Here is a 72,089-nt window from a genome sequence, read left to right as displayed (position 1 = left end):
AAGCGTTTTTACATAATTTTGGCTTCCACTGCAGACCTACTTTTTGTGGCACGGCCTTGAATTCATGCTTCAATGTACTTGAAGGAAATTACAGTTATGTCCTATTTTTAAATTATCATGGTGGGCCCTGGTTTAAGAAATGGTTCTACACCAACGTCCTACACCAAAGTGCTTAGTTCTCCAGTAGGGGAATATTATCACATACTCAGCGCTCTTATCTTTTCTCTGGGTTTACAGTAGCTCCTTTCCACTCTCCAAGGTCTCAGACAAGTTTGCAAATTGTGCCTTTTTGTTTAGTCTTTGAACCATTTTACCCCAATAATGCTCCAATTGTGTTTCATTAGCCGCCTCCTTATGACATTTGTCTGCTCACTGTTCTTGAGGGGAAAATATTAGTGGAGTAGTTCAGGAATGAAACAAATACTTTAATCAGGGTTCATGTTGCCACATGGAGTTCATATGACTTTATTTCCAACTCTTTCAGTAGGTGAAGTGAGTTTAAAACGTTCACTAAGTAGATAATAAAGAAGCTGGTTCTCTTTACATCTGTAGCTGTTCTAATTGTGTAAGAGGTGATTTCGTAATAAACTCTTTCCTGGTCTGTCACACCAGCTAGATCGCCGCCAAAAATGTCCTGGAAAGTGATCTCTGGATGAGAGTGGGAACTGCGTTGAAACAAGCCGTTCTCTGGGAATCGCACCGGGCCGGTTAATACGGGCTTCGAGTGCCATTGTCCCCACGGGATGGAAAACTGGGCCCACACATTCATTCGTAGGTAGACAGATCAATAAGACAGCTTCCAAAACAAACCGTTGGAGAGGTTCCTTTCTTCCCCTTGAGTGGGCTCCATTCACCGATGTCCCTTCTCCATAGAGTGGCGTGGAGCTCCGCTTCAGCGAGAGGACCACCCCCCCCCCCCCCCCCCCCTCCCGATCCCCCCTTCTCTCTCTCTCTCTCTTCCATCCCGAACGCAGACAGAAGAGCTGAGGAGCTTCTGGAGGGGTGACGCTGTAATAGTGGGCTTTCTGTGTGTCAGAGAGGGGATCCCACCCTCATGTCGAGTTTGAAAGGCAGCAGCCGTACTTCACGACTGACCTGACCTTGTATGTTGAAAGGCCGACAAGAGAACACTTTGCATTGCTTGAGCTCGTCTGACCTGTTTTTTCATTACATTTTTTTTTCTCTTTTCAACTATACCTCCAAAATGATTGTGAAGATTATAAAAAAAAAGAACCCTGCTGAATTGAAGGCCAGTTACAGATAGGTTGACTGAGATTAGCATTTTGCACCTTAAATGTAATGCATGCAACTATAATCTTTTTGTTACCATGGTAACAGTTGAGAAGGTAGCGCAAAACATTGTGTCTTTGTCTTTGGATACAGTTGGAATTCGGATAAAACTGCCATATCAGGGGGAGGTCCTAGTTATTAAATGTATTTGGCTAAATTGTTTATAGATTCCATAAGGCAACATAAAACATTTTAAAAAAGGGTGACGACACAATAACAAAAAATGTGTATACAGTTAATTCACAAATTATTCATGCGTTTTTTCTAAATTCTATTGACATGGAAGTAAGAATGTTGTTTAGGAAACAAAACTATTTACAGTAGAAAATGCAAGACATTGTTTTATTTGAATCAAACAAGGTCAAGTGTATCTGTATCTGTATTATACATTAATATACCTTCTACATTTATGTGGAGGGCAAATTTATTTTTACTTGAGTGTGTTTTATCCCACACACACGCTCACTAATGCAGGAAATATGGTTCATCTATAAAGCTGTCTGTGTATTATTATCTAATTGAGTTAAACATGCACCAGTTACCACTGCAAAGCAGGGGATCAGAGTCTCATTCTCATCAAGAAAAGTACATGTAAATCTCGCCGTGGTTCAAATTTGAGCTCCACTGCCACTTGCTGGAAATATGAAATGGCCGACTGCCCCTGTGATAATCATCTCAGATCTTACATTAATTCATCTCCAGATGAACGTTGTTCCTTTGGGGTTTCCATAGTTCACCAGCAGCCTTCTGATCTACCAAAGACAAACTGCTACAGTTTAGCTCAAAGTGCATTTGTTATCTATGTGTGTATTTAGCACTTTGATTTAATTGCTTCCCTTTGACACTTAATGTAAACTAACACTTAACAATCACTTTTTCTCCCCTTTTGTAAGCTCAATATTTAGTTCACGTAATCTTAATACATATTGGCCTTTTAAAAATACGATTGTGGAATGAATGGAGATGTATTGTGTACTGCTGTGTGCAGTTTATCATTCTTTCAAGCATCACACAGTAACAATGAATTCAAACAGCGGCATCAATTACTTCAGATCAGTATATAGTTTCCACAAGCAGCAGACAGATTTGTATCAATTATCTTGTATTAACATGTTTAACTTTAACACCTCTTGATAATCTGTGTGTTTTTAATATGATCCTTGATTTACTGGAAACCTGTATTCAACGGCAAATTCAAGGTAGATTCCAATAGTTAGCCACGCTGTACCAAACGCGCTGTGTGTCAATGTCTTCATATTGAAAAATCAGGACATCGATCGATCGATTTTTCAAGGCATCAATATTAATTGATCTACTGATTTGTTATTATTATTTTAAACCTTTTTGTATCCTCTTTCTTTTGATAAAACCCCCACTGTGTATGGCTTCTTCATAATGACAACCAACAGAGTGGGCTGCCCCCTAGTGTCACCAACTGAGTGTGACAGCATGGGAGAGGGAAGGAGGGGGAGGGGGAGGGGGTGTCGTGCTTGCTTTGAGCATTAGCAAAATGCCAGCTTTTCAGTGCCATCCAATGAGAGGACACCTTGGTAACGCATTCACCCATCCAGTGGAACTACGTGACAAATGCAAATGCCCCAAGATCAAGGTTTCTCCTTGGCGCTGGCGCAGCACTTGTTTCTCTCCTTTCATGTCCGAATGATGATGGTAATAATAAGACGGGAGGACAGGCCTAAGATTGGGCCACAGGAGGAACGAGCATCGATGAGATCTTTGATATCGAATGCTGCATCCTACGATATTAGTGTCATTTGTGGAGCGGTTTGACTGACAGTTTATTAGAAAATAGTGATAATTGCACCACTGTCCTCGTCCATGTTTTATGTTTCAATCTCTGACACTTTGATGCACACTGGTGAATGTGGTGCTCAAATTAGGACAAAGGCGGTGCTGCCTTTTGTCAGTTCCATACTGAAGAAACACGGAAACAAACAAATATCTGTTTTTTATTTGGTTTTACACTCAAACAAATACACCAATACTGTATAAAAGTATATATTTGCACACGGGTACTCACAATAGAAACTGCTTCATTTTGCTCCAGGAATCCTGTCATTTTGCGTGCCTCAAGTCCAGTAGACTTCATTTTCAGCGTTGTATTTCATTAGGCTGATGATGCACATTTTATTCACGAAGCACTTCAACCCCAGATTGCTCTATGTGTCCTAATTAAGATGTGCTGTTTTCAGGAAATATGAAATTGATTGTAAGAAGAAGGTGTTACATTTGCCACATTACTCTGGATAAAGGGAGACATTTCTGTCAGTCATCTTGTACCAGAGACGCTTATAAATACCTACAGAGGTTTCTAGGATTATGAACGATTGTGAATTGTGTTCCCCACACATGCAGAATGTCGTGGCGTCCTGTGGAGGATAAAAGGAAAAAATAGACACGTTAACAAATATTTCAAAACATCAAACGACAAAACACTAAAAATAAAAAGGTATTCATGTCACTGTTTTGTTCTGTATTGTATTTTCTGGAAACGTATATGCTGTAGTAAGTAAATTTAGCAAGAATGTGTTGTTTTTATGGAATGAGTTGATAAGAGAAAATCCCCAAATAAGCATCTTTGTTCATATGGTAATAGGAACTCAAATTCAGAAAATCAATAAACAAGAATAATTGTAGGGGATTTCCATAAAATAAGCAATATTGTCAACTCTTCAAACAATATTCAAAATGTGACCTTTACTCAGAGTGTTAATTTATTTATTTCATCCTGTTTGTCTGTGAGAAGGTCTGTTGACATCGTGTTGTCTCAAGCGACCCTTGACCTCTTTTTGTGACCTGCTGCCAACCACAGAGGAGGGCAACAAGTCCTTTAGAGGAGCCTCTTGGGGAAACTGGCCCCTGGACACAAGGGCCCCCGGCTTCTTTTGGTGCAAAAACACAGTGATACTGTAGCTCCCGTCTCTTTTGGCTCTCACTGTCTGCTGGGGGGACATGGAAGAGAAGGACTGAGACATGGAATACATACTTATGCAGCAAGAGTAGATGTTTTTGCAAAAGGCATGTGCAAAATGATTTGTGTGTGCGTATGTTAGTCCGTGTTTGTGTAACTTTTCCCACTTTTTTTTAAAGCCAGCTACATAAAACACTCAGGAGACTATAGAGGGGGAAACTAAAAAGCTAACTTTTAACTCGAGAATATGAAAAACGAGGAGCTATAGAAAAACACGGGCCACTTTCATCATTATCAATTTATTTCTAATGAAAGACAGAATGATATTTCACTTTTAGCACATTAGATGTAGCGTTTACCATTAAAAAGCTCAAGTTCTTTTGAAGGTATTTCTTTTTTTCGTCCTACAGAGCGACTATTCACTGGTAGTGGTGAATGCATATTAAGGAAGAAAATCATTCACCTTATTCAATGCATGGCGGTAAATTACGGCATTATCTCTGCTCGGAAAGAAAGAAGGTGGAGAGGGGGTTGAAGTGGAGATGAGGGAGGGTGGGGGAAATTAAGAAAAGGGTGTGGAAAAAAAGCACGAACCTACACACATACTCCCTTCAGCCTGGACTCAATGGGAAAGATTATGCTGGGCCTTATCCAGTAGGGCCTGTCAGATTTATTTCCGACATCAAGGGAGTCTCTGCTGTCTCAAACCCCATCCATCAGCACCGTGTCTGGGCTTCTGTGTGGTCAGTGTCCTGGATGGAGGCTGAACGTGGAAAGCTGGAGGAGACTGGAGGTGTTTACGTGCGTGTGTGTGTGTGTGTGTGTGTGTGTTGGGGAGGGGAGGGGGGCATCTGAAGCAGGACTGGTTGCCAGGGCACACGGGCCAGTGGCATTCTGCACCGCCTGGCATCCCATGGTGCAATGGGAGCACTAGTCCTTGGTAAGTCACCAGTGGAGGGGAAAAACACTGTCATAGAGATGAAAGGGGGAGGGGGGGCGGCTCCCCCCCCCACTCTGATCTAAGAGAGAAAATAAAATAGGCAGACTAGAGAGAGTTTTAGAGTGTGTATCTCACTGTACTCCATGACAATATGTCTCACATTCGAAATCCTTATTATAGTTTGGATCTGGAAAAAAGGGAATGTGCTTTCATTGTTCAGGGACACGTCCCCTTTCACACACTCACACACACACACACACACACACACACACTATTCCCTTCACCCAGGTGCCTGTGCCACACCACCCACCCCTGTCGTTCTGCACGATGTAACCTAGCAACTATTTAATTAAAATAGCATCAGCAAGGAAAGAGGCTTTTTTTTTATCCCTTGCAACAATTTCCACCAATCAGAGTGCTTTTCAGCACACCATGAATCATAACTGACGCTATGCATGCAACCTTATTGTAACCCTCACATCCCCTTCTTTGTTTCTACATTTGGTTATTTCAGAAAGACCTGGCCTTTCAGGTCTGGTAGAACATACCGGATGTCATATACATCTGCTGCAGTGGCACCTTATATACATCAACTGGCCAGAGATTTAATGCAGAACGTTATTATGCCACAGAGTTGTACAAGCAAGGCCATCACCTCTCTGTCCTTCAGAGTAGTCTATTAAGGATAATATGACGCCTCCTCTTCAAGACCCCCCCCCCCCCCCAACCCCTCCTTTTCCCTTTGTATGCCAAATCACAGCACCCTCTATTTCAGCGTAAAAAGAGGCGCCTCTTACCATGCTCTACATGTGTGCCAAGCCTGGGCAGCGCGGAGCAATTAGAGGAAATGTGAAGCGGCTCCACGTGTCAGCGTACATCGGACTTACTGTCACTCAAACCACATCCATGACTCCTCTGCTGTGAGAAACAAACAATGGAGCAATATACTGGTTCAGGGATGTCAAAACCGGATGCCCCCATCTCTGTTTTGTTATCTCTTTGCCGGTCTTTTTGTCTTGTGCTTTTTCTGCTGCTGCTAATGGACACCCTGATGTATCATAGCACTGAAGTTATCTGTCCTTTCTTGATTTCCTGTAATGTAACATGTTGTATAGTACAGGTGCATCTGAGGGATACTGGTGACTTTCTCTCAATAGGGGGGAGAACCTCTGCCAGGACTCAAGAAGCAATGCACTGAGAGTCGTAGTAAGTGGCCATGACGAGCATCCATCCAAATGTTACATTATCGGGTTGACCTCTGCTTCAGGTAAACTCAGGCTTTTGAGCAATAATGATACATTTCTTCCTTTTATGTCCCTCTTTTCTTATGCACATTATATCCATTTCTAAAAAACAGCTTGACCACTCAAGACGCTGCAATTCAAACATAGAAATTTAAGATCAGAGAAAGAGGAAAGTTAAGACATGTAAAAATGATAAAATCACATATGCACTTCTACCCTAATAGTCATATTTAAAATCAAAATCACATTAAACCAGATTTAAGGGGCTGCCGGCATCGGACCATTTAGTATGATCTCTTCAATAAAAAGCATCAGTGGAGGAAAATCCTCTTAGCTTGAAGAATATATCCAGATTTGTGTGTCTGACTGACTCAATTTTTTGATAAATTTCTTAATTTACTTATATTAAAGAATAAATACAAGAAAAAAAGAAAATAAATTGAAACAATTGTTTTTTTTCTGTGTCGATTTTCTTTTCAAAATGCCGTAAACAGATATGTTGAATTAAAAAGCCCCCGGAGAGAAAAATATTAATTATGATTTTGAAATGAATGGTAAATGGACTGCACCAACAGTGTATAGCGCCTACCTGACAAAGCACTTCACAGTGTGCCTCTTATTCACCAATTTAAATACAGTGGGGGCGAGTGACCTGCAACGCTCGATGGTCGGCCCATCTGGAACAACTCAGGGTTCCACGTGGACTCGCTGTCAACTCTTTGATTAGTGGGCAACCCGCTCTGAAGCCGCCGCTTACATGCTAATGCGCTGATGATGTTTTAATCTCTAATGGTTCAATGAAAAATGGCGAATATTTAGTAATTTTCATAAACGTAAACATGCCGCACATGTAGGCATATATCTTGGATTAATTTTTGTAATCGTGCAAATTCACCACTGCGTATAGCCCATACAGCTGTGTAAATCTTTGAGAGTGTGTGTTTACACATTGATTTGCATAATGGGACATGATTTTGACAGACAGAAAGAGAGAGAGGGCCCCTTGACATTTTTATAATAGCACTTTACAGGGTGGACGAGGTTGGGGGGGGGGGGTGGAATATGAGCAGCTGTAACACAACACATGGACCTCCACTGTATGTATTGCTCTTGAATAGAGACAGCAACCCTCAGTACTTTCTGTCATTCCAACAGCTGTGTTTCACATCGACGTTGCTGCATTTAAAATGAACAGAACATAAATGTATGTATGAAGTTGCCCCTAATTGTAGAATATTTATATCCATTTAGTGTTAATATTACACAAACCAGTATTTGACTTTGTGCAAAAGATAATACGTTAACCTACTAGAAGTCCAATTGGCTGTTCCCGAGGGGTCTGCATAAACGGATTTTTGAGGAAAAAGCAGAGCATATTTCATTGTGTGTCACTTCTGTACTGGGTCACATCCTCTGAGATATTTGTATTGATGCTCGGAAAAATCATTTAAATTCTTCACAGATGACAATATAACATGTACGGCATTGTTGTAATTATCTGCAGATTTTTTCAATTTGGCACAGCCCCCCCCATGATGAAAATAGTTGTGTGTGTTGTCATGTCATAACCTTATTGATTTTTCTCCAGCGTTACATCAGTCGAATTTAATCAAGCAAACGTGTCCCTCGTCAATACCGACGGGATTGATAGAGTCCCAAATCACAGAGTGGGGCATGTATGGCTGACACAGTGGTCTGTGGGAGAGGTCACCGGCAAATTAAAAGGTCACGGACTTTAATGGCTTCTCTTTGCCCTGACACACAATACGCCCCTAAGTCTTGTCTTAACGACACAATGGTGTTTCTGCATTTGACGCAAACAATTCAGAACAATGCTGCAGCCTGAAGCCATATGCTGTGCCTACTGCCAGCCACAAGTTCCTCCTCTATTTGTCTGTTGGACCACGGGGGCGACAGAAAGGGTTGTCTGGGCCGAGGCCCCGCATCGTATCTCCAAGGATCATGTTTGTTCATGGAGTCTAGGACATGAGAGACAATGCGACGCAGTCGAGTAAATCAGGCAGGATTGTTGTGTCCAACACACAACGATTGTGGCAAGTGCAGGTTGGAGCATAGGAAGTTAAATTAGATAATTGGCATGAATAAATAATATTAGTCGTAGTTAAATAGATTTTTTACACTTCTCGATCAGTTTGCAAATATACCGAATCTGGATGTTTTTTTTATATTATAGCCAATGTCTACTCTTCTGTGCTTTTTAACTTTAGCTGATTAAAATGCTACAAATCATATTATAGAGTAGTAAGACGATGATGGCAACGTTCTGCATTTAGTCTTGACTAATTCCCAACTAATTATTTCTACATTCCTCCCAGATACATCTGCTATGTTCTGCAGTCTTGAGCCCCTATTTTTATACCTGGTTGCACATCCATCACACCTAATTCCTCAAATCCCTGTCACCCTGACACGCATAGACACACCCACATGTACACACAGACCCAATTTAAAATGCATAAAACCCTCGCTCACACATACACACACACCCACACACCCCTGCCGTACGCATTAATGATCACGCTGGTAACAAGCTAGCCTCTCCATTCACACCCTGAGCCTCTCTCATTAGCATAACAGTGGCTCGCAGCGGCCAGGGGCCCATAGGCTGCACGGTTCCCTCTTCGGAGCCCTTGATTAAAGGGAGAAACTTAGGAAATCCTACAACGCAAAGCTCTCGGTTCCTTTCATCATTGCACACATGCAGCGTCTCTCGTACATGATCCCTGGACCTCAAACTGTCAAGTACACCTGTTTCTATGGGCCGGACCTCCTCTCCGTGTCCTTGACTCTTTTTTTCCATCTCTCCAAACTCCGGTATACGCTCCTTCCTCAATTCACTCTTCCATCTCATTGTCACATCCTATCTCTCTCCAAACCCTTATGGGCTTTTTTTCCCTCTCTCTGCAGCTCTGAATACATGTATGCAAACAGGGAAGCCTCGCTGGTGTCGGCCTTGTCTTTGAACATAGATGCAGACCATATCATGCATACTATTTCAGGTTCACAATGGAAGCCCCAGGTGACCCATAGAAGGGTGTTCATGCTTAAAGGCTTGTCCTTATTTCTCACACCTATAGAAACACCTTTACCCTTCTCAGTGGTAAGAGATCCGGACAGCCTTACACCCGACATAGAGGGCGGCTATCATCTCAAGGCCTTGCCTATCAGGGTCCCCCCCCCCCCCCCCCACCCACCCACCCTGGATTTCAAGGCAAAATGTCTCATTAGCCGTGGTCCTTGAAAGAAGGGCACTCAATTTCAAATTCAGTTACACATTCCCTTTGTATGGAACTAGGAGGCAAAGGAAAGGAGAGGGAGGAAGGTATATGGTCTCAGTTGAAGGCTGAGGCCTTGGACCCAGAGGGAGGGAGAACAGAGAGGGGAATATCGTCTGCTGAGGCAACCATAATTTCACGCTATCATTACCTCTATGGGCTGGAGATTTATGCCAATGCCATTTCAGGGTAGAAGAGCTGGACCAAACGGCTTAAGATGGTCAAAAGAGAGACAAGTTTTATCAGTATGGAAAATGCATGTCAGTACCCATTTTTCAGTTTGTTGAAATTGTTTCGTTATATTATTATCTCTTGTTTGGTAAATTGAAAGATTACCTGATATGCAAGGAGTTTTGGGCCAATTCACTCCTCTATCACTGTCCTGAAAAGAAATACAGAACGGTTGCCTTCCCTGAGAGATTGCACTTAACATGAGCTGGTTTCTGAGATCCATTTTGTTACCCGGTTGACACAGCATTTCTCGAGCCAGTTAAAACTTCATAGCTTCACAGCGGTCCGTACAGGCTCAAATATCTCTAAGATTTGTGTGGGCAGAGTGGTGTAAGGTCCGTGACCTGGACCCCCATACGGGTGCACGATAGCCTCCTGGAGCTCAAGAATGCTGGTCCAAGAAGCTCGTGGCAGCCACACACAGCACTGTCACTCAGTAATGCTGATTGCATGGTAGCGGCTACATGCAGCAGGGGGCGGGTTGCCTTTCTCCTAACAAGGACCTGTCTCACAGAGAGACGGGTCAGGGGTGTGAGAGGCAGGCAGACATCATAAAATAACACATCACACACGGATGGAGAAAATGTCGTAGTCTGACCCCACAGCCGGAGCAGAACTAATAATTAGGATTAGTTGTTGTTACTAAAAGGAGCCAGGGGGCCGTCATCCTGCCGAGTTTAATAGTTAATGATCGACACGCAACAGCAGAGAGTTTGCCGTGCAATACTGAGGGAATCGATCCAGGTTGACCTTTCAGTGACTCCTCATTCTGACCTATCGATTATGACAACTATTGATCTACCTTTCTGCTGTGTCTTATAAGAGTTGTGGACATCAGAGATGAGATCAGTGGTGGAGACATGCACCGCGCTGAGGTGCAAGGGGAGGATGGATAGTTATCATCAAGACCACCTGTCACGCCTTCAACCTTCCTCCACAAGCTCATCAAAACGCTCGATATACACCACAGGAGGCGAGGCCATCATAATAATATACCAGCCGAAAGGATAAGGACACAGACCGAAAGGAAACAGGCTGTAACAGGTCTTGCAGCAAATAGTAAAAGTAATCAGTGGCAATAAAGAATTTCATTCCATCAAATCATTTCAACATCTTGACAGGACTAGGTGATTATAAAGAGTATTTCTGCTATGCAATCAATCTTGGTGAGTAATAGGATTGCACAGTAATGTGCAATAAAGTTTTAGACAGCATATTTGAATTCTAAGATATCAGCTTCTGGGTGTTAATCACATTAGAGCAAACTGGACACGCAGTGCTGCTGTTTAGCATCCTGATCATGTGATCACTTTGTATTTGCATTGTAAGGTGGAGGAATTGTAAGGTACAGCAAACCTACAGTGTCAGAAGATGGGATTCTTCCACTGATGGAGCACCGCTTTGTAATTTAGGCCAAAATAACATTGCATAGCATTGCTTCTACCAACGTTGCTTGTCTAGCTCTCGTTTTTCCCAGAAAATTTGATGAAACTATTTTAAGAACACAGACAGCGCGTGGGTAACTTCCCTTGATGTTTATTTTAAGTGAAATGATTTCTATCTCTACACCTATCGAATGAAGCTATTCATGTCAGATCGTTTCCTTGAATCAATTTGTCAAATGAAATTGGATTGCCTGTACTGGAGACTGAATTGTGCACTAAGGAATTTCTCCACTCCGTTTTCAAACAATACGTGACATTTGTCTCCGGCATGTCTTAGCCGCCGCGCAACCGATGGCCAATCAAGATGAAGCTATGCATTAAGATGATTCCTTTTTCAAACAAGAGAGAGCTCTTCACCTCCTGACACGGATATACGTTTCTGAAAGTGTGCATACTCGTATATAATGGCTGTTAAAAGTTAATTCATCCCTCCTTCAGTTGTCTGACATTGTTGCAAATTGAACTGTGCCAGAAAAGTTGAGTGTCGAAAGAATTCCCCACAAATGGGGACAGCTTGGAGGAAACTGTGTCAAAACTGCACCAGGCAGCTGCTGTCTGTTTGCAGTGCAGGAGGGTGAGCCTCTGTGCCCTACGGCACACTGCAGGGGTAAAACGTTTCTCCACATCTACGCAGGCTGCTAAGAGACTGGAGGCATACATGGGATTACATCCTGTGCTATTGCCCTAGGCAGTCACCAGGAGAGGCCCTCACACACACGCTGAAACCGCACACACAAACACAACACCGCGGCGTAACCGCATGCATGCTCACAGATGCACACAGAATCCTAATTGTTGTGGTTACTGTTTATTTTATTTCTCTGAAAGACATTAGAAAGCATCATGAGAAAATGCACATCTGGATTCCATTGGTCATATATAACGCTTTGTTTTCCTGAAGCAGTCAGCAGGTTAGTTACAAAGCAAGCATTACATTTTAAAGTGGGTTTATTTTTGTCTGAAGAACAATTGATGCAAAGTGATAACAACCATTTAAATATTGTTTAGTCTATCCGATCAAGTGTCAAATGAAGAACAGTTACTGAATGTGAAATGCAAAAAGTATGTTTTCTTCTCTGTGTTAAAGAGCCCGTGGTGATATATCTCACCAACAAACCGTTCAGAGACACAAAAATGCATGTCCATACTGCCTCAAACACACACACATACACACACACACTATCTCTGCGGTTGGCAGATGAAAGTACATCTTTTTGGCAGTAAGACCCAGGGGGTAATCTGGACAGTCTAGTAGATATACAACACTCCCCTGACAGACACACAAACTCACACTAGACACACAATAATGTGTGTTGCATTTGAAGTACTCGGTAAGTACTGGAATGTCACATCAGTGCAAGAATGTGCTGCCGTTACAGTCTGGGGGGAAACAAATTCCCATTCAGGTTAAGGTCATAGAGTTTATGCTTCACCTTACACCTTTTGATGTGTTTTTAAAGAGAGATATCTCACACTCAACCCTTGTGGCCGGTAACAGTTAGTGCTTGGAGTAATTGTGGATTGAAGGTAACCCCAAATATATTAAATGAGAGCAATGATCCATAGACGGAGGACAGGTAAAGTGCTTTTAACAAGAGGGCTCTTATTTTACCAGGCAGAGGGGAGCAGAGGGGAGCAGAGAGGTGCGGAGCTGCTTTTTCACATTCAGCTTCAAAGCAGTGCTTCAAAATGTGCAGACAAGACTTCCTTTCCTCTTATCTGTCAGTGTGTAGGTCCTCCAGAGTGAGAGTGCACACAGTGAAAATGTGAGGGAATGGTGGGTGAAGATGTATGGAGCACACAACACCACAGAGAGACGGGGGAGACTCAAATTAGCGGGTATGAGAGGGAGAAATGGAGGAAGTTGTTAGACATTACAGCTACTTGCTCTGTGGAGTCTTTCTAGTAATGTCCCCCTCGAGACAGACCTTGAAATGTTTAGAGTGAGCACCAAAGTCCACAAAACGTATTTTACAGGACTCTGTTTGAACTAGCGCGGCATAGACTCAATATCATAACTGCCTTGGCTCAGGGTTCCACTTTGACCTTTTTAGGTGTTCTTACCATTCCATGTTTTATATGTTCACTTAATATTTAGAAAAGAAAGGGTGCCTGCAGGGGGCTGAAGTGCATTACAAGGGAAGGCAAATTCCACTAAAAAGTTGAAATAATTGCCACAACTCTGATGGTGTATGAACCTTTGAAAGCCAAAAAGCATCACATAGTACACCCACAACAGCCCAAATCATGCAAAATGTGTTGATATTATAGTTATCATTTACTATTTGTCACACATAAAGCCTATGAATGCTAATAAGACTCCCGTTGAGTTACAACATACATGAGAAAACACAAACAGCACATGTATAAAACAAGCAAAACCTACTATGTTATAGTAAAACAGATTTGGTTTCTTAACCAAGCCGTGGGGTCCCTGTAATGAAAAGCTTGAAGCCAGACCAACAGAGTTTAAACACCTCAACCTACAAATCCGCTCAGGCCCTTAAGAAAATAAAGGACGGCAGACGGACACAACCTATTGAGGAAATCTGACAACCTTGACACACTTTAGAGGACCCAAAGTTTACCTTTTTCTGATGCTGGTGTGACTAAGTGATATATTAAATATGTAAAAGGTTTTTAATAGTTTGTTTTTTAGAATGTATGACTGACTTGTGGATTTATAACAAGTACTTGATTTTACAGTTTAATAACGGGCTACATTTCTTCCCCCATCACTGACCGTACTGAACTCAGGTGAGTTTTGAAGATGTGATCCCCCAAAAGATGACATATAAAATAATAAGATCTAGTCACATTACTGAGTATGATGTACTACTATCCAACAAATTATTGCAATGTTAGAGCAACAGTGGTGGATCTATGGTACCACAGTCAGTGAGGATTGTCGGATGGAGACATAACGTGTGTAATGTAAGCCATGTTATGGTCTACCATGCTTTAATTCAGTTAAAGTGAATAGTACACTAGAGATTTAGATGTGATTTGTGTTTCTGAATTAGGAAAAAGGAACAATTCTAGACACTGAGCTACATGTTGTTGTCCAAAAAGCATTTATTTCGTCAGCAAATTTTTTTACTGTGTTTGAATCCCCAGTGATAGAAATCCTTGTAAGGAACCACAGCCAACTTAAATGCGTCCCCCCCCCCCACCCGCCTTACAACAAAGCATCTTGGACTGGAGAAATACTGTTGGAAACCTTTGAGGTTGGAATGAATGAATGAAAAAAAAGAAAATGTCACCAATTCAATCTTCGAAGATTTCAGATAGAGAGTCTAACAATGAAAGTACATCAAAGGGAAATGCAGACCCCACAGCCTTCAAAAGGCTCCACATTCAGGATTATTAAATAGTTGAATATTGACAGGGTTTTTTCCCCATTTGAGGTGAACGAGACCTCAGCTATCTTCACAGATCCAACAGGACCAGAGAGATGGCGAGCAGCGCCGGGCGCTCTCCACCTCCCGGCTTTTCACTGCTGCCTTAATTGACAGGCAAAACCCTACAAGGGCTCTTTCTCCCACCTCTCACCTCCTCGCTGCTAACTTTGCCCACTGGACCAAGCTGTTGCTGAGCCAATCAGAGGAGGGTTTGTTTGTTGAACTCAAAAACGTCCTTCAGCAGTTTGGCCCCATTCATCTCACCAAACAATCCCCCTAAGAATTTAACTGCTGGGCAAACACACAGCACATGGGTAACGATGGGGGCACCTTGACTGTCTGTGTGAATATTTACCCTGTCATCAAAGTAGGGACATGCATACAAATGTATGCCTGAAATCCCAGGTTCAAGTTCAGGAGTGCATGCGAAAGGTAGGAAGGAGGTAACGCAACTGAATAGTCCTTAGATCTTACAGCCTATGGAACATGATGGAAAATTAGCTCACTTTGTACCTCTACAGGCACGCAGAGGTTGCTTAAAATTTCAAATCCATTTGACAACGAAAATGGCACCTTCCCATAGGCCAGGGCTATTCCACAATAGATGTGTGTAAATGCTATAGTGCATCCGAAGCACCCAGCACTTTTCCCAGATATAAAGGTCTTGTGCCCTCTGAAACAAAGTTTGGTTTTCCGTTTTGTAAAAAGCTTTGACCTTTTCCATAATATTTCTGCAGTTTAACCCCCCAAAGCATTCCTATTCCATTGTTCCAAAGCTTATGAAATACATTTGTATTGCTGCATGTAGCATTTGTAAGAAAATTTTTGCAATTAGCAATTTGGAGGGGTAGTTGTGGCTTATAATATGCTATTGTAATATGTTCAGCCTGGGTGAACTTACAATAAGATGAAAAGACATTTTGTTTAAACTTATAAAGCCGACAGGTGCTGGCATGGTCTATTAGCGCTAAGACTATGCATCTCCATTTTCTCTGTGTATAAAAATGCCCATCTGTCCAATTTTTTATACGTGTTGTTTTGTTCTCATTTTTGCACGTCAAGTATTGCTGACTGACGTGCTAAAGGACTCAGTCTTATGCTGTAGAACACAATGACGCAGCCGACACAATAGCTGGTAGGAACTCTTAGCAATCTATAAAATACACTAATAATCTCAAACATTGGTATGGAACTGTACAACTAGCAAGCTATGGCTAACGAAAAATGGTTGTGTATTTTCTCCGATGTTCATCGTAAATTCATCGGAGTAAATCGTAATAATATTTGGTTTGTGCCAGTTAGTATAAGCAAATGATATTACCTTAATATACATGTCAAAATATCACTTTTTTTAATTGCCGATATTATGATGACTTATATGCATAAAACCAAGGGGCTGCCGTTCTTAACCACATGTGAGCTGCATTAAGAGGATCGTGGCACAGATCCTCTCTGCTCACTGCACCTGAGCACCTGTTCTATTTGTTCTGACATGTAGACCAGCGAAGAAGGTGATAATGGCATGAGGCACATTTTTATTTATTCATTTCTCCGTGGTCTATTTATGATTCAGCTGCTCAGTTTTCATCTGAACCTGAACGCACTAAGGGGTAAAATGTAAATACATGGAGGATATGGGTAAGGAAGTAGTAAAAGGGAAGTCATTTGTGTGTTGATATTGCTTTGATATAGCACAACAAAATTACTAAATGTAATACTACAAAGTAGGCATGTGAATTAATTATAATCAGACTATTGTACTAGTGGTTTGTCTTTCATTTATATGTAATTTACATTGGCATGTTTCTACCATTTTAATGAGAAGTTATGTGGCAATCCTGACCACTTGTCAAGCGTAGATGCAAATATTCTTCATCTTCATCCCATATTTATTTAGAGTTTGAGGTTTTTTACCAATTGCCATTTCCCAGCTGTAATCACCATGACAGTATTTGACTCTCTTGACCATTATCACAACTTGTTTCTCATAAAACCTCAGACCAACATTTATTGGTAACAAATATTTTGATAAAAAACTGCTGATGTGTGTAGTCAGTCACACATATTTCTCTCTAACACACACACACACACACACACAAACAGACAAAGCCTTTTGTACTGTCTTCCACACCAGCACTCCTCCAGGGGCCAATACTGTGCTCCAAAGCCCTATAGAGGGGCAGCAAGCCGGAAAATGACCCCATGCTGTCCCCGCTCGCCTCAGCCCCGCCTGGTTACGCCCGTTTCCCAGGGACCCGCTGAGGGCCCTAGGCCTCCCTCTCACGCCACACTACCTCCTAGGGCCAAACGTTAACGGGGGCTCCTCACGACGGACAATAGAAGCCTGGAAACGTGGGAAAGAAATGTCACAAGGCTCTCTGACAAGCGAGGTGTGCCCCTCTGACCTCCAGGGCTGGTCCCACCGGGCCTCTTTATGTAAACACAGGTTGTGCAAACAAAAGCAAACCCTGAGTTAATCAGATTCATAACCCAGTTGAGAAGATGTATAGAGGCTACGGTGTGAAGGTTTTTCATTTGGACGTTTCATTAAAGTACACTTTAAAGTATTTTAATATATTTCCTGGCTTAATTAAATCAGCTACTAATGAACTTTATTTGGATTGGATTGTTTTTAATCATTGATTCTTCAAATAAATATTCATACCTATGGACAAAAATGTGTTAAATACTCTGTCCCTCCGCCTTCCTTTGACGGAGTCATTAACAGGTTGAGGACAAAGACTGGACAAGCATCTGCTGTTTGAACTCCCCACAGCCTTGTAAACAGTCCTGGTCATTTAACCTCTGACCTTCCGCCAGTGTCTGCCTCCATATTGATGTAGGTCCGATGAGGATATGGTGTGCCACGGCGCTCCCTCCATAGGGTCATGGGGGGGTCTGCACGACTGGGTGGACACAGGTGGGATGGGTCTTTTGCAATCGTAGGGGAGCAATTTGTTGTGGATTAGGGGGTTAACGAGGGAATGATGGGCATTGGGCGACACATGACTTCATCCTGGACACCTTCGCTTTGACTTTTTTGTTTGCAATTTCTGTTTATGGATTTGAATAAAATATTGCATATCATCTAGTTGAAGGATATTTCAGATTGAACTGAGTTTTGAAAATGGTAAGCTCTCCAGTTATCATAACACATGGTGATGTTCAAACTCTCATTCATTCATTCATTCATTGAAAAAATATATATAAACATGCATCGAAGTGATTACTTTAACTGACAACTAATCAAGCTGCCGATAAAACACGGCCTTGTGTTAGTTCTTCTTCACGGGTCACATGATTATAGTGATGGGCAGGGAGGCAACTGGTCCCCCTATTTACAAACAATGGGCCTAATCTGTTTGCTCAGGGCCCTTGACAATAAACTCCTTGATGACCTCATTGGTTCAAGAGCACATGTGTGGGTCAGAACACTGTGGTCACTCGGGGTCAGAGGTCATGAAACAACACTACGACCTCATTCCCAGGAGACTCCTGCTGAAGGATTCCTGTGCAAGTTAACGGACATCTTTAAGGACTTCAGATGGACAGTTGAGGGATTAATTATGAGGGATTAATTACCATTGACGCGCTACTAACTTTGCTGTCAGCATTATGACCAAAAAGCCAAGCAAATTATAATGCAAATTATAATGCGAGTTATAATGCAGAGGAACAATAAGCTTACATTGTAGTCCAGCATCATCAACTCTATATCTCTCCAAAAACATTTCATCCACAACAGCTCAATTTCTGCCTTTCCCCACCTCATCCAAGCCTCTTCATATACGTCCATCTCCTCCTCGTCATCACCATCATCATCGCTACACCACCACCATGACGGCACACAATCCCCAAACTATTCCAAAAGAGAATAGATGAGATGCTGCATTGTCCCACGTCTCCTTGTGACTCCCCCGTGATCATAAATCTGCCTGCATGGTCTGTGGTCGTTTATGAGCACTTTACATAAAGATCGCTCTCACCAACAACGCCCTTCAGCCAGTAATGAAAGCCAAGCGTCAAAGTTGAAGATCAATGTCAGGTTATGAGATTCGTGACAGGGACTGCTTGTATGTGGGCCGATATGATCCCATATATTAGGAGATCTCCGAGGGATGCGAATGGCGAGCAGTGTGAGCCACCGTGCAATCCATTATACTGACGGGCATTTTGCAGTTTCTGACACTCAAATAACGGTACGAGCACATTTTTAACTGAACTTCAGGGCTTTGAACAGATCTGTCCATCAGACAGCCATTAAAAAACATGTTGTGAGAGTTTATTCTTGATCTTTAAAATATGATCTAATTTAAGGTCTTCCAAGCGCTATTTTTTTAAGCAGGATGATATTACAACACACAATGTTGTGTAACAGAAAAATATCAATGCATGCTTAAAAATGTAAATGAGATCAAAACGTGGTTCCAGAACTTGATACTGATAAATCAGTTTGAAGCTGTAGCACAACTGAAATTAACTGAATTTTCAGATTAGGAAATGTTCTCAGCCAGTAGCTGAGGTCAAGGGTTAAATGAATGAGGTCAGAGGGTGTTGAGCCTCTGTCTAGGGAATCGCTCTAGGGAGTTAAGCATGTGTACTTAGGATGGTGTATTGATTAGAGGAAAGACAAGTGTTGGATTGGTTTGTGATCAGTGAAAATTATTCTGTTATCTAAATCCCAAAACGTTTTAGTAAGTGTGTTATAAAGTAAGGTATACAAACTATATTTACTAACTAAGACACGTGTTATTATGAAGTAAACACCCGTTTAATAAAGTTATCCATTAAGTCCTTCAAATTAAACGGTAAGAGTCCTCTTGAAACACCCATGCAAGTGTTTTCTGATCAAACACCCCTAATTGACAGAACAGTTAGAAATCACATTTATTGAATTGGTTAGTTTCACCCACAAAGACAACGCGACTACGGAAACATCACAGTTTGGGTTAGTTTATAAGATTGGTGGTTTGTGTTCAGAGGTTTTGCAACTTCCATTGTCGTGTTTACAGTAACAACCACTTGGTTAATGTTGGGCAACAATTGTGGTCATGGCTCTAAATAGACAACATTGACCAGCAATTTTAAAAGAAAAACAAACCGCAGTCTCCCGTGGTACATTCTGCAATTTGGTCAACCCATCGATCCCCCAGACCACTAACTGGATTTGTCTTCTTAATAATAATTTTACCTGAACATAAACAAACCACGTTTTAGGGCATTGCCAGAAAAAACACATTTTTTCCTTCTCATTGGCGGACAGACAAGCAATAAACAAACCAAAGAATTACTACAGCGAGACCTTTTCCACTTCTCCTGCCTCCTCAGAAACGTTAAATGCCAAGGTGTACTTGATGCTTTGAGCAGACGGCCCTGGCTGTGCTCAGGCAGGTGGCAGCTCAGATCAGCGCCCCGCTTTCGGGCCTCGGGCCGCAGATTAAAACCCATCTCCCTCGGCCCACTTTCATCTACGGCCAACTATCCAGCCAAGCATACCCTGTGCCTCCTCACTACTGCATCTCTTATCCTCGTTCTTGTCCTGCCTCCGCTTTCTCTCGCGTGCAGGGGACCGAGGTGGGCATGCAGGGACAAACCAAAAAAAAAAAAGAAAGAAAGAAAACAGGAGGGGAAGGACATTGAGCTTTGGGGAGTGTGAGGAAGAAAGGAGGCGGGTAGAAAAAGAGAAACGCACATTGTACTTTTCAAATGGATGGGAAATGATTCGCTGGGATTTGCTGACAATTATACGGTGGGGTTTAATCAATTCGGACCATTCACAGCGTGGAGAGGGCTGATCCCCCAGTACAAAGGAACAGACCGTGGGAGGGCGGTACCTGAGAAAGCGCCGGCCTGGTGTAAGTAACATGAGGCAACACTCCCCTCCCCACACATTGCACTGCAGCATATGGCCCCTCTCTGAACTTATTAGCGAGCGGATTAAGGCCAATCGCGGGGACCCAATGGCCTGTGGCTGCCTCTGACGCACCCTCCCTCGCTCCTCTTCACCCCAAGGAATGAGGCTGACTGACAAGGGGCATTGTGTTGGGCACCTAGATCACCACACCCCTCACTTACCCTGTCATGCAGTGTAGTTTGATGAGGTTATTTGGTAGAGAGAACAGAATTTGACCATTAACCTCAAGGCCACAGAACACACTACGCAGGTGCTTAGATAATCACTGCGTCGTGTTCTACCAGAAAATCTCCCTTCAAACATGTCTACATCGTCATTTTTTGATAAAGCTAATTTTTTGCCTTTTCCCTCGACCACAACGGTAATGCTACCTGCAAATTAGCAGACTGCTCGGCTATGGAGTGGATTAAAAGCACCTGAATGTGAACACACAGATTAGCCCTGTAGATATGAGGTCTAATTAGCATCTCATTGCAACTCGACATGCAAGCTCAACATGAGTGCAGACACGCTGAGAGAAAAGGCTCCATTGGCCAGGGGTTGATTATAGGCCTATTATGCGCAACGGTACTTAGTGATGGGCTGAGAGTAGGAATTAAGAGCTTGATGGCTACTGCGAGGGTACCTGGGCTGAAGTACAGACGTGTTAGCAGTCAACAGGGTCTCGGGTCTACAGGAGGCCAAGACTGGGGGGAGCTATACAGTAGTCTCTGGCCTTCCTGAGTATTCATGGAGAGATTTGACAAGAGGAGCCCCCTATTTAAGCCTTCATTTGATCTCGCAAGCGGCAGGTGATCCTCTGCCTCTTTTTGTGTCAGACCACAGGGGTATGTCGACCCCTCGTGACCCGTCTTACCTGGCGCCCTTCAGGACACCTCATTTAGAGAGGAAAAGAGGGGCTAATTCAGTCTCGGGTGTCCATCCATTGCGGAGCTCCACCTGGCCACAGGTTCGCAAGGTCAGCTCCACACTGAGACAGCGGGGGGGCGCGAGGTCTGCTTTTCTAATCCCCTCATACACCCGGAACTGTTGGAGGACCCAAAGGCCAGAGAAGGAGCAGAAAAGCCATATTCCCGGTTATTTTAGACAGGATTAAAGGCATAGCAGGGGTCGGACTTGGGGGGTTGAGGTTTTACACTCAGAGATCATGTAGGCATTTCTGAGAAGAGTCGAAGAAGACCCAGCTTTGGTCTACTCCTCTGATACCGTCTTTGACCAATAACCTCACTATGACGGCACACAACCACAGCTCATAATACAGTATATTGTGGAAAGCCTCTTCTCCCTTTTATGGTACCCTTCCGAGTGTTTGTTTGTTTGGTTGGTTGGCTTTCAAGAAGGAGTTCTCGTTAGGCGAGAGCCAAGCAGTTGATCTTTAATGAGAGGGGGAATCCTCTCCCCCTTCTTTCCTGCAGGATGGTTCGCTATACCTTATCTTGAACCTCCCTTTGCTAGCTTTCATGTGTGTCTCGTCATGCCGGGGTGAGTGACTGCTCCTCGGAGGGACTGTGTCTTTGAGAACCATTGATTAATGCTCTTTGAGGATAGGGGGTGCAGCGCTGCGCCTCACCTTCTTTACATACAAAGCAAAATAACCTGCTTTTTCCTGCACAAGCAGTGATGCGACAGAGACTGTGTTGGTGAGGGAAGCCCACACGGGCCTGTGCTTCATAGACACAGATATAAATGGGAAGCCTAGTAGTCAAATATTTTCCTCCACCACTCTGGCAGGCCGAGATCTATTTCTCTCCACACACTCATGCTCCATCGCCTTCTGAGCTACTCAAATCACGTTAGCCAGTCAAATCAGGTTAGCTCCTCTTAAGCGCCAAAAGTACTTTTAATTCAAAGCGTCACTTCATCCCCACCAGACTTCAGTTGTCAGTGCCTCCGCACTGATCCACATCCACTGGGGTCAGACAGATCAGGATATTGAGCCACTCAAAACTGTGTGTGTGCGTGTGTGTCAGTGTGTGAAAAGGTGTTGAAGATATTTTAGGGTTGGATGAGAAGAGTTACTTGCAATCTGGCAGCCCCCCCACACTGACATGTGTGTTTGATGGTACACACAGCCTGCCGGCGGTCTCCCTGACCCGGGGCTGGCACAGGGGGTCGAGTGTGTGACAACGCGTTGCTGTTTGTGCTGCAGAGGGCCGAGGTTTGTCGAGGGTGGGTTGGTGGGGGCAAGGGGGAAGCTGGGGGTTGGAGCTGAGGACAGGGGTTGTTGAGACTGACAGTCTTTGTGGTTATTGTAGGACAGGAAAAAAACACTTTCTCATTCTACAGAGATTCTCAGATTTGCCCTAGAAAACACATGAAGCAGACCTTTTTTTTATTTTCTCTATGTTTTTGGAGCAATCAGTTATGTGAGAACACAACTAACTTTAAAAAGGTAATATTGTTTTATACCTAAAATAAATCAGTTGTGAATACTGGATAGCAGCTCTAAGAGAGATTTTTTTTTTTTTTCAAAGCCTCTAACAAGGACTTGGTGTAGAGAGATTTTTTTTTATTTCAAAGCCTCTAAGAAGGACATTGTTAGAATCCAACTATGAACCTACCTGGATTTATCAACAGACTCCCGCTCTTATCCGACTCACTGCCTGCCAGCTACGGTAAATGTCCATTTCTATAAGCAGATAGATTCCAAGGGGTAAAGAGATATAGAAGGTGAGAATGAATCAGAGATTGACAAAGACTCTATGGTTGAACTTTCTCTTTTCATGTGCCTGAAGCCACACTTGCATCAGCATAAGACCTACCTGACCAAATTTAAAATATAAAATCACAGTATATGCAGCGTATGCTGAGCTCCAACGTTTGTATGTTGAAGGAATAAAAGCCAAATAACTCGTGTTCTGTATTCAAATCTCTTGGGTTTTCAGTGTTTTATACATTCTACTTTTTTCGAGTGCACCATTTCTTTGATTGTGCTTTGGAGATTTGATGCACAGCATGCACACAGAACAATTATGCTCTTGAAAATGCGCTTGAAAGTAACTGAGACTGCAGGTCTTTCTGACGTATATATATATATATATATATATATATATATATATATATATATATATATATATATATATATATATATATATGCCGCATGGTGGAGCAGGTAGTCTGATTGTCTGAGGCTAATAACAATAGAGTGGGAGGAAGAGGTGCGCAGAGCAGAAGTTAAAAAGGCTTTGAGGCTTTCAGTGGGCGTAGGGGTACATCTGGGTCTAAATGTGTGTGTGTGTGTGTGTGTGTGTGTGTGTGTGTGTGTGTGTTTGCAGGAGGGTACACCATAAGTGTAGGTACAGTGGTATGCTAACCCCAATCTGATAAATGTGTGGGATGTAAGGATCGTTGTAGAGCCCAAGAGCCAATCTGTCCAAGACCCTCACTGTAGCCTGAGGGCCTCCTCAGTGCCGTCCTCTACCTGCCCGTCTCTATTTCTCACTCTCCTGTTATTCAAACTCTCTGGGATTTACTGAATAAAAAAGGTTTAAGTTCAGGCTTAGCTTGTAGGAATTGACGACTAAATTGCCATGAGAATTAGCCTTGACTTAAAATAGTATACACTAATTTTTTTTATGTTGCTCCTATGTTTTTATGTTGCTCCTATGTGACGCAGTCAAAATATCCCAGAATCAAATCACAACTCACTGACAATTCTTGAAAAGGTAAACGTGGTCAACATTTTTATAAGACTTCTCCAAGACATTTTAAACAGTTTTCTGATGCTAATTGGTCCATCGTTAAGAGCGTCACGGCCTCCTCCATCAAAATTGTGAATGCTTTGCTACAGATCAGTCAGAACGCCTCAGGACTCCGGGCAGCACTCTGCAGCAGCACTGTAATAACTGCACTGTGCATCAACAAATAGACATTACAAAATGTGTGAGATATAGATGACACAAACACTTTGTAAATATAATTTTGCCATTTGAACTGATGAGTGGTGCAATATTCCGAGCTTGCATCAAATAAAGATTGTGTGAGGGGAAGATGAGAGTTATGCAGAATCAGTGCGTGTGATGGAGCCGAGCTGCAGACAGAATAAGGTGTTTTTGATCAGGAGTTTCTCTGGGATAATTGTCAGGATCTGCTGTTTGGAAGATGACTGACAAAAGGAAAAATGTGACAGTGGAATTTGTTGAGGAAACATGAAAATGTGTCACACATCCGTCAAACAAAGAAATACAATATTCATGGCTCCTTGAAGTACATCTCTCTCTCCCTCCCCTCCTCCCTCTCTCTCTCGACACACACATGCATATTGTTAATGGCTTCTCAGCGTCTTCTCTACAAATGATTTCCCACGTCGTCATGCGTTACCCTAACGTTCTTCCGTGAAAGGATTAATTTTAAAAAAGGCTGTTTACATAACAATGACAAGAGTGTTTAAAAACCGACACTTGAAAACATGATTATGATAAGCATGTGAAAGTTTTAATAGTTATTATTTAGCTGCCATACATGCTATTGAGGATTAAAGGACAACGAGAACAAAACACCAAATTGACCGCTTCAAAATAGTCATGTGTATTTAAATTCACTATTTTTACATATGTATATATTTTTATGTTTTTACACCCATAACATGGATTTACACATGTTAAAAGACACACAATGTCATTCCTTTTTTTTTTGAGGGAGTCGGTTGATTAATTAGAGCTATTTGTCGGCGTCTTCTCCCTCACACACACACACACACCACACACACACACATTTTCACAAACACACACTCACACACTTGCTAAGAAAACAAAACCCCACTAATCATTTGAAGCCTGTGCTTTGTAGGCGGGGCCTAGTCTTTATCGGGCCTCAGCAGTGCAGGTTTTTGTTGGTTTTGGCTCTGCATCCTCAATCAATCGCTAACAGGAAGAACCTTAATCAGGGTTTTAATGCAGCCGTACAAGAGGTGGGCTGTCCTATTGTCCGGGTTTGAAAAGGTTGATCAGAGGGGAGTCCTCTTGCGTTTCTTTGCATTCACCTGCTGGGCCCTATTGGCTCTCTTTCTGAAAGAAAAGGACAAGGGAAGTGAATAAAGGACACTGTGTGTCCGCTCAACCAGCCTACGGGCTAATCAAGGAGCTACTTGTCAACCCAACAGAGCCTCACAGTTCTGGCCGTCAAGCTCGCCCTTTCTCTTGCCCGTGCCAATTCAGACGCACTGAGGAGCATGAGACACGACGGAACAACACCAGGCCACAACACAACCATGAGCTAATGATATGCTACTCTGCAATCAGCGTATGCAGCAGGTGGGGGGCAATGAATGAATCACAGAAAAACGCTACTATATAATAACTAAAAAAACTGGATGTATAAAATATAAAATGAAATACATACAGTAGTTATTTCTATTTTTACTCAGGCACGTACTACTTACCCGCTTGCTTACACCTCAGCCGTGCATGCATGAGGGCTTAAGAGGGAGATTCCGACACCTTCTTCAGAGGTACAACACGTTCACGCACACCTTGCTGACTTGTGCTCAAACCTCGACAACACCTTAGATTTCTAGAAAAACCCGAAAGGAACTTAAATGCAGTTTTATCAAGAGATCTATATTTGCAAAGCTGCAATGTGGCAATATTTGCATTCAGGCTCAAGGCTGTTTAAACGATGCTCTTACTCCATCTAGTGATAAGACAAAGTAATTCCCATCCTCCACACAAGTGAATGACTGCGTGTGTGTTTGGTGTTACAGTAAATTAATATCTTAAGCTGTCCAAGAAATTAAGAGGAAATGAACATTTCGACATTCAAGATGTGTCTTGAATGTAGTAGTACATTGAGAGATTTAGCAAAAGGTAAAAACACAGGTATTTTTCTCTTTTTCATTATGTTAATAATATTTTTGCCTCAATTTAATTTTCCTCACACAAAAACCACAAGAGGGCATTATTTATTCAGGGGATTGTAGCAAAACATATTACATGAAAAATATATAGAAAACCTTGATTATGATAAATAGATTATTGCAATGTTGGAATTGCCATTCAAATATTAAAAGAAATGTATAGCTATGGATGTAGAATTCTGATTACAATATGTCCATTAGAAACAAGAAATATTTAAAGTCCTGAATTACTGAGCCAAACCAGCACGATATCAATCAATCAGACTTTGTTTGCATTAGAATTTTCCTGCACATATTGTGATTATCACAATGCAACTTATTAAAGATAAATTACAAATAAATCAAACATTCAATGAATGTTTTAATAAGAATATGCAAGGAACTGATGAACTATAAGACTAAATTATATATATATATATATATATATATATATATATATATATATATATATATATATATATATATATATTTAAAGTGGGGAAAGATGGGGCAGAATTTGAAGTGGATAAAAACTGACATATTCTGTTTTGCTCGTCAGCACATAATACATGAATGGATGGACTGATGAATAAAAGCTCATTTAAAAGCCAAACTAAAAAGGTAGGTTTTTAAAGTGTTGAACAAATGTATTTATAAAGATACATTATATTATTGCATACATTTTAATTTAGATGCAATTTAACTGAAAAAGGGCCCAAATCAACATTTTGTATCAGTATGTTACTGTAAAAAGTGCAACCTGACGTCTATGACTGATTTTCAAGATAAACTGCGTGAAATTTGTGGAGCACAGAGGGTCCTTTGGAATCATGTATGCACTTTAAACATCAAAATTTGTCGGAGACGATGTAAGGCAGTGTTAGAATTACTGATCCGCCTGACAAGGCTTTTTGTTGAAGTCCACAGGAAATCCACGGGAAGCCTTCAGAGCTCTGCAACCAGGATTGATGCAACAATGGGCTCTATCAAAAGGGATGGTGGCAATTAGGAAAACAAGAGAAGAGGGTGCCGGTGATTATAGCGGCAGCACTTGAACAGCCAACACCCGGTGTGAACACTGACAATTAGAGAGGCATTGATGAGGCAGAAAATACACCTTCTGGTAGTTTTTTGGAAATGTGTTTTTTTATGAAAGCTCTGTGATTAATTCGAGATTATTTGAATACAGTTATTCAAAAATACAATTGTCTATAATTTTTTTGTGCCAACATTTATATTACTTTTATATTAAAAATACGAGAAAAATATATCTAATTTTGTCTGTTATATTTGTATATTTCTTTGTCATTTTTGTTTCAATTCATGTGAAAAACAGGGTATGCAAACCGACTGATTAGAACATTTACAGTGGACGTGGTGTTTAATTAAAATGACTTCATTTAAGCTCACTTGAACCTGCTCAATTAACACGATAAAAATGAATAAAATACCCTGTATATACAGTACACGCCAGCGTGATTTTATTTACTTCCACTTTTGCAATCTACATTTATAAACTTATTTTTGGTGATTTGCAGTGCTTGGATGCTGATTTTGACAGGCACTTACTTTAGAAGGTCAGCAATTCACCTGTAAATCGAGAAATTACCCTTCCTAATTTTTGCTGTCCTTCAGGAGCAGCCCGACAGCCTCCTTTGCATTTTAATGCAGACAACCTGATTATTAAATCTTAAAAGGCTTTTTTTGTCTGAAATAAATGGTTTTGGTTGCTGGGCAACCTGATTTGATGAAACACAGTTCCCTTCCCCCATTCCCAAATAATTCATCGTCTATATTCAGAGATCTGGGTCTTAATTAGATTAAGATGCAAAACCCGCTGCTGCGAGCAAACCGATGTATGAATCTCACACAGAGACACACGCTCAATACACTAGCTCTGCTTTAGTGATGCCTTTTTAGTTATTTAATTGTCCATTCAATAATTCATGGCAATGTGGTCCGTGTTTTTTAATTGATACATTTTAGTAAAAAAGAAGAATGCGTCTCATTTCAAACGTATCATTTGAACAGACATGTTTAAATTGTTGTGACACTTTTACCGTTGCAATTACCATAGATATTATGTAAGTAAAAACAGACACATTCATAATAGGTAAAAAACTATGCAACATATTTGCAAAACCCAATATGCAGGGGGGGAGGAGGGGGTGCCAACAAACATGCCACGGCGTTCATACCAGCACACTGCACACCCATTTCTCCCCCATATGGCCTTGCTGTTTGGAAAGGTGAGAACATTGCACGTTGATATAAAGGGTCATTTGGAGGACTTGTTGGAGCTCCGCTCAGTGAAGGATTGGATGTTCACTGGAATGGCTGCACTTTAACATCCCTCTCTCTGCACGTCACTCAAAGATAGGGGTGCTCAGAACGATGAAAGACGACGTGTGTTTTTCACTCCCAAGTGATTTAAATCCCGGCAACACCGTTCACAAATGAACACAAGTGTTACGTGTAGAGATTTGTGCCTCTTGCCCTCACCTTTTTTTTGTTTGTCCTGCAGGTGAGGGGCGGAGTATTGGCTGGCCCTGCCTCCAGAGCACCCCGGTATTGGCCCACACTCCGGCCAATCCGATATGGAGGGCAACTATAAAGCCTCTCACTGTGCTCTCTCTCGGGGCTTGCTTTTTTTTCCATTGAGGTTTGTGGTGGGGGAAGTGGGACTGAGGTAAGGCTGGGGTACCCTGTACACACCCACATACACGCAGAGTTACTGTTGTTATTCCACTAGGTTATGGGTTGTTGCCACCGATGTATTTCTGTTATGTTGAGCATTTGTAGAATAGAGTCAGGTCTTTTGTTTTCCTTTTTCTTTCCACCGAGTTGAGCTAGGCCTGGTTTTATTGTACTTTGATAATTTTGTTTGGCACAACCCCCACAGTACACTTTCCCCCCCCCACCTTTTCCCAACCTGCCCGTTATGTTCTTTTTTTTGTAAATAAACCTACTTTTCTTTAACTGCCTCACACGGTTCCTGTTTTATTCCCCCATTGGATGTCAGCGTTTCCCTCTTAACCGGAGGAAACGTAACAAGTGGGGGCTCGTCCGGGATATACCTGTTTTTTTCTTCTTCTGACAACCAATGGGAAATTATACATGGGGTTTGTTTGGCATGTGATTGAAAATGAGTTTCAATTTACAAGATTTTGTTGACAATCCCTCTTTGGAAAAGGTTGATGTGTGTCGCAAGGATGATTTATTGTGTATTGCAGCACACTTTGATATTACTGTTCACAAGTACGGACTTAAGAAAGAAATAAAGACGCAGGTCCTAGAAAAATTAGTTGATTTAAATGTCCTTAGTCCTGCCCAGTCCGTGGCTGAAGTTTCAACTAATGATGTTCCTTCTACTACGGCAGGGGTTTTGTCTCAGAGTGCCGAGGAGACCGCAGCATTATTCACACCTCCTGCAGACCGTGCTGGGAAGTCTGCGCCAGCTACGTTACCTCGTTTTGATCCTTTCTCTCCTTCACACCCTCCGGGGTTCAGTTCGAGTTCCAAGCTGAAGGTTCGCTTGACTCGCCTTCAGCTGGAGGCCCAAGAAAAAGAGTCCATGCGTAAGGCAGAGTATGATCTCCGCCTACAGGTACGAAAGTTAGAAATTGAAGCGGATAAAGAAGTAAGACTAAAGCAACTTGAGGTTGAGGCTCTGAAAATCTCTTCCAGTCACTCGTTGAACATGTCCGACCGGTCGACACCTTTTCAAACGGTAGCCGGTAAGCAAAGTTTTGATGTCAGTAAAAATATTTCTCTGGTGCCAGCATTTCGGGAGGCCGAAGTCGATTCATATTTCAGTGCTTTTGAACGAATAGCCTCCGCACTCGACTGGCCGAGGGACATGTGGCCTATCCTCCTCCAATGCAAACTGATTGGAAAAGCACAAGAGGTAGTCTCTGCCCTTTCCTTACAAGATAGTTTGCAGTATGATTCATTAAAGGAGGCCATTTTGCGTGCTTATGAACTTGTTCCTGAAGCCTATCGGCAGAAATTTAGGAATCACAGAAAATCTAATGATCAGACTTTTGTTGAGTTTGCACGGGAAAAGGGCACCCTCTTCGATAAGTGGTGTGCCGCCAGTGATGTCAAAAATGACTTTGAGTCACTTCGCCAGCTTGTTCTGTTGGAAGAATTTAAAGGCTCTTTGCCAGATAAGGTGGTGATGTTCTTGAATGAACAGAAGGTGTCGTCAATATCCAAGGCTGCTGTCCTTGCAGATGAGTTTGTGCTAACACATAAGAATGTCTTTGTATCTGCCCCTCGATCTGACAGAACTTTTGTTTCACGTTCAACCAGACCTGGTTCTGGTTATTCTGCCTCTGAACAGGCAAAAGGACCCTGGTCGCACACACAAGAGAACCGTGAGTGTTTCTATTGCCACAAAGAAGGCCATGTTGTTGCTGACTGTTTGACGTTGAAACGGAAACAGCAATCTTCCCTAGCTTCCCAGCAAAAGGATGTGTGTTTGATTAAAACACTTCCAACGCTTGTTACTGAACAGTCTGAGGACGTTAAGGATAAACCTGATCCTTGTTTCAAACCGTTTATCTCAGAAGGCTTTGTGTCGTTAACTAGCAATCCAAAAGACCAGAAAGTGGTCACCTTACTGAGAGACTCAGCTGGTTCTCAGTCAATCATTAGGGATGGGGTCTTACCATTGTCATCTTTTACCTCCTGTCAGTCTAGTGTTAAACTCCGGGGGGTTGGGATGGTTAATATACTTGCGCCACTACATAGAATCCATCTTCAGTGTCCTCTACTTAGTGGGTGGTTCGACGTTGCAGTACTCCCTGACTTGCCTGTTGCTGGTGTTGATTTCCTCTTATGTAATGATATTGCTGGGGGAAAGGTGAGTTCAACTCCTGTGGTTATGGACGTTCCTGTTGTAACAGACCCTGCTGGTGACAGCCAAGATTCTTCGGAGATTTTCCCGGCTTGTGCAGTCACAAGGGCTCAGACCAAGAAATACGGAGCTGACCTGTCTGACTCATTCATCTTTGTAGATCAGCCGTCTGGTACTGAAACTCTGTCGGAGGATCAGTCAGTGTTTAAATCAAACCATGAGCAGTCTGGTATCTCAAGGATGGAGGCAGTGGAGCTGCCAGCCACAAGAGAGGAGTTTATGGCAGCCCAACAGAGTGATAAGACACTACAAAACTGTTTTTCATCTGTTCTCAGTGTTGAAGATGCTAAGGAAAAGAAAGTGGCCTACCTCATGGATCATGGATTGCTGGTTCGCCATTGGAGTGGCAATGACTTAGATGGGGGGGCCTGGAATGTAACCTATCAAGTTGTTGTCCCCACGGCATATCGATCTCAGGTTTTGTCTCTGGCTCATGACAACCCGTGGGCGGGACATCTAGGTATCACAAAGACTTATAATGGAGTCCTTCGACATTTTTTCTGGCCAGGACTCAAGGCTGACGTGGTGCGCCATTGCCGATTGTGTCATGTGTGTCAGGTAACTGGCAAACCGAACCAAGTGATTTCTCCTGCCCCACTCTGTCCCATACCAGTGATGGGTGAGCCATTTGAAAAAGTAATCGTTGACTGTGTGGGGCCGTTACCTAAGACCAAATCTGGCAACCAGTTTCTTTTAACCATAATGTGTGTTTCCACTAGGTTCCCAGAGGCTGTTCCGCTACGGAGGATCACGGCTCCAGTGGTCAGTAAAGCACTTATAAAGTTCTTCACGAAGTTTGGCCTTCCTAAGGTTGTTCAGACCGATCAAGGTACCAACTTCACGTCTCGAGTGTTTGCCCAGGTACTGAAAACCTTGGGCATTAAGCACATAACGTCAAGCCCATACCATCCTGAAAGCCAAGGGGCACTAGAAAGGTTTCATCAGACCTTAAAGTCCATGCTCAGAAAGCATTGTTTTGAGAGTCAAAAGGACTGGGATGATGCTGTGCCATTTGTGTTGTTTGCTGCTCGCGAAGCTGTACAGGAGTCACTCGGATATAGTCCTGCCGAACTGGTGTTTGGACATCAGGTTCGTGGCCCCCTAAAACTTTTGAAAGAACAACTTCTCTTGCCTGAAGGGAAGGTCCATAGCATCCCTGATTATGTTGCGAAACTCAGAGCTCGGCTCCAGAGAGCCTGCTCTTTGGCCAGAGAATCGCTATCCTCTGCTCAGGTGAAAATGAAGAAATACTACGATCAGAAAGCCACTGCCCATTCGTTTCAACCTGGTGACAAGGTTTTGATTCTTTCTCCCATCTCTGGTTCTGCCCTGTCGTCGAAATTTTCCGGTCCCTATCTTGTGGAAAAGAAAGTCAGTGACACTAACTTCATCATTCAAACGCCCGATCGCAGACGGAGAAACAGATTATGTCATGTGAATATGATGAAGCCATATTTTACAGCAGAGAATGAAAGTGGAACGTCTGGACTTCCTAAAATACAAAATGTGTCAGCGGTATCTGCGTGCTCAGCAGAGAGCTCCACTGAGGAGGATGGGCTGGTTATGCGTAGTGCCACCCCACAGGGGTTAAGACTGAAAAACACTGAGCTACTTTCGGATTTGTCTAACTTTTTGTCCCACCTGCCTGATGACCATCGTGGTGATGTGGAGAATTTAATATCTGGCTTCCCATGCTTATTTGGTGATATACCCTCTCAAACTTCTGTCCTTATGCATGACATTGTTTTGACTAACCCGAAGCCCATCAAACAGCATGCTTATCGAGTAAATCCTGCAAAAAGGGAATGCATGAGGAAGGAGGTGAACTACCTTGTGGAAAATGGATTCGCGGTACCCAGCTCCAGTTCATGGAGCTCACCATGTGTCCTGGATGCGAAGTCCGACGGCAGCCAAAGGTTCTGTACTGACTTTCGTAAGGTGAATTCCGTGACTGTCCCTGATGCACATCCCTTACCCCTTATTGAAGACTGTATCGATGAGGTCGGTCCAGCAGAGTATGTCAGTAAACTTGACATGTTAAAGGGTTACTGGCAGGTTCCGTTAACCCCACGTGCCTCGGAGATCTCAGCTTTTGTCACCCCTGACAGTTTTCTTCAGTACACAGTAATGCCCTTTGGACTCTGCAATGCGCCTGCTACTTTTCAGAGACTTGTAAACAAGGTTTTGCGAGATGTTCCACACTGTAAGGCATACTTGGATGACATTGTTATATACTCTGATGATTGGAATTCTCACATGGCTACCTTAAGGGACGTTTTCAAACGTCTAGCTGAGGCGTCTCTGACTCTCAACCTCTCAAAGTGTGAATTTGGGAGGGGTTCTCTTTTGTATCTAGGTCAGCAGGTTGGTCGAGGCCAGGTGTGTCCTGCGGATGCAAAGATCACTGCAATCGCTGCCTTTCCTGAGCCAACCACCAGGCGGGAGTTGCGGCGGTTTCTTGGGATGGCCGGGTACTACCGCAGGTTTTGTAAAAACTTTTCTACGGTGGCCGCCCCATTGACTGCACTTACCAGTCCGTTGAAGCCATTTACTTGGTCTAGTGAGTGCCAACAGTCTTTTGAGGATCTCAAGTGGCTTCTCAGTTGTAACCCTGTCTTGTCTGCGCCAAACTTTTCCTTGCCATTTAAGTTAGAAGTTGATGCCAGCGCTGTGGGAGCAGGAGCTGTACTCCTACAGGAGGATTTCCAGGGCATCGACCATCCTGTGGCCTACTTTTCAAGGAAATTTGACAAACACCAACTAAAGTACTCCACAATAGAGAAAGAAACCCTTGCATTGTTGTATGCTTTGCAACATTTTGAAGTATATCTTGTCTCCACTGGTAAACCTATAAAGGTTTTTACTGACCACAACCCTCTAGTCTTCCTCTCCAGGATGTACAACAGTAACCACCGCCTAATGCGTTGGTCCCTGATTGTTCAGAACTACAACCTGGAGATTGTGCATAAAAAGGGTTCTGAAAATGTACTCGCCGATGCCCTGTCTCGTGCATTATAACTAAATGATTGTCCAAACCTTTGGTTGGACTTGTATGTGTGGGGGTGTTACGTGTAGAGATTTGTGCCTCTTGCCCTCACCTTTTTTTTGTTTGTCCTGCAGGTGAGGGGCGGAGTATTGGCTGGCCCTGCCTCCAGAGCACCCCGGTATTGGCCCACACTCCGGCCAATCCGATATGGAGGGCAACTATAAAGCCTCTCACTGTGCTCTCTCTCGGGGCTTGCTTTTTTTTCCATTGAGGTTTGTGGTGGGGGAAGTGGGACTGAGGTAAGGCTGGGGTACCCTGTACACACCCACATACACGCAGAGTTACTGTTGTTATTCCACTAGGTTATGGGTTGTTGCCACCGATGTATTTCTGTTATGTTGAGCATTTGTAGAATAGAGTCAGGTCTTTTGTTTTCCTTTTTCTTTCCACCGAGTTGAGCTAGGCCTGGTTTTATTGTACTTTGATAATTTTGTTTGGCACAACCCCCACAGTACACTTTCCCCCCCCCACCTTTTCCCAACCTGCCCGTTATGTTCTTTTTTTTGTAAATAAACCTACTTTTCTTTAACTGCCTCACACGGTTCCTGTTTTATTCCCCCATTGGATGTCAGCGTTTCCCTCTTAACCGGAGGAAACGTAACAACAAGTAACTTTGTTTTATAAATAAAACATTTTCATTTAAACTCAGTAAAGGGAAAGAAATCTCAAAAATTGTTGCACTGCATTTATATTCAAGGTACAGTTAAATGGATCATTAAATTTCACACAATTCTCACTGGTCTTACCGTGGAGGAAAAGTTATACGCATATAGCAAACCAAGGACTGTTGGATTTGTCGCCATTTTCACTCTCCCTGAAGCTATGGCTTTGATTGAATCCTGAAATGAGTAGAAACGTCCCAAACCTCTACCAATATGCTAGAAATGAAAATTGGCCTTGGGGCTTTAAGGTTCCCATTAAGGGTCTGCTTAACATATTCTGTTAAGTGCGGTTGGAGTGCATCACAAATACAGCATCATTACGTGTCCCCCACGCACTGAAACAAAATGTCCCTACAAATGATTTCATCCTGAAGTGCGAGAGGGCTTCGGGTCCGGCCTCCACCGGACCCGAAGCCGGAGAAAGGCAAGGCGCGGCCGGGTACAAATTAAACCTGCCAATCTTCAGGCCATACAAGAGCAATTATCATGTCAGGCTGGTACCCGAAAAAAGGATTGCCAATCCCGGTTTGTGATAGGAAACAAATCTGAAATCCAAGACGTCTGAATACAAACATCTGTAGCACGGGCTTTTATCACAACCTTCCTTTACATACATCATATGTCAAATGATAGTATTTGATACCTTCCGTAAGGTTTTATTAGAAATAATAAAGTCTTCCTCTACATCAGCGTCTCCTGTCATACTGGTAATGCCTGTCTCGCTCTGAATGCACTGATTTGATACAACCGTCCTCCTTCCTATACCCCTTATTTCTCCGGTATAGCTGTATTTTCAGGAAACAGGAAAATGTCTTTCCTGATTGCTTAGTATTCACGTCACGCAAAGTGGGTCTGTGTTCCTCATTTAGTTCTGTACTGTACAGCTGGGGAGCTGTCCGGCGTATGCCGGCAGTATGCAAATGACTGTGGATTTGAATGGAGATGGAGGTAGACACAAAGCTCAATTAGAGACAGAAAGGGAGAGAGAGATTGTGGGGGAGCTTTCAGTGTCTGGAGGGCAGGGGGGAGGGGGAAGGGAAGAGAAGAGAAAAAAACATGACTGTTTAATGCCAACCTGAGGAAACCAATGTACGGACACATCCAAACACAAAGGCATACACATAAGAGAATGCACATGAAAAGCCGGGCAGTTTTCTGAATTCCTCAGACAGGCAGCAGATCTCTGAGGGGCTCGCAGAGCTCAGCCCTGTGATGATCTAATCACACTGAGAATATTCCATAACACCCTTGTAACACGTAGCATGAAAAAGGTGTCAAGCCCGCTCGAGTGCACTTCCCTTTTTTGTTTAAAGAGAGACTTTGGATGGCGGCCATTTTGTTCTTGGGCGTTAGCCGATGCCCAGCAGCAATACATCACCTGACCCGGCCCCTGCATGCACACAGTGTCCTTGAAAGAGTCTCTGACATCAGCACTGCCACCCTTGGTTGCCACAGCAACCTCAGTATCTGTGTGTGTGTGTGTGTGTGTGTGTGTGTGTGGAAGGCAGAATAATTAATATGCATGTGTACCAAGTTCAAATCAGGGCTTAATTGCATTTGTTGGGGTGTGAAGCTGAAATGGATTGAAAGCTACAGCGGATGATGGGGAATATCAGAGGAGGAGGGGGGGGGGAAGAGCTTTAGCGAGCTCATTGTGAGAGAAATCATTCGCATCATTGTCGGGGTTATTTCCAAATGATTTTGTTTCATCCAAGAAAGTAACTTCAGAGATGAGATGGTGGGGACGTGAGCCATGGGAGGAGGATTATCATCCATCTCCAGATTCTCCTCCTCCTTCACAACATTATAATGGGGGGGTAAAGCTAAGGTGATGCTTCACACAGCATTAGTCTGTCGGTCAATGGCTAACTTGTGTCCTTGAATTGCAATAATTCCCCCATGCCTCAAAAGGTTTTCAAATGCAGCTGAGAAATAACAGACTTGACTGTTATTCCTGAGAGATTCCACAGTATCACCTCACACCTCAAAACACTTATATAAACAAAACCTTTAGCCATAGACACACAAGCCCGAAGTAACACTTCCTTCCTCTCTCTCCAAACCACCGCTGTCACCGCAGAGACATCTGTCCACAGCATCCCAAATGTCTTCCCTAAATAAAGACACCGCACGCTGCACTGCTTGAGTCTCATTGTTGGCCTACAAGATATTCTACAACTGGATAAAAGCAAAGACAAAACTATGTCATCTGCCACACCGGGGGAATTACGCTGAATATACACGAGGAAAGGTGTTGGTTCTACTGACGACAAAAACGTGCACGCACACAGCCAGCCACTCACTCACACGCGCGCAAACAGTATGCGCCCTATCAGTGCGCGCACACGCCGGCGCACGTGCAGTAAACGTTGCGAGGGTCTCATCAATAATGCATCGCCACCTCATGTTTATGCAATCTTATAGCGGGTAAAACGGCGGCCGACGCAAAGCTGGCGCGCGTTGGATGCATATGCGGCGCGTTACAAGCATCGTGTCACAGACGCAGCTCGGACCTTCCAGTTCAAATCGTTTCCACCTGTCGAGAAAGAGATTAAGATAATAAAACAGTCCTCAGCACATACCTGTTAAAGCACACTTTCTTTGATTCTGGTTTACGCGGGCTTGAAGGGCTTCATCATAACACCGCACTAAGGAAATAAAACTGTAGCTGAGGCGATATGCAGATTAAGGGCTCCCGCTGAATGCAGGAGCATTTATTATTCATCAATCACTCATGTTTATGCAGATGGAGGTATACGGAAACACTGGTGGGGGTTGAGCGGCTCCGTCTAAACGCGCCGTGTCATTCAATTTCTGTTATGCTCTGCATGCAGGGAATAGACGATCACGGCACGCAGCGGCTCGGTTATTCTGGGGGGTTTTCATCCAGGGTGGTGGGTGGTAGGGTTGAGTATGGCCGGGTAGAAGGCCCACAATGTGCAAAGCAATGGAGGCCTGGATAAACGTCCTTTAGGCTTTATTATTTGATTGACTGACCCTGTTCATGTGTAGTTTTTTGTATAGGGGTCTAGGCAAGTTCTGAGGACTTTGGGCCCAGTCTGACCTTTGTTGGGTGGTCTGGGGGATCCTGGCACCATATTTCCATTCATGTCTAAACCCTCAAAATAATGTTGAGATTATAATGAATTGTCATGTAAACAATATTAGTAGTTGTTAGTAATTAGTAGTGAGTGCAGAATAGGTCACAACTGCTACCACATTCATTGTCGAGAGTTGAAAAACAGTTCTTAAATTCATTTATGTTAACTTGTGTACAATACCTGAAGTTCTATTTCATGCTATATGCCAGAGGAACATAATATACTTTAAGATTTTATAAGATATAAGATAAGATTTTAATTTACAATTTTATTTGCTGTTTTAAATTGTCTTTTAATTCCTGCATTTTATTTCACTTTATTGTATGAAATGTTATGATGTGAAGCACTTTGAGTCTGCCTTGTGTATGAAAAGCGCTATACAAATAAAATTTCCAGCTGCAACATAATAATAAATGCATTAATAATAATAATACATTTACATAATTTGTATTATAGTGTGAAATGAGTAGCCCCTTCTGATAGGGGGTGGCCACTTCAAGTGAAAATGACATAAGGACTTGACATGCTGTTGTGTTCGAACTACAATGTCCTCGAACTGGGCCCTGACAGAAAAAGTTTGGGAACCAATAGTCTGACATTCATTTGACTCTTTTACGACATACGACATATATTACCTTTTAATACATAGATATCATGACATAGTATTTTACCACCATACAATTTCGCACTATATCATATATATATATATTTTTATTTATTTATTTTATTTTATTTTATTTATTTATTTAATTATATATATATATATATATATATATATATATATATATATATATATATATATATATATATATATATATATATATATATATATATATAGGGAAAGATAATAATTATATATATATATATATATATATATATATATATATATATATATATATAATTATTATCTTTCCCTATTCCCATTACTTTGAGATTTATGGCATATATCAGGGTAAAAGCCTACAATTAAATATTTATTTTTGCGCCGTGCATCATGAATTACGGTAATCTACGTCATCAGAAGGAGACAACGTGACGAGGGGAGATGCGACACGCATCGGACTGTTATTGCTGGTGCGTGTGTTTCTCAGACAGGCGATTTTGAAGTTTCACGAGCAATTGAAGAGGCTGTTCTTACACAAATAAAGTATGTTAATTGATACAAGCGCAAACGAGAAAACGCCAACTCGACCTTGCCTCTCGTGCTCCGTAACGTTTCTGTTCTTGTCCGTTTACTTACAGAAGCAGCCATGTTTCACAAAAGTTCACAGGGAAAATACTGGATTTTTGGAGGCGAAGACGACCTTGAGCAGAAGAGGTACCAGGCCAACCAGAAATCCCGTAAGAAGATACTAGAGAGTGGGAAGGTACGTTGGGACGTTACATACAAATGATACCGCAAAGTAACAGAACAAGCACCAAAGGGCGATTGTGTGACGGTGTACTTGACCTCGTCCCTCCTGTCCGCCTCAATAAGCCCGCAGTGAGCGAGTCCAAGTTGTTGGAACGACACGAGGAAGACGTTATATTCCGACACTATGAAAAGAGGATGGTCGACTTCTGCAATGCCTTCAAACCTGTGATGCCCAAGTCCGTTGTGGTATGTGGGGCTTTTTTCTTCTTCTGTGTGGGAACAATCATGTAAACAGAACTGTATACAGTAAAAAAAAAAGGAAGGAAGGAAGGAAGGAAAAAAAAAGCTCCACATCCGGGTACTATGGCATGTCTGACCTACATGCGTGTCACCTGTGCAGGGTACAGCTATCATGTACTTCAGAAGATTCTACCTGAACAACTCCACTATGGAGTACCACCCTAGGATCATCATGTGAGTACACACGGGTTTGGGGGCGAAAATGAGTGTTTATTTTGAGTGAATGACTAAAAGCTAAATGCTGTGTAAATTGCGTCCGCACCTTCCTATTGCAGGCTGACTTGTGCATACCTGTCTTGCAAAGTGGACGAGTTCAACGTTTCCAGCACCCAGTTTGTGGGCAACCTTCTGCAGGAGACCCCGGCAGGGCAGGAAATGGTTCTGGAACAGATCCTGGAGTACGAGCTGCTCCTCATCCAACAACTCAACTTCCACCTGGTGGTCCACACCCCCTACCGACCAATGGAGGGCCTGCTTATTGACCTCAAGGTAGGGCGGCTCCAGCTGCAATCGTTACTCTCGCACTCGTAATCCAATTTGTCCTGTATCAACAGATGATATCCTTTTCATAAATTGCATCCAACAGACGAGGTTCCCCACGCTGGAGAACCCAGAATCCCTGAGGAAGAATGCCGACGACTTTCTGACACAGGCAGCCATGACGGACGCAGGTCTGCTGTTTCCCCCCTCGCAGATCGCTCTAACAGCTATACTGAACAGCGCCTCGAGGGCCGGCCTCAGCATGGAGAGGTGCTCATGTTAAATCAAGTTTGTTGTCTGCCAATTTAGGATTTAGAAAAGTAGTTTAAGTAATTTAGTTACAACAAAACATTTGACAATCATGTGACATTACCTTATTTGTGTAGCAATTAAAAGAATGTTCCTCCAGACAAGGAAACAAGGCACTCAAACTGAAATTACACTGAAGAAAAAAAGTTTAGTTTATAAATGAAAGCCTTCCCTTTGTATTTTTAATAAGCTACCTGACTGAATGTCTGCAACTGAAAGAAGACAAAGAGACCCTATCAAAGATGTATGAGTCTATGAGACGTGAGTACCCTGCACCTTGATTTGACGCCACAAGATGGAGATGTAGATTCACTGCAATTTATGTAGCACTGAAGAAATCATGAGATTAAAGTTTTCTGTGTTTATCCAGGGATGAAAACCCTCCTTAAGAAGTACGAACTTCCTAAACCAGAGGATGTGAATGCTTGCAAAAAGAAGTTGGAAAGGATTCATGCTGAATTTTCCAGTACAAGCAAGTAAGGAAATGAAGTCCCTTGTGTGTTTTCCAATGATCAGAGGGAACAACATCTTGTCACGGCATACACTGCAATTTCAAAACTAAGAATGTGTAGCTTTGTGGATATCAGACACCAAATACAATGTTCTTTAAACCAGTCCTTATATTGGGACAGAACCATTGTAGTGTTATCTTGCGCATGGTTTTAATTTCAATTTGAAGTGTGTATGAGTACGCTTTTGTAATCGGAAGCCATTCAAGATGTCTGTTGTTATACATAGTAACAGTTTTATTTTAGCCAGGTTGTCGTATCTAAGATGCAAAAGGTTCAAGGTTCATTATCAGGTAGAAAAATAAAAAGGAACAAATCAGCTGTATGAAATACAGAAAGGAAGTACAACAGCACGCCACATTCCCACCTACATCATTCATGCTCCGCAGCACAGCTGATATTGGTGGCGCTGATGAGGTCACCAGCTGTCTTGTAACACTTGGTGAGGTCCGTGGTATCATTAAGTGCAACTACAGTAAACAGTTTGGTAAACTCTTGAGCTATGACAGGCACAGATTCAGACTCTGCAGCGGCGTGAGTCATCAGGAGGCACACAGGGCCGACCCCTTATGACCGTGAAGCGGATAAATCTGTGCATGGCATGACTTCTCAGGATGAAGCTATATGAAAATAGTCGGTGCAGAAGTGTTCTGAAAAGCCCCCCTGTGAGGTCAGGAGAGCGAGAGAGGGACTGCAAATGCAAAAAAGCTTTTGTTTACACCCAAAGGCTTGGAGGTGTGGCGTTCAGGTGACGCTCCTCAGAGCAGCATATATAGATGTGTAGGTCCACACACACAATAGCAGGATCCATTGAGGATAAACACATGCACGGGACAGGTTACAGATATCTCCTACAAACTTACAGCCTAGCTTTCAGTGCTGTTCAGCTACATGGTACACAAGCCTAAGTATATATTATCAACAAACAAAGCAGCTTATAAAAGTCTAACAAGTGGTTCCGGTGCTACGCGGCAGTTCGTACAATGTCGTTTAGGGTTTGAAGAAAGACCTCGTGGAAAATACGGGTGGAGTGGAGGGAGTTAAGGCTCGTGTCATCTTGGAGAGAGGTGCTGTGTTTAAGTTCCCTGATGACGGCAGAAAACGCTACTCGAATGCTTTGGGACGCCCCCCCGCAAGTCTCGTCCAAGGAAAGTAGCAGCTGTCAGGGCGCCACACGCGTCAATAAAGCGTAACCGGGGCAACAGGGAAGTGGCAGGAAATCAACTCTTCAGGGTTTTAGTCGACGAAACTTCTCGTCAAAGTGTCATCGGTTCAACACACAGCGTCTGAAGCATTGTGGGACGGGGCTTTGGAAGGACGGTGTTCCGATATGCAGCGCGTGGTTTCCCACAGAGAACAGCCGTAGAGCGTTTGGACTGCCGGAGATGTAGGCCACATGCTTTCTAGATACAAACTGCTGGAAGTCTTCGGTGGGGCAGCTGGCGGGGGGGAGCGAGGACTCGCTTCAGCTGGCAGGTTGAGAGGTCCGACTACCACACTGTGTAAAAACTCACATTACCTGGATGGCAGCAGCCAATGACATGATGGTGCACTCTGTCCTGTAAGTAAATAAAGTGGACAGGTTTGAAAGAGGCCCACTTAATGTTTCTTAATTCAAACGCTTCGAGTGTGTACATGTTCATTCATGGGGTGAACTAGTCTAAATGAAGTGACAAGGAGGGTGAGGGGGAGACTACATCTACACAATGGCGATCATGGAGATGTCGTTGAAACCATGTGACTTTCTTGTATGCACTCGTTAACCAACAGTTAGGCCAGACAGATCTGTTTCTGAAATAGTAAAATCTCTTTTGTATTGCAGCAAACGGAAGAGAGGATACGAAGAAGACAGTCACTTAGCAAAAGAACCCCGTTTAACAGAAGAGGTGGGAGCGCATTGTGCTTTACATGCCGACTTAGTTAAGGAACATATTTTAAACCTCTTGTTTGTCTTTGTTGCAGGAATGGACTGACGAAGACTTGCTATGAGCATTTACCACAAAATGGTTTGGGATTTAAAGATATTATTCTAGTATACCAACAGTTTATTCCAGTAGTAAACTGTCCAGATTGGAGGACCGTGTCGTTAGAGAAAATACACGGAGAGTCAAAGACAGTTTGCATAAGTGTACATGTCATATTTACTTTTTATAAACACATTCAATACTTTGGTTTGCCTTTGTTCTGCAGTATGAATAAAGCTATTTTTCTACACTTGGTGTCCTATTTCTGCAGAATAAGATTATTCATTATACTTGCATACGTTAATCTTCCTTTTTCAGGGGACAATGAACGACTCCATAATCTACTTTACAAAAACTGTTTAATAAGTGCATGCATGTCTGATACAATCTGTACTATTGCTGCTGTAAACACTTTACTTGGTTTCTCTGATTACGAGTCTTGTCCGGCATTGAAGTTACAAAAAAAAGATCAGATAATCAAAATAACTGATATAATCTGAGGAAAAAAATTCAGCTCATTTCACTTATATACTCATGATTCCAGCAAGAGAATTTATTCTTAATATAAAATAACCGTACTTTTCAGAAAAACTGTTTCAATCTTGAAAACAAAAACAGACAGATTCTAGTTTCAGCACTGAATACTGTCACAACCTTAAAATAAAATCAGTCAATTACAGTATAAAAAGCTTTATCGCTCATAATCCAGTTACAAGAAAAGGGGTCAGAGAGAACTAGCTAAGTCTGTTTCCTCATATTGAAGGAGGTACACTTTGGCAACCTGTGCTGTCAGAACACATCGTGGGTACAGAGTAATATTTGGCCCTCGTGATGAAGGGAATGAACTGTACCCGAGTCAGCGTTGTGAATAGTTTGATGGTTTGGTGCCTCCAGCTCTCCTGCAGGTCGCTTTTTGGTTTTAAATATCTTTTTAGATACTGCGTCGGTTGTTTCATAGCTCTCTTGAGGTGAATGGGACAAAAATGGCATGTGGAAGGGGACGGGGGGGACGGGCAGGACAACTGGAGGAGGAAATGATGGAGGGGTTGCCATGGCGATGAGGGTAGAGCATGCTAGGGTCTCCTCTGGGCTGCACTCCGGTGGAGGAGACTTGACGGGAGGATGGGAGGATGAGGAGTGCAGAACTACCTGTTGCTGTTGGACATGGCATACTGAGTCTGCTTCTGCTGGAGGAGCTCAGTGATGGCCAGCAGCTTTTTCAACACGTGCTGCAGAGAGGGGGGGAGGGAGGAACAGGAGTTAGATGAAGCTTCTGAAACAGGACAGCAGACAAAAGGGTCGGCCTCTGACCTGCTGGGCTCCCCTCTCGTTGCTCAGCGTCCGGAGCTCGCCCGAGTGCGTGGCACAGACCTCGTGCAGCGCCGCCAGGTCCCTGGAGAGATCCGTCCTAAAGTGCTCTGTGGCTTCAGGGAGGTCAGGGACGTTCTGCGTACAGCACAGTGGACACTTTGCTAAGCTCATGAAGTTTGGTCAGCTGGCAGGGTTGCATTAAGAGACCTTTGATGACTTGATGAAAGAAAGCGACTCACCCCCAACTCATCCAGAAACATGATCATCCGGTGTTTGTTGTTTTTGATGAAAGGGTTCACACCCTCCATATAAGGTTCCTGTTTCAGGAAGGGGAAACAGAAAACATTTTATCTTGCTACGTAAGACAAACTAAACAGTAGGTGCATCAGTGGACCTTTGATGTAAGGATTTGTTGGTCCCATGGACAAATGGCCACTACAATTACTAATGCAAATGACTACGTTAATGTCCAGCCCCTGATATTTCTTCTAGCGCATAATCCATACCTTAGCACCGAACTCCACCAGGTTGGCCAAGTTCTGGACAGACTTGGCCACCAGTGTGAGGGTCCTGCCTGCTGCTGAGGATGGAGGGTCTGCAAGAAGAGACGCACATTGAAACATGTCACATGGCGTACGGTTGGGGTTCGGCTGGCTTGTTTTGACGGACGCTCACCGGCTATGATGTTGAACAGTCTGGGGTTGAGGATGGCGGGACAGATCAGCCTTAGAAAGACAAAGCCACTGGAGGAGGGATGATACGTTAGAATCAATGAGAACAAACGTTTTATTACTAATAGACAGTTAACACAGACTAAACTAATAGGTTTCCAAAATGGATAATTTTTGGTTCTCTACCTTACGACTCTCGTCCTCATGGTGGTGTTAGTTGGCCATTTCTCCTGCACAGACTTCTGCAGACAGCCATAGATGAACCTCAAAGTCCTGAATGGGTCACAAAAAAACAAAACAAAGACTGAATATTCTGGTTCATGATCTTCCCACGGTACAACGCCGTGTGAGCACATGGGGGTTCATGCTTACGGTGGGAGAATCTCAGCAGCCATGAAGATCTTCTCCACCAGTTCAGACAGGATGTTGAGGAGATGAGCCAGGTTCAGGTTCACATCCTCATTTTTTTCCAGTTTTGAAGGGTTCAGCTTAAAAGCAAAAACGGAGGGAGGTAAGAGACAAAACTGACAAAAATTAAATTCACAATGCATGATTGTGAACCATAACATAATAATTATCCTATTTGACAGTAACATGCATTACATGTTGTAAATTGTGTGTGTTGGGTCAGCCACTAGTAAATGCCTTTTTGATATTTCTTATTAATAACACCAGAGAAGTGAAGAAAACAAAAGGTCGTCCTCATTAGGCTCACGCACCACTGAGCCCTCAGCCACGCTGATGCCGCGTCACGGAGAGGCCGAGCACAGCAGCGTGTAAAAGAGATCCCTTCGTAGGTCTTTACCTCGCACGACTGCTTGCTCTCCATGATCTTGAGGATGGTGTCTTTGAGAGCGTGGTGGACAAAGGGCGTGGCCGTGGCCTTCATGTACTGCTCCATCAGGGTGCTGGCCAGCGTGGTCGCTCGGAATAATGTCGTGGCTTCGTCTGGTGGTGGAGAACAGGAAGTTTGTGAGTTGAGTGTGTGGGCGCATGCCGTTTTTAAGCTAAAGTGACGAACGAACAAACAAACGTGCTGAACCCTGTGAAAACACTGCAGACTACATTATCATTTCATCCAGCATTAATAATGAAAGTGATTTGCATGCAGATCCATATGCTCGTCACTACTGACCTTCCACGTTGATCTCTCTGTCGTTGAGTGTCCTGAGGAGAGGGGCTTCAGCCTTCTCATGTCTAAAGATCCGCAGGAGGAGGCTTGCCAGTAAAGTGCGGTCCTGACCACACACGTGGGCCAGAGCGTAGATGACATGGAACTCTTTCTGCAAGATCATCTGCAGAGGACGCACAACGATGACGTCACAGTTATTTCCAAGGGGAGAGAGGCCGACAGTTAATGGACAAAAATCAAACCACTTCTCTGCGGTTCAGACCTCTTTGAACTCGCTGTACTCCTCTTCAGGCATGATCTTCTCCATGGAGTAGCGGGCACGTACGCGTAGAGAGCCGGGCTCGATGCCCTTCAGAGGCACGTGAGAACTGAGAGGGAACCACTCATCGATCATCTGGCCCTTCTGCAGACGGTTCAGCTGGCAACGCATGAACACTGTGAGAGAGACAGAGACACGTGGAGTAACACATAAGGACATAAGGCCAGGCAAGGCAATTTTATTTGTATAGCGCTTTTCAAACACAAGGCAGACTCAAAGTGCTTCATAAGAGGAATGCAGAGACGTACAGTGATCATATTTGGTTTTATATATATATATATGTACTTACAGATGTCACTTTCTTTGCTCTTTTTTGTTTTGTTGCTCAGGCTGATTTCAAATCGGTTTATTTCACTCGACAGATCACTGAAAAGAAGACCAACACATTTTATTATTCTATAAATAAGGAAAGAAAATGGGATTCATTCTAAGCAAGAGGGGTTGCTTAAATTGTGAGGATGGGACAATACAGAAGAGCTGTAGACGAATCAAACGTGGAACAAGGGACTCACTCAAAGATGAACTCTTCGGTGAAGACGGGGTTCTGCCCCTCCCTGGGGTGCGTTTTAGCCACCTGGACGCTGTTCAGGTAGATGTTACAGTAGGGGCTGTTAAAATACTTCACTGGCAGCTTGTGGGCCTCCTCCACATACAGCACCAGGCTGCTCACCTGAGAGAAGACAAAGTTAAAAAACAATCCACACATGGAACACACGTTTGCATAACATGATATTTTTATGAAATGGTTTATGGTAGATTATCAGTGTTTTCATTTTTTCAGAGAGAAAATAAGGCATTATTTTCCTTTTATTGACCATCAGAGTATGAACATATATAATTAATGGATTCTCACTCAATTACTTCCTTCTTACTTACGCCTGCGCCTCTTGACACATGTCACTGTCTTGTATTGTATTGTATGTGATCATGTCAAAATAAATCTTATGAATTAAACAAAATATATATAATGGATTTCCAGGCATGAAGCCTTAAATCCAGCACTGTGACAAAAGGTGACATTGTCTTTTGCTATATTAAAAAAGTGCACTGATTCAGATTTGGAAATTGAGAGCTCACAAGCATTATTGAAGTGTGACCGTGTTACAGCTGGGAACAATTTAAATGAATAGCTAACTTTACTTTTTTTATTGGTGAACTTCGGATGATTACCGTTTTTACCGGCTCGATAGATTTTATCATCTACTGTTTCTACTTCGTCTTCACGAATGTGTACCTGTCGAAGCCTTTTGTTGGAAGTCGGCTGAGTAGTTTTCCTCAAGTTACTGCAGAAAGTGTGAAGGCATTTCATCCAATCCTGGAGAAAGACAGAACACGGTCAGAACATTTGGAAAGCCCAGTGCACATGAGCTCCCAACACTGTAAACTGCCCACACATTTCATAAAAAACAAAAAGCAGCGGATCTTTGTCACACACCCACACAGAGTTTGCGTTTACCACTATAGCAAACTATCTGATGAACAACCAGCTCAAGCTGCAACGATATTCTCGTTTTCTACAGGAGCAGTTCCCATTGTTGAGTCATTTAGAGACAGAAGACAAATTGATGTATTTTGGACCCAGAAATAAAATAGATGCGGATCCTTCCCAGACAGTTCTCAGTGCTTCCATTACCTGTGCTTGCTCTGGAGACTCCCCTGCAAAGTAGAATATGTACTGTTCCTCACTAAAGTGCTGCACAACCACCTGGAAACAGTGAGGCCTGAAATAAAAGAGAGCAGACAGAAGAGTTTTTATTGGTACAAGATCATGTTAAAGAAATGTGGTGCGCTCACTGCCAACTTTACTGAATCAGACCAAAGCAAATGCTTAAAACATCTCACCTGCCAAAAAGACTGTCATGCACACCGTACACAGAGCACACGCTTAGGTCGATGAGCCCTTTGGGTTTGGTGGCTCTCTTTTCGCTCTCAAAGTAGATGAGCTGGGCGTCGTTACCCTCCAGGATAAAGTAAAGGTTCTTCCATCTTTTGCCTTTTCCTGACAGTGATTGGAAGCATTCAAAGTTTTTAACAATTATCGTTTTAGATCCGGATTGACAAGAACACAAGACAAGAGGGGAGTTAGTATTCAGGATGTTACAAGAGGCTACTCCTTACTAAGCCAGATGTCAAACATACCTTTGTTGAACTGGAGGTAGCCTTTCTTCACGATGTTTTTGTAGAAAGCGTCTTTTGTTTTCCGTCTGATAGTGTTATAAATTTCTCTCCCATCTACTGTGTCGCTAAGAACTTGTTCCTGGTGCTACAGTAAAACCAAAAAGCAGAATAAGCAATCGCGCAACCATCAAATATTTCCACTAAGTGCTTCCATCAGTATTTGAAAACATTGCATGGCAATAAACATGTAACAACATGTGATCACTCAATTCCTTTCAATCCCCTTTAATCGTCAAACGTTATTCTGGTAAGTCAAACATAGCGTCCAACGGGATCAATAATGCTGGAATACATTTGCACCTACCTGCACTGACACTGGCTCTTTCAGGTTGTAGCCCTCAACAATCTGTTCTTTCTTGTAATGGTCGATGATGTCATCAACACTGCCAGTTAGAGAGAGCAAAACAAGATCCAGCATATCAGTTATAGGATGTCAAAAGACACTTTGGACGCCAGCTACAACTTCAAAAATTCTACAATTAGCGTTGAATGGCTTTGAAGATGTTGTAACAGCTGCTGAAGACGACGCCAAACTCACCTGTTGTAGTACCTACCCCCCATCATGTACTGATTGTTGGGAGTGGGGGAGATCTTAAACCTTTGGATGTTTTCATTGGTGCGAAAAAAGAGGGAGTAGTCGCCAGGTGTGTTGTCCGATGGTCGGACGAGGAAACTGCACACCTGTCCAACTATGAAATGAGTGGTGGCAAAAGAATCCGATATAGTGACAAAGAGAAAAGGTTTTTGTGCTCAGCAATGGATTTTGACAAATGGACTTTGTCAAATATGTTCATAGTGTATTTGTGACAACTTGAAGGCATCATAGCGTAGCTAGTGATTAGGAATGAAAGGCAAAGAGGAAGAGGAATGCTACCTGTCATCAGCAGGTTGTAGGCCTCTTGCTTGGTGATCTTTCCATGATACCAGCTGTTCAGGGCATCGACAATACAATCTTATTATTATGACAGGATGTTGCTGGTAGTGACTCATAGTGAGCACAATGTGCTCTCAGGCCATTCTTACAGACAAATCTACCCTGGTTGTATGAATGGAGGCTAACAAAGAGGCTTAACTGACTGGAGTAGATAATATCCTGCTGACTAACAAGTGCAGCATCAGAGGATCGCTTCTAATGAGAAAAGTGGGCATGTGAACTTTTACATTGTGCTTCAGAGTGAATTCAATGCAACACAACTCACGCTTTTCCCTCATGTGGATCCTCCTCCCGTCCCTGAAAAATATCAGAAACCGAAATCAAAACCGAAACCAATTTTGCTGTTGGTTGCTATGGTAATGTATTTATAATCCTCCATATAATTGTCTTTGATGAGTAAAGGTATATGGCCGTGATATCTTGTGCTGTACTTACCACCTCCTCCACTAGATCCTCCACAATGAGGCCCTGCTCTTCTGTGCGAACATTGGTCACCCACATCCAGCCATCATCCAGTTCATTGTGAACAATAAACATGTCCCCTTTCAGAAAGCTGAAGATACAAGAAAGTCAAAACGGGCATTAGGAAACATTCATCAGATTGGCAAAAATAAAGACTAAAAACATGTTATAATATGACTAAACCAATCTCCTTTGCAGGCATTAAAATCTGCATATTCTATGCGGTCTGTTTAGTGTCCATTGTAATATCAAAACACTACCAGCACACTGAAACATTTGTGTGTCAGTGCGGCCCGCCGGATGAATTGGCTATTGTGAGAATTACAAAAAGACATAAATTGCATTTCTATAAAAGTAGCTGCTATTCCTGAAAAGTCCACTGGGGGTCGCACTCTGTGAGTGAGCGCATGCGTTAGACCAGGGGGGCCAGGTCGCTCACTAGTGCCGGTAGATCACCTGCCATCGGGAGAAAAACGTCACCATGCGGTCGCTTCTGACTGGTGAAAGGCTACAAAACAGACCCCGACCAACAGGATTATCGTGTAGTCGTCACAAACGAATATATGAATCCGTCACACCGTTTGAAACATTAGAGTCGTAGCTACAATCTAGACTTATCCCTTTGAAAATACCCCAAACATAACTATGTTTTTGTTATGCCTGTATTTTCAGGCATTCCGCACATTTCAAAAGGTTTGAGTTTATTTCCTCACCAGTAACATATAAACTGATAAGTACACATCAGAAAACGCAAAATTGTCCATATAGCCAGAGTAGTTCCAGAGTAATTATACCTTTTATCATGGGTACGCCATTTTCGGAGCAGAGGCCAAAAAACAGGCTAGGGACCTTCCCCCCTGACAGACTTATGGCTGAGGCCGACTTCAGGCAGATGTTCATCAGATTTAGGTACTCAGGGACAGCTGGGATCATCAGTAAGTGTGCTTAGTGCACTTTAATGACAGGGGGGGGGACTGTTTTTCAATAACAATCGGATGATGTGCTTTCCATGCTGCCTGTGACGACCCCACCCGCCCTCACCCAAAAATCACTAAAAGGAATACTGTGCTGCTTAGGGAGCAATACAATCAAAGTAAAATGTTTTGAGCCCAGGGGATGATCGGGGATTGTCTGTGTCTCAGAGATTGCAGATCGTATTAACGAGAGTATTTGTAAGTGACTGGATGGATACGAACATTTTAGCATACAAGCATCACACAAGGGAGGTGAATGGTTCCAAATCAGAGCCCTACCTGATCTCGTCCGTATCTGGCACTTTGGTGTATGGAAGTATGGCTCGGACTCTCCTCCTGTCCTCCACAGGCTGTGGAAACACGCACACAAAGCAGAAACTCTCTTTCTCAGCCATGACCTTCAAAAGCCACATCCGTGTTAAATCCTCCAATTACTCCACAAAGTGTTCTACTAGTCCCTCTGGGAGATATTGCGCTCCACAAAAAAAAAAAAAATCTAATTAGTATTAACTTGAGCATTGCCTTAAACAGCTGTGTATACTGCCCGAAAGAAAAAGTAAAAGGGGAAACTACAAAACACTCCCTTGAAAATTGAGGCTGATTAAAGGAATCACGACTGACTTAAGTAACCACAAAGAGATAAAGATCCTCCAGTCACCTTTCAACTCTCCAACATTTAAATGAGGTTAAACTGCTTTTGGAGGAGAACACTTCTTGGCATTAAGATACGCTTTGCATTCCTTTTGTCAGTTATTTCATCCATTTAACATATATTAAAGTTTCTTATTTCCATATTTTTGGGGGGGTTCTCTGTATAAAGCCAATTTCAAGCAGCAAAAGGTGACTAATTCACCTAGTCAGACATTCCAGTGCTGAAAACAACAAGCTGCCGAGACCAAATTTATTGAACAATGATCTAGTTAAGCTTGGATGTTTTGGGGGGGTATTTTTTATTAGTTGCAAATCTGTTTTTTTGAGTATACAGAGGAAGATTATAGATGAAGTATTAAGCCCAACCTTTTATTATTGAAGAATACTATGATACTAGTATTTTCTGTAACTCGGCAATATTATTCCTGTTTACACCGGCGGGCGCATGCCGAGTGTACAGGGACAGTCATGTGATATAATGACTTATAAAGCATGGACGGAAGTAATATCTACAGAAATGCTGAAACAGTTGTGTGGAAGTGGATAGTTTGAATTTTAAAACAATTTCAAGAGAAACAAATTAGTGTGGATGTAGTCCTACAGATGAAAGACGCAGGAAATATTTAATAGTACGCCATTTCAGCTCAAATGTTATAGAATTAACCGACTGGGAGTATTGCACATTATTTATACAATGTGTTTTTTGCAATAATCATTTTGAACAAAACCTACTCGAATTGTCAAGGGAAAGCCTCAAAATTTACCAGAATTGCACTTTAACATGTAGTAGTACAGTACAGTACAGTACAGTCCTACCTCGGGGGGCGCCACTGGCGAGAGCAGTTTCTCTTCTTTTAGCAGGCAAGACACATAGCTGTAGTAACCGATCAGGTCCGACAGAGAAGAGAACCGTCGCCCACCAATGTAGTAGTCCCCACACATGGCGATTATCCTGTCGAGAGAAGGCACAACAAGGATAAAAGAAGCCAAAGTTGTTTGTAAAAACAGGCAGTAAAGAACATCGAACATGTCTACTCAGTCTCAATGGAAAGGGAAATATCCACGTACAAAACAAGGTTTTTTCATCAGATGGAATATGTCACGTATGAACAAAAACAGAACATCAAACTAAACTGTAGCATGATCTTTAAATGTCTGAAAATAGCAGGTATGTAATGGTAATGTGATAATAAGATGATTTCAGACAGTGAGCGAAAGGGAGATTGGGGCTGGTTCTCTGAATCCAACCATCGGACTCTTACTATGCCACGATAAAAGTTCTGCTCTAAACCATATCCCATTCCAAGGCCACTAATCCTACAGCTCATCAATTGAGTGGATCCTTTATTGATGCTGAACAAATGCAATTGTGTGATTACTCATTTGCTGCGTGCACAATCTAAGGACATTGACCTTTAAAAGTCTAGATGTCATACAATTTACCTTATGTTCGTAGTTCAATTAGAATCAATGAGATCATGTCTTTAAACTAAATCAAGTATGATGTCATTGTTATGCACTTTGTGGAGGAAATGTTTAAGTTTTTTTTCCTTTTTAAAGAACATATATTTGAACTAAGAGGTCGCACAATGTACTAAATAGATACGCGCCAGTGAAGGACTTTCATCACAGGCCCATATTAAGTCTTTAAGTCCTTACAGTGGGAATTGACACATACGACGGAATGCTAAACCCTGGTGGGGGAGGTGAGGGGGGCCCTTAGCACGCCGTAGCATTCTTATGGATCTAAAACACTTTTTTACACCCCATCTTCAAGTAGACAAAACATATGACAGAGTATTATGGGACTCTTTAGAATAATGATGAGTTGTGTTTGATACTCAGGGAGGGTCTTCCTCTTAACACTTAAAGAGACATTTATGGAAAGCTTTATTTTCAAACTTCCTTACAAGGTTCTTGTTCCCTCTTTGTAACATACACATCAAATGTACTTTAAAATGACCACTTAAAAAAACGTTCGATAAAAGCTTCAATAAATGTAATTTCCTTCACTGTAGTAGTGCTCTGCCGGGGGTTTAAGTCACGGTCGTACTGGAGAACATATAAGCTTTTATTTCTCAACATTTTCTTGCACTTGACAATAGTTCTGTAGATCAAAATAGCATTGATAAGAAATGGACCCAGTTTTCTGTCCATTGATCTCCTCAAAGCCGCAGACAGGGACTTCAAACGTGCCCTCAGAGTTTTTTAAGTTACCTGGCTTTTCAGTAGAGTTTTAAACTCCTTTGTTTGGGGTTATTGTTTAGACAAGTGTGCTTCTGCACTCTACTTCTTGATTATTGGTCCGCCCACAGTCACACCACACATGCAGAGTCATGGCTTACAACAGAAATGAGAAATTATGTTTGCATAAGTGGAAGCAAGACTATAAACACATTGTCTAAATGTCGGTTTCACAAATGGGTTGAGAAACCACTTCAAACCTAAACATTTTCAATTCAGTATCAACTGACCACCATTTGTTCACATTTGTGATACTTGTGTCTATCGGCCCTTTTGGTTAGCATGTAATGCATAACTTCTGTACCCTGTATCCTAATCTTCTACTTAGGTGGCACGCTGCCGGCTTAGTGTGACATGCCACGTTGTGTTATAGTTCACCTACTATAGGTGGGTCAAATAAAGCAACGCACATGTTCTTCCTAAAAAGGCACAGAGCGGAGACTACTCCGTTTCTGCTCGCCGCATGCACTCTTTCGTACCTGAAATGGTTGACCCCATTGGTCACGCTGAGGAAAGACAGGACAAAGGAACCGGGCCGGCGGTCGCTCTCCCTGATGAGGTAGCTGCCGGGGTTCCGGGCCTGCCGCAGCCGCTCCTCAGCGATGGTTCGGTCTAGCTTGCCATGGTACCACCTGCGATGGAAAGATGGGATGGAAAGCATTAGGAAGGTGTGTCAGTTCAAACTACAGTCAGAGATTTGTTGATAAAGATGTATGTATAGCTGGGAGGAATAACTGAAAATGGTAGCACCTCAAAAAATTGATCCATATTTCCATATGCATTAAAACAATATTTATTCCAATGGACGACGTAATTTCTGTTAAATGTATCGGAATGAAGATAAAAGAACCCACTTAAAACCATTACAATTGTGGAAATACAAACAACCTCCTGAGGTCAAAATAATAAGTTCATGAGATTTGTTTTGCCCAACAGACTTCAGAAACAAAGGCCAACCCAGAATACGTTAGATAAAATAACAGGACACAGATCCCGCATCTATCTAACAATATAGAATAACAAGAGTATTCTGAGTTCTTACGTTTATTTTCAAGAAATAAAAAATGTAAGTTCCATCAGCTTATCTGATGTCTTAAGACATGAAGACATGCACACATTGAACCTTGAGAGCATTGAGCTTTGGTCAAGTATTTTTTAAATAGATGGCATTTCTTTTTCACTTTCCAGCAGACCATTAACGGCTGCTGCTTTATGAATTAAACAGAAGCCTCAGGAACAACACTGGTTAAAATTTTAGGTGGTGAGGCTGAACTTGACTAGGGCTTGCCAGCAGGTGTAAAAAATTAACATGCTTTTCTAAATTGAGGCCAACGGTGTCTCTCGAACCGGAGAAGATGAATCGTTGTGTTGCAGTAGCTCTTTTCACAGGAGACCTAAAGGAATTCCCATATGGATCAGGGGAGCTGAAGGCCCGACCCGCAAAGAAATACCCGGAGAAGTCCACCATTACGAGTATGCAGGGGAAGCTTTGTGGAGCTGGGGGGGAGAGTTAAGGGTCTGTGAGGGGTCTTTGAGGGGGATTTGGGTGATAAGAGCATCGAAGAGGGCGACCGAGCGGGAGAGCTGAAAACTGAAACAGAAAAGGAAGACGACCACAAAAGATGAAAGGGAGAAAGAACCGCTATGAACCAAAGAAGCGAGTTTGAGTCAATAAGGCATTATATTTATAAGTTTATACTCTCACAAAAACATACAAATGACCCAATAAACACTATATAAAATGACCGCCACATCAAAGTCCCTTGATCACCAGTAAACATCCCAAAGGGGGCGGGCAGATCTCTGTACATTGGCCCCTCCCATAGTTTACTGTTAAAGCTCTTGCTTTGGGCGGACATGCAACTATTAACAGCCTGAATCCTGGTTGCACTACGGGCCTCAAACAAACAGGGAAAGAGATATTTTCAGGTCTTTCGTTGGGTTGGAGAATCAAGCAGGTGCCCACATCCTCCCAAACGTGTCTTAATCCTGTAGGGATAATCCGTATCAAGCACAATCTCTCCACTGGTTCACGTGCAGGACGAGGCTTGCTTTGTTGGTTTAACAAAATATTTGATATATATTGTATTCTGCTTTGTCTTGACGGCTGTACATGGTTTTCCATTCATTTAAAATACACAACATAGTCACCTCTAAAGCGCTAGTGACTGAACCGCAGGTTAGAATCAGATTTAAACATAGCGTTTTTACCTAATATTTACTATTATTATTATGTGCATTTATCTTTGCACTGTACATCCCACCCATACATTTGAGGGGAAAAAACGACATAGTCTAAAGTTTTTGTGCCATAGTGTTACATTCCTATATCACACCATCCATTATGGGATGTGAGAAAAAAAGAAAAGGCAGGAAGGGTGTTGCGGCAGGCTATTATGAGCATGAGCCCGGACAGCAGTGAAAGAACGCAGTGCTGCTGTCAGCTTGAGGAATGCGTCGGCATGTTGGTACATGAACAGCGAGCGGCGCGGCGACGCTCTGCGTCTCTCCTCTACGGACGCCCGGCTCGGGATGAGGCATCAGTCTCTCTGAAGACAGTTGGGTAAAAGTCAACAACAGCTTTCCTGAAACAGATGGATGGGTATTAATGCGTGCACTGGAGGCTCCTCGCATGTGGGGCATAACATGGTGTTTTTCCACAGTAACCAAGTCACAAATACATCCCTTTTACAACTACACCCACTTAGTCACTTCAGTGGGAGACAAGCACCACGGGCGATGCTTTCCGCAGTACCTGCATGCAAAGTGGCCTGTAAATTAACAACAATTAGCTGAGCCATGCATGAAAGTTAAGAACAATGTTTCTCCTCTGCTGCTGAAATTGAACATGCCCGAGCTTAGGTAGCTTGGGAAGGACGCCAGATCATGAGACTTTGGCCCCAGCAAGCACCACAGCACAAAATATAGTGTGTACAATACATATGGCTACATTCAAGAATGCCTTAAAGAATCACAGGAATCCTGATGAGACAGGACTGATTTGCTATTTGTAGATTAGGCCCGCAGGGTCGAGCCACTTAAACCGTCACTGTGGGTTTACTCAAAGTTTAAAGCTTTTGATTCGGAAAGAACAACCTGTGGCACCATGAAGCCAGGAAGCACAGAGGCAAAGACTTTTATCTAAGTTACAGAGTCAAACTACAGTAAAGATGACATTTTATAATTTGTAGATATACATTAGTTGTATTGAAAGATTTACGCAGTCTAATGTGTGCCTTAACTGCAGGAAAGAAAATACATGACGGCATACCGTGCATGTTCTAATTAGATAGAAAAACTGATAAAAAAGGAAATTTGTGTAAAGCAATATAAATGTGGCCTCATCAATAAACTGGAGGCTAAAGAGCATCATTGATGTGTTCCAGACAGCACCGCTGACGACTGCCTGTTTAAGTATTTTGTATACTTCCCATAGAAGGAATTACAGAATGACAACGATAAAGGAGACAATTACTGACCATAACAAATAGAAAGAGAACAGAAATCAAACCGTGTGAGGCAAGTTATTTTGAAAGGGACATAGAGTCCTCTGAAACGTTTGTGCTCCAAACGAGCACACCACATGATAGTTTACAGACAGAAATCACTGAAGCATGACTTGGGTCTGTTGGGTAGTACTTAATGATTTAAGTAAGCATTATGTATTCATTTTTTGGAATTAAAATGAATACCTACATTAACATTTGAGGTGAACAAAGAGCCAATCTTCTTTGTGTGCCGCTTCACTGTTTACGCGTGCTAGAAGAATCTCACTTTGGTTTGCTGGACTCGACTCGCTTGGGGGACAATCAGTCCACCAGGACCGTTCACAGTGACTTGAGTGAGTTGGACGTGATCTCTCGGTCAGTCCGCTTGTCCCTCGTTAAGCTCCCTTATGAACTCTTTGGCTTTGGCTCACGTCTCTTTTCTTCATCTTCTTCCCTCGCTCAATAGACGCAGCTGTACTCAAACATCTCCACAGACGTCCTGTCAGCCCTCGTCAGTTTCAAAATAAATGAAACATTGCATTACAGTGCTGCTCTGTGGAGATGCTGGCTTTTAAAAAAAAAAAAGGGGCCATTGAGTACAACTTGTTTTCTACATACAAAGTGAATGGCATGTAAACGCTGCACTAACAGTTCTAAAACAGAGCCACTACGCTCAATTAGTCTCACCTATTTCAGTGTGGTTACACATTTTTAGCATGAGACCTATGTGTGTCACACCTGTGAACTTGATTATCAGACAAATAAGGCACATTATGCATGAAAATAATAAACTACACACACATGATTTTTCCCTTTTAAAAGAATAGTATTTCTAACTACATTAAAATTCTAAATCTAAAATTAAAAATGAAGTTGATGAGCAGGAGTTGCCAGCACTTTGTTGGGGAGGCGGGGAGAAATGATGCCCCACTTACGCCGAGTTTGCTCTTTGCTGCATCTCCCTCCCGTCTCCTGTGGCCTCACAAGGTGAACCCACTCCACCGATACCGCTGGCCAGGGGAAAACGGCGAGCTCCAACGCGGAAAGCAGAGCAGAGGTAGTTCAAAATCCGTACGAGGCATCATGATGTGACCCTGCTGCTGCCCTGATACAGTCATCTCCCGTCTCCAGTGTCGATGCGCATAATCCAGGGAGGTAAGACGGACGCCAGGACACAGAGACGCATGTGCATGTAGTTAAGATATGTAATTTGAGGATAACTGGAAGAACCAGTCTTGTTCCGTTATCCTTCGCAGACTACTTCTGAAGAATTGGATTTTTCCAAAAAAAGCTAACTGGTCCGGGTGCGTTTGCTCCAAATGTATCCTGCTCTGGCGATCTCTTGCTCTTACCCTCCCCTCTTCCTCGCTCTCATAAAGCCACGCATCATGAGCATGTCGCCTATTGGTTTTTAAAGCAGTGGGACGGAAAGAGTAGGGAGTGGCATCTCTCTATATGAATACATATTCATGTGCTACCCGTAATCAAATAAGCAGAAGGCATCAGTGGAAATAAATACCACAAGCCTCTGATTTTAGAGGGTACTTTATAGACAGTTGGTGTTAACGATGCTGAAAGATTAAAACACACGTTAACCTGCTCCTCACTTTTCTCACTAGTTTTAACTCAACCCCAATTACTCTTTTAGTAAATGAACACCAGGGCTCGTAATGCAAACACAGTATGGGTTCATGCACCAATCAAGCAGCCAAATAACTGCAGTGTAAATTGTTCTCCTTTGACCATCTACTCATATAATGTACATATGGAGAGAGAAAGGCCCGAACCAAAGCCGACATCTCGGCGCTCCTGCTGTGAATCAGCGTCCCTGAAATAACACCATTCAGTGATAATAGGCTTCACTGTCATCTACCTGTACAATACAAAAAGGGAAACAAAATTCTGGCAACTAGCAATTAACGGCAGTAAAATATTTTACTTAACGTGTATATTTGGTACCGATTTTCAGTTTAAGATCAACTATAGCAGTGTGAAGTAAAGTTTTCATTGGCACAGCTTTGGTAAGATATGCAATTAGGACATCTGCATGTATGCTTTTCTATGCACCAATCTCTAAAAATGTTACATAGACAACAAATAAGTATTCAAATTGTGAGGGGGGGAGCTGGTAACCATGGTAGCATGTCTAAGGACCACTGGCCAAGGGTTTGAGGTGGGTTATGTGGCGGGCATCGGTGGAATAACTGTCACACACTTTTTAATGAAACTAATGAAATGACAGCAAACAAAGTGGGACACTAGCCCATTTTTTTTACAGAATGAATCAGTGAAATGCCGAATATGACAAACTCATATGCATGCCTTTAAATGTAGATCATCCTGACCGCGTCACACGGCTGGGGTTCGGTTGTTTGATTGACAGCTATCACACCAGACCAAACAAACTGTACAACCCGGGGAAAGCAATCACTTTTGTTTCTAACTAATCAAACAGGATAAGTGTGAAAGCGACCTAAGGTCTCACTTCCTGTCAAACTGAATGCGGTGAAACTTAGACCAACTTCCGTGAGACGGTCAGATTGTGCGTCTCAATAAAATGAAAACATGCAACAATAGCCGTCAGTTATGCTATTGTTAGGCCGCTCTGGTTTGAAATACTTTATTGCACTTGTTGTGCAGGAAGCCTGCCTGTTGCTATGGTGCATAACACTAACCTGGATCTGTAATATGTTCTATGCCAACACAACTTATTATTCAGCACACCCAAGTAATGTGGACTCATTCAAAAAAAGAATCCTAGGTATTGTCAAACACGACAAATGCTTTTGAAGGTCCTGTTAAGGCCACAATGAGTGGTTTAGGAGTCTTGAAAACAGGATGTAGGAGAGAAAAAGCGGCCAGTGTGGGTATTAGAAGGGCACAACAGGACGCTGGTAACATATTGTAAATGCATTGAAACCATAGGATTTATCCTTTAATATATGTATTATACAATTATATTGGATATAGTTACGATATGGTAGTTCTATCATATTCTGAATATATATTATATATTCATTCATATACTGAATTGTTTGAATAAGATATCCTTATTGTGTTAAACTGTTGGAATAAATAGTAAATATTTAACTGCAAAGTAATAACGTGTGTTTTTGCATTGAATCAAACTGGGATGGTCACTGAAACTGATTGGCTGCCCCTACCAAAAAAAAATCCAGCAGCCGCCACTGGATATGGTCCTTGTGCGGTTTCAGATTGCACTGTCCGGGCCTCCCCCAACAAAGGGCCATTAGGTAGTGTGGCTACTCAATTAGTGCTGCAGTTAGAGAGACGTGTCCGCAGCCAAGTGCTTAACTCAATCACACAGCCACTGTTCTTCAAATCCATCGTTTCCCCCCCACACCTACCACCGCCTCCCCGGGGAAACCTTTATAATTTTAAAATCCGCACTAATCTTCGTGGAAACTCAAAATCAACAACTAATTTCCCAACATTCTATTTGTTTAAGCTCATGCACTGGGGCGGAGGTTTCGAACACGCTGTGTTCGGGCCACCTGACCTCTCCAGTGTGGCCTCCTGGTTAAATTATCACCAGAGTGGAATTCTTCCGCATTGCTGCAGCCATTGTTCATGAATTAATGACTCTTGCACAGAGGTGTGAATGATTGGCACCACCGTCTTTTAAGTTTGGTCGGGCCGCTCTAACATTTTCCCTCTGCCGATGTGCCGAGTTTAGCTTTCACTGTCACAGTGGGACCACTTCCAACAGTGTGGAAGTTTTCCACCATCACTCTCACAACACGTACTTTGCAGACTACGAACATAACTCAAAGGAATACAAGATCAGCCGTGGAGCCCGATTACACAGCTAGCAACACAGCTGAAGGGACAGGGGGAAACTCAGCAACACTCAGGGTAGTCAGCTGTGAATAAAACAACCGTTACTGCAAGTGGTTTGTTTGGCACGGTTACATGCTATTACAGGCGGACTGAAAGACAAATGTTCACCACAACCACAACAACAAAATGGTCGTACTAGACATATACAATAATGAGATTCAAGGGAAGTTATTTTTATGCCATACATTTGGCAACATGCCTCCGTCCGTAAATATATCACACGTTTGCCTGAATTTTAAGATGTGTAAAACAGCACTGCTGGGTGACACAGTGATCTTACAAAGTATCAGAACGTCAGCCCCCGTCTATCACAGCGGATCAGTAACCATTACTGAAGGACGGACAGACCCTCGCCATATCTGGGCCATCATCACAAGGCGACGGCAGCCCCGTACGACTCCCCCGCCGAATGAAGGCTATCCGCCTGGCTGTGAGGCGAGCCGGCGTCTGGCCTCGCTCGTATCTCTATTGGCAAGTGTTCTCACGATGAGCACGCACATAACTGTGCAAACACGCGGCAATTGACCGAAATATTTTTGGATGGGATGTTTGGTGCATGCAATTGTCTTATAATAGACAAATAGTTGCCGATTGCGGAAATTAAGCAAGAATGAATGTTGTAGTCAACCATAAGCGCTTGGTATATTTCGTCACTATCCTTTAGCGGATTAAAAGGCCTCGCATGAACTTCAGTGCACACTTTCAAAACACATATTGGCAAAGAGCACACGAATAACTAAAAAAAAAAAGTGTGGTCCAACTTCCTTCACTACTACAAGCAATTCACCAAAACCACAACCACAATACAGAAACAAGGATTGTGTTGCATATGAACCTTTCACAACTAAATTGAGTATCTCAGATTAGGCAAGAATGAGAGAGGGGGAGCAGAGTCATTTGGACTACCACAAGCATGTGAAGTTATGTGTGTTAGTGACTGTAACGGAGAAATATCTGACTACCAGACACTCATTGTGAAACAAACTAGACCAACAAAAAAACAATGTCATCCATGCACAAGTGACAACCTGTCCACTGTCACACTGGCAAGAGCTAAAGGTGATAAACTGCAGTTCAAGTGCAAACGCGTGAAGAAGTCTGCTTTGGCAAAACTACTACTTCCACAGTAGTATTATATGTAAGATATTGTATTCAGTTGCTGGGGGGGTTGACATATGCTCCGTTTTAAGCTTGTTTTCACTTGTGAGCAGATGAGAGACCAAGCAAACAGTCTTCAATACTGTTGGCTGCATTTTGAATGGGGGTCAAACAACAAATCGAATTTACGTTGGCTGTTTAAACAACTGAATGTAGGATCAAATTCCACTTTCTGCTCCCAGTTCAACTCATATATAGTATATTAGATTAAAAGAAGAAGAAAAAAAGTTTGAGAATGTAAGACAACTAAGTTAATCAGTCTGGTTTGACGATCAGCACCGATGACAGGTGACACTATTACTCCTGCAGGAGTGAAATTCTGACCTCGCATAGATTACAGCTGGAAGGAAGTGGACACAAGTAGCACAGGACGCTGGTTTCCAGGTATAAATGACCCAGATGTATTTTACATTACCAGCGTACTTACTGGTTCGTAGGAGGTGCAGACAGTGGGAAGACCACTTCTTCTTCCTCGTATTCCGGTCCATCCTGCATGTCGCTCTCATCCACGGTGCCCGCGGGCGCCCCGCAACCCGGAGGGGGAGGAGGCGGCGGTGGCAGTGGGGGGAAGTCGGCGGGTCCATCCGGGCCTGTGCGCGTGGGTGAGATCCGACTAGCTGGACCCTCCGAAGTGGGAGAGTAGCAAACGCCGCCCGCGACGGTCCCTGAACTTGATCCCTGTGAGGGTGGATGTCCACCTCCTGCTCCGCCACTCCCTGCAGCGGAGAGCCCGGGTCCGGTCACATCCCCGCTAGGAAGCGGGTGGGTCGGAGTCATTTCGGGAAGCGAGCCTGAAAAGGGGTTCCAATTTGGGCGCGGGTTTTGTGCTGCTGGTTGTCCCAAATCGGGCACCCGCACTCGGCTCGGGTTGGTATGGTAGGTGAAAGGGGCCGTGTCCGGGCCTCCTCCGCCTGCCACCCCTGTCGTGACCAAGCCCGCATCCTCACTGCTGACCTCCGTCGCCATCATATTAGGGCAACGTGTAGCTGCGCGGGGGGAGTCCAGAAGGGAGCCCGCCCTTCCCCTCGGTTCTTACAAAACTCCTTCAGTGTTTACGCTCCTGGGAAAACAACAACACCCAAAGTTTTTCAAAAAGCGCTGTGCTAGCCAGCTAACGTTAGCCGACAAGCTAACTCCGCTCAGTTGGCCGCACTAGCGTTACCTCGCATTCGCTCGCGACGAGGCAGCCAAGCTAGCGCTAGCGGGACGGCTAGCAGCCTCGAGACACTTGAGGAGTTCTTGCTCGCTTATGTCTTCATTGTCTCCCGAGTTTAAAGTTCACACAAGCAACACCGTCTGGAAGTCAACATGTACAATTCACATGGAATATAAATTCACCAACATTTCCTGTTCATTAGTACGGACCCCCCCCCCCTCTCAGCAGAAGGCAGACCACTTGTCTGGGAGTGTTGTTTTATTGTTGTGTGTAACCCCCGTCTTTTTCCCGTGTTGTTGTTGTTGTTTTCTTCCCTCTTGAGTTTCTAGCCGTCTTGGGTAAAGTCCACCAGCGATCCAGCCTTATCGCCGAAATCCAGCTTGTTCCGCGCGAACTCCCATGTCGTAAAAGTAAATTATTATGTCGTTTTCGGAAGCTAAGTTCGCCTTAGTTTCTGGGTTTCAGCGCTGGTGGCTGCGCTGCTCTTTCTCCCCTCCCTCTCCCTCTCGCTCCCCTCTTCACTCACCCCCCAGACACGGCCAGTTGAACACAGAGCGGCTCCGGTTCAATCCATGATATCTTCATCTGCTCATCGGCGCTCTGACAACAAAGCTTGGGTGCCAATGGCTTTAATAATAATAATGATATTTGCTTTTATGAATGTCACACAGTACAAAAAGAGCTGTAGATTATAGATATTAAATCGATACATTAAAAGAAACCACTGTGGAGTGTCAGAAATCATGATGGACGCGTTCAGTACCTTCTGACGTTTCATAGATCAGACGATTGATCGCTAATGGAAATGGTCGTTAACTGCAGCCCTTCCAATAACTTCCCCTTTTTGGTTGATGAACATCCAAGCTTGTCATCTGGACAGACATCATTTAGTCTTCCTGGATGAAATATGCATAATGGTCTTGTGGAGCTTTTTAATTAGCACTTTGATATACTGCCGAAGACAGTGAATATCGCTCTGGCTTTGTGACAGAAAGTCCATCTTTGTTCATTTTTGCTAGCGCAGCATTCCATTTTAATGTTATGCATTTGGCCTCTGGATTCTTTCAGACTGCCACAGACACAGAGCGGCTCCCTTCAAGCCAGTCAGAAAGTATTAGGACAGTGATGGCTTTTCAATTGTTCGGGGTTTTCATATTGGAAGAAGACTGCAGCCTTGGCAGAGCATGATGTCTGTTAGTCTGGGATTTAGCAACCACTAAAAAGTGTTGATTCACTTTTAACCAAACATGGACACAGAATCATTTGCAATATTTATTTTTGATGGACTTGGGCATGTATCATTATCCATATTGTTTTTGCAGCTGGTCAAGCTGTTTAAAAATATATATTTTAAACAAAATAGTCAAACAACATATTTGCTTTAGAGCACAATTTATTAACAAAATACTTATAAATCAACTTAAATGGTTTACCTGGTCTAGGGATATATCAGCAAACTTAGTGGAAATGTACAGTGATGTTGCTCTATTATGCAAATTATGTTCTGGTTCAGAAATTCAAATATTTCGTAGGCTGGAAAACTTCAGCCTTGGAGATCTGCTCAACATTTCCAGTCATGCTCTCTGTGCAGCTGCCTTCACCATTCAGTCTTCGCACTGGCCTGTCTTAAAGCAACTGGTCCTATGAAAATCCCCTTTGTCGTTGTTTGCTCAATTATTATCTTATCATCAATCTGTTCCTACTCTTTTGTTTGAGATTCATAACAGATAGATAACTTAGGATTTTAAAGCTCTCAGAGGTGGACAGGGTGCAAAAAACTGCCCCTCGAGAGGAATTCCTTCACTCAGATAGCTGATTCTCCACCACAGCACAAGCTGCCCCAATGTCCTGTGCAACAGATGGTCAGCGGATTGTAAAATCTAAAGAATGAAATTGACTGGACATGAAACCATAGAGAAGCAACTGAAAACACAAAAATACCCAGTAGTAAACACGCAGACAAACATGCACCAGTAGCTTGAGTCATACACTCAAGTTTGTTAATCGCGGAGGGCCCTTCAGTGTGAGTGGGTTCTTGAAGTGTGGTTACAAGATGGTCTTCTCCTCTGTGTTCACAGCAGGGTTTAATGTTAGGTTTAGGTTTAATGTTGTTGCTCAGTCCAGTGGTTCCCAGTCTTTGTTTGGCCTTATGTGTTGGTGCAATCTGGATGGTTGGGATCTGGCTGTCTGCTCTGTCTCTGGCTGCCAGTGTGACTGTGTCATGTGAATCCCACCAAACTGAGCGTAACAAGATTGCCGACCGCGATGCGGCTGATGACCTTCCCTTGGCAGACAGACAATTTGAGATAGCCAGCGTCATACCTGCTAAGGAAGTGCCATGTGTGAAAAATATCAATATCAAGAATAATGTGATAATAATAATAACATTTATTTCTGTCCTCATAGGCATTATGAGAGTGTGCAGACTCCTTCAGTAATCATGTCTTGAGTTTGTTTCAATAGTTATTCATCCTGTGTGTGTAGGTCTGATGGTAAAAGTCAGACATTAGATATAAACAGTAACACGGCAGAGAGTGTGACATGCATAAATGCACATACACTTCCTTTATTAGTGTATCTCTCACACCCACACACACACACACACCCACAAGCACACACACATTTTTGAGCAAGATCTCACTTGTGTGTAAAAGGATTAACCCCTTGGTGTCTCGTTTAAGTACCAAAGTGGCGAGTGTCACATTAAGACATACAGTTTAAGTTTCAGGGTCGGTGAACATGGCTGCTTGCCTTCTTTTCCTTTACTCAAAAAAAACGGACACTTGAAAGCACATCGGGACTTGTGTGAATAAATCACCAGATTAACATCAAAGTTTTAAGGGAGTGGATGTCCCATGGATGGATAGCGTGAGCAAAGGTTCTCAGGAGTACTGTGCTGGTATCTTTCACAGGGTTTATGAAACCTTCCCATGCCATGTCCAATGTCAACCGGATGCTTAAAGTTTGATGCCATATGTGAATTATAAATGCAGATTTCAAGATGTGACACTAATCCTAAAGATGTCGTATGAAAAAATGACTTCAATAAGGGTCTATGTTTCTATGAATATATGTCAGATTGTGCCAGGATGCAGTCTTTGCGGCTATTACACGTACTGTATATTAGTTGAAACTCAATCCATTAAGATAATCTATGAACTGTCTTCGGGAAGGTGTTTTGTATAATTCATCCATTGCATTTTAGGTTCATGTCATCAGCGTAATATTATACTCTTGCTTTGATTTCCTGTTGTTGTCGCCCTGCAACAGCATTTTAATCTGGTCTGTTTAATGTTCTACCAATTGACATGACTCCAGTTCCTCCTTTGCACATACTGGTTATTATGCTCAACGTCTGTCTGCCGCTCTCTAAAAAGATGTAGGTGTGTGTGTGTGAAACAAAGAGTGTGAACAAGGCCGAAGTGTGAGAACGGCTACATATTTGTGTGCAGTATTTAATGTGTTTAGAGCACAGCATGCATTTGTTTATCGACCCTGTAGAATATTAGAAATAAACTGACCCGGTTCATAAAATTGATAAAATGCATATAGTGTACACCAGAATACAGCCATGATTCTGAAACTGTGTAATCTGTAAAGTAATGACAATATTGTAAAACCACTGTAATTCTGCAACTGTAATAGAATAATACCAATGTACAGTTATGATTGTATTTGATGTAATTTAATCAACTGGAATGCATGCATGTAATACTTGCACAACAACTGATATTGACTGAGGGTCATTCGAAATCCGAGTTACATTGAACTCACCAGAAGACCACTCCCAGAGGTGTGGACACTGACTTTCACACCTTTAAGCATTGTTATAAATACCTGTAGGAACCATTGTTCTCGAGTTCGCTGGTGGGGGCGACAAACAGGCACTAGGGATGGTCAAAAGGACTGACCTGGGGCCTGTTGGTTGCTGAGACCAGCGGCTCCTCAGCTGAGATGTTCCTTTTACCACAACACCATCTCTTTTATTAAATACATTTGATTTTAACCTTTTGATCTGCGATGCCCTCTGTTTTTCCGCGATTTCTTCATTTTTAAATACAACAACCCACACACTTGTCTTGTAATATTCTGATTGGTACCGGATGAGATCCAGTCTGGCATCGCCTCAATATGTGCCATATGTTCCCGCCCGGCTTTTGTGTGTCAGTGAGTTACTAATGTGTTGAGCAGGCTACGGCACAGTTTGCGGCTGTACACCTCCTGCACGCCCAAAGGGAGGTGGAGAAGGCAGATGGGGAGGCACTGTGGCGTTCTATTAGTGGATAACTGCAGGTTGTCAAAGTACACACACAATGAATGCATTGATTCAGTCACAACACAGAGTAAGAAATACACAAAAAAAGACATTCCTTCCATTCTGCAGATGAAAGAGTCGTTGCAAATCACATGTTGACTGTTTTGGCAAGCGAAATAAACACTGCACGCCTTGACTGTTAGTTTTTTGTTCCATCCTGACATTTGCTGTGAAAGCCAGACACTATCTGCCCAGAAATAAATCCTACAAAATCCTACATTTGCTGCTGTGCGGGGGGCTGTTCTTCACTTTCCTTTTCAGAGGGCAAGCGGGGGAGTTTGCAGCTGTCATTCGAATGCACATGTGGGAAGTGTGGTCATGAGATGGGGCCGGGGGGTGGACGGAGAGCACAGCCTAGTCCCTCTTTTAGAGAGGGATTGCAGTTAGCAAATCAGCAGCTCAACTTTATTATTTTAACTTTCACATAAGACATAGGTGGGAGAAGAACTTGATAAACACCACGTGTGAAACGTGTGGTCGTGGTTTCGCCTCCTGCACGGTGGCGTGGTGGTTAGCGCTGTAGTCACAGCAAGAAGGTCCTGGGTTCGACTCCACCCAGCGGCCTTTCCGCGTGGAGTCTGCATGTTCACCCCGTGTCTGTGTGGGTTCTCTGCGGGTACCTCGGCTTCCTCCCACAGTCCAAAGACATGCTGTCTGGGGCGTGGGTTGGTAAATCGAAATTGCCCTGTAGGTGTGTGGATGTGAATGGTTGTTTGTCTCTGTGTTAGTCCTGCCATTGGCCCTCCAACCCCCCCGCCCCCGTAACCAAATAAGAAGCTTTGAAGATGGATGAAAAGAATGTCTCTTTTTTCACATTTCCAGATATTTTATGTTGTTTTGTGAATTATTTTTAGACAAAAAGCGGCTACTGGGATATCAGTTCTTGTTTTGGCAAACATGTTGTTTTGGTCCCGTCCAACTGGAGAAAATATATATGTCTGTATTGAGACCTTATGAATTACCTTGTAACATGTTTGAGACCATGAATTCAGCAGACATTTAAATTATTGCACAAATGTCTAGGTTGAGTGAATATATCAAAATTTTACATTGCGGTGTCTTGTCATATTGTTTGAAAAATCAGCTTGTCCAGATGGGCTCTGGAGGAAATTAAGAGCACTCAAGCATAAGCAGGAGGACAACTGATACTCCACAGACAGACTACTATTACAACTAATGGACTACATCAATAAGAGGACCTACATTGAGCTTGAGGTTAAAAAAAAGATTTTACAGATTCAAGTCAATAAGCTTAATTTACTTGGCACACACTCCGATATATAAAGCTCACAACTTCCCATTTTATTTGACAGGCCAATTTTACTTGTTCTGCAGGATTAATACTTGCAGAAAAGAGGTCCCTGAATATAAAAGAAGAGAGTGAAGGATGAAGACCTTCCTCAGTATGAAAATGTACCGTGTGGCTCAGCGCCCGTGTTTGAGGTTGACGATCAGATGACATCACCCTGGCACTGACAGTATGGGCGGGTTCTTTTCCCGTCTGGATTCGCCACGGAAGATGGACAGCAGTTCCCCCGAGGCACAATGAAAATGGGTTGTTCTTAGAAGACCATCCAATAAAATGTTACTTACAAATATCATACTCATAAAACACAGCGTGTGTGTATGAGAGAAAAGAGAAGGACATAAAGGCATGGTATTATCAAGCAAATATTCATTCATTCAACAAGTTTGTATTAATAAACACATCATGGGTCAATCCAGAGACAAATATCTAATTATAAAGGTACAATATTTGGTGTAAAAACCTACTGTATATTAATATCTAAGCAAGACAATTCCCAGTCCAACAAAATTCAACATTCCCGTCTGTGACCTCAATACTCGTCACTTTATCACTTCACTGAAGCTGGTAAGAGTGTCGCCTAGGGGTCCTTTATGGCCCGCAGCTACTGTGCATTGGTTTGCTGCCTTGGGTGATGAGTCACACACTATATAAGGTTATATAAGGTTATCCCATCCATCTGGACATGCAGGCCGACTCCAGAGGCTACTCGATGTCCAGCCTATTTGAGCAACAGCTGAGACATCACACACCCCTGTCTGTCCACGGCGTGGATGACATCATCTTCACTGTGGTGTTATGTATGCATCAGTGAGCGATTAATATCTGGCTAAATTACAACTGCTGTGCTCTTTTACCTTTTCTCTCCTCTCTTTCTGTGTAATTACAACATCCTTAACACATTTCTGTCATTCTGGTTTGCTTTTTTTCTGCTCTCTCTCTCTTCCTAATGAAAAAGTGCTTCCCTTCAGCTCTCTCATCTCTCTCTGTCCGTGTGTGTCTTTCCTCCCTGCCTCACCTCCAGGCCTCAACATGTGCGTTGCAATCTGCAACTCCCGCGCTCTGCCGCCTCCCCGGGCCTCCCCATCACCCTGATCCCTCCCCGAGTGCTTTTAGGCCCCTCTGTTTATTTCATGAGCTTCCTGTGACTCCTGTCATGTCTCATCGGGGCCACCGGAAGGCACGTTGTAAATAATGGAGCATCCCCAAAGACACGTTGAAGCTGACTGTCACATCAGCGCAGCAACAGTATGTGTTTCTGTGTCTTTCTAACACACATGTCAAGTTCATAACATCATTTTTACGCATAGGGGTAACCTTAAGTGTTATTATAGTAGGGCTGCTGGGATGCGTGGGCACATTTTGTATGCCAAATTTGACCAATTTTGTGACTCGCAGAATATACACTATACATATTTAAACAAATGAAAAAGAAATTGGATTGGATTTCTATCCCCAGCTTCAAACAGGGATTTGAACATTTCAGAGAAATTACTTTTATAAATGGCTTCACATTACATTTGTTTCATTTCAATAGTCTACATCATCAAATGCACTGTTCCCCATAAAACATGCCTCATTTATCAGACAAGCATGGCATTCTCCCACTGCTACAATCATTACCATTGATCACCTCTGGGCGTTTTATTGGCATCATTCACAACCGAGGTGGCGTCGAGGCAACATCCCATCAGCGATCTTCTGTGGAAGACCCATAACGGGACGCTCAGATCGATTCTATTGGGAGGCAAAATGAGAAATGAGGGCAGTGCTAAGGGGGCAAGGTCCTCACTTAATTCTCACAGGGCACAGAGGCAAAATCTTTAAAATGATCTCCTTGTTAAGCATCGTTCCTCAAACACAACAACGATTAATTTGTTTCACTCAAACATCTGCCCTGGGGATTATTTGTTCTTCGTACATCAATAAAGAACGGATCTGGACAGGGGACTGAGCCTGGATGGAATTGTAAAGCTCCAGGCTCCAACATAGTGTCCTGGTAGTATTCCTCACTTCCTTTGTAACATCATCCCTCTCCCTAAAGGATGTCTTCATTTTCAATTTTCAGGCATGTTTTTTGACTTAGGCTACGATAGATTGGTCAAACAAGTAGGTAATGTAAAAAGGACTCAATGGTGTGACGATCACTTCAGTTGTGGCGGGCTATGTCGAAGCAAATAAACTACTTCACTGTCCTCCTGAAGCGCTTTATATCATTCAGTGGCTCAGTAACGAGCTAAATATGCCCTTGACAAAAAAGTACATCCAAGCGTGAATAATACAACGCAAGTTTAGATCATGCAATAGATTGTATTATAAATCAGCAGAGTGCTACGAGACAAGAGGTGAGTGTCTGCTATCTACTTGGCATAATCCACCCCTAGGAATGAATGCCAGAAAAAGTGTGCTACTTACAATGTGATGAATGGTAAGTAACACACAAACTGGGTCCCAACAGAGCAGCTCCCATGGGGTGCCTGAGTAATACTGCAGGAGGCTTTGTTTTGTGTTAAGTGGAGGAGCGATGGTGGATTAGACACTGCACTGAGAAATAAGGGCACTGCAGGTGGGTAAATCTAGGACAAGCCATTAGATGGGGAAGGATATTCATCTTCAGCACTTAACCGAGGTGTTCCACCTGAAAGAGGCCAGAAATATTGTCTTTCTAGCTTCTGCTATTCTGTTTCGCGGTTCACACGTCAATATAAGGTTCCCTAACCCAAATAATACAGGATGTACTTTCTTCAAGTCAAGGTGGGA

At 42.9% G+C, this 72,089-nt stretch overlaps 3 protein-coding genes across 4 annotated transcripts; 2 read left to right on the top strand and 1 right to left on the bottom strand.

The window, feature by feature from the left end:
* Positions 1-28,994: 28,994 nt before the first annotated feature.
* Positions 28,995-35,024, top strand: LOC144386301 (uncharacterized). Its single transcript, XM_078086767.1, has 2 exons — positions 28,995-33,915; positions 34,565-35,024. Exons 1-2 carry the CDS (start codon positions 29,669-29,671, stop codon positions 34,566-34,568), a joined length of 4,251 nt encoding a protein of 1,416 aa, XP_077942893.1. The 5' UTR covers positions 28,995-29,668; the 3' UTR covers positions 34,569-35,024.
* Positions 35,025-39,268: 4,244 nt separating this feature from the next.
* On the top strand, positions 39,269-43,419 carry ccnh (cyclin H). Its single transcript, XM_040195642.2, has 10 exons — positions 39,269-39,400; positions 39,496-39,620; positions 39,731-39,853; positions 40,008-40,081; positions 40,183-40,396; positions 40,494-40,657; positions 40,887-40,957; positions 41,067-41,172; positions 43,028-43,091; positions 43,168-43,419. Exons 2-10 carry the CDS (start codon positions 39,504-39,506, stop codon positions 43,192-43,194), a joined length of 960 nt encoding a protein of 319 aa, XP_040051576.2. The 5' UTR covers positions 39,269-39,400; positions 39,496-39,503; the 3' UTR covers positions 43,195-43,419.
* Positions 41,422-64,457, bottom strand: LOC120830758 (ras GTPase-activating protein 1). 2 transcript variants are annotated; one of them, XM_040195639.2, is made up of 26 exons: positions 62,980-64,457; positions 54,525-54,677; positions 52,618-52,753; positions 51,430-51,500; positions 50,150-50,267; positions 49,980-50,011; positions 49,655-49,707; positions 49,319-49,469; positions 49,085-49,163; positions 48,742-48,865; positions 48,445-48,601; positions 48,236-48,323; positions 47,837-47,917; positions 47,115-47,272; positions 46,892-46,968; positions 46,546-46,718; positions 46,287-46,446; positions 45,957-46,099; positions 45,524-45,639; positions 45,338-45,424; positions 45,156-45,223; positions 44,987-45,075; positions 44,720-44,797; positions 44,481-44,615; positions 44,319-44,398; positions 41,422-42,764 (listed from the first exon to the last, which is right to left on the bottom strand). In XM_040195639.2, the coding sequence occupies exons 1-26, from the start codon at positions 63,519-63,521 to the stop codon at positions 42,716-42,718; spliced, it is 3,198 nt and encodes a 1,065-aa protein (XP_040051573.2). In that variant the 5' UTR covers positions 63,522-64,457; the 3' UTR covers positions 41,422-42,715. The 2 variants fall into 2 exon arrangements, with proteins under 2 accessions (XP_040051573.2, XP_040051575.1); XM_040195641.2 differs by lacking the exon at positions 62,980-64,457 and adding an exon at positions 58,469-58,866.
* Between the last annotated feature and the right edge of the window lie 7,632 nt (positions 64,458-72,089).

This window comes from Gasterosteus aculeatus, chromosome 13, assembly GCF_964276395.1.
Source record: "Gasterosteus aculeatus chromosome 13, fGasAcu3.hap1.1, whole genome shotgun sequence".
Lineage (NCBI taxonomy): Eukaryota > Metazoa > Chordata > Actinopteri > Perciformes > Gasterosteidae > Gasterosteus > Gasterosteus aculeatus.
The sequence above is the reverse complement of the archived record's forward strand: the minus strand, read 5'-3'. Positions and strand labels throughout refer to the sequence as shown.

Bases quoted from the DNA above. Each gene is read 5' to 3' on its own strand.
- ccnh (XM_040195642.2), top strand. From the start codon at position 39,504: ATGTTTCACAAAAGTTCACAGGGAAAATACTGGATTTTTGGAGGCGAA. The intron at 41,173-43,027 runs GTAAGGAAATGA...TTTGTATTGCAG, and splicing joins GAATTTTCCAGTACAAGCAA to CAAACGGAAGAGAGGATACG. The intron at 43,092-43,167 runs GTGGGAGCGCAT...TCTTTGTTGCAG, and splicing joins AACCCCGTTTAACAGAAGAG to GAATGGACTGACGAAGACTT.
- LOC120830758 (XM_040195639.2), bottom strand. From the start codon at position 63,521: ATGATGGCGACGGAGGTCAGCAGTGAGGATGCGGGCTTGGTCACGACA. The intron at 45,640-45,956 runs GTAAAGACCTAC...TTTGCTTTTAAG, and splicing joins AGAGCAAGCAGTCGTGCGAG to CTGAACCCTTCAAAACTGGA. The intron at 45,224-45,337 runs GTAGAGAACCAA...TCCCTCCTCCAG, and splicing joins ATGAGGACGAGAGTCGTAAG to TGGCTTTGTCTTTCTAAGGC.
- LOC144386301 (XM_078086767.1), top strand. From the start codon at position 29,669: ATGAGTTTCAATTTACAAGATTTTGTTGACAATCCCTCTTTGGAAAAG.